At 42.3% G+C, this 72,089-nt stretch overlaps 1 protein-coding gene across 3 annotated transcripts; it reads right to left on the minus strand.

Moving 5' to 3' along the window:
* Positions 1-5,120: 5,120 nt before the first annotated feature.
* Positions 5,121-49,579, minus strand: LOC106583733 (cysteinyl leukotriene receptor 1). 3 transcript variants are annotated; one of them, XM_045724287.1, is made up of 4 exons: positions 48,450-48,578; positions 17,739-17,821; positions 6,390-6,575; positions 5,121-6,150 (listed from the first exon to the last, which is right to left on the minus strand). In XM_045724287.1, exons 1-4 carry the CDS (start codon positions 48,562-48,564, stop codon positions 5,317-5,319), a joined length of 1,218 nt encoding a protein of 405 aa, XP_045580243.1. In that variant the 5' UTR covers positions 48,565-48,578; the 3' UTR covers positions 5,121-5,316. The 3 variants fall into 3 exon arrangements, with proteins under 3 accessions (XP_045580243.1, XP_045580245.1, XP_045580244.1); XM_045724289.1 differs by lacking the exon at positions 48,450-48,578 and adding an exon at positions 49,394-49,579 and having other exon boundaries at positions 5,123-6,150; XM_045724288.1 differs by lacking the exon at positions 48,450-48,578 and adding an exon at positions 25,141-25,220 and having other exon boundaries at positions 5,123-6,150.
* Positions 49,580-72,089: the final 22,510 nt, after the last annotated feature.

Consider the following 72,089-nt stretch of genomic DNA (forward strand, 5'->3'; position numbering starts at 1 on the left):
TGCACATTTCCAGATATCATCAACAGTAATACAATTGGGGCACGGCAGAGGACAGGGAGAGCTCTGCAGTGTTGATTTATGACACCTGAATGTGCATCAGATGGCAACAAGATCATATTATACAGCAATTTCATCTCGTAACATGAATACAAAGCCGGCGAGAGGTGGTTAGAATAGGGTGGGAGGCCAAAAGTCTGTGTAACCAATAGACAGTCAGAGTCCCGAATGTGGGAGCAATCATAGTATGTCCCACAGTTGGGTAAAGAAAGTTTGTTGTCAACAAAGTATGCAGGAGTCATGAGGCAAATAGTAAAATGCACAATCATTTTTAGAAATATATAACGGCTTGGGGCTAGCCATTGTAAGTTCAGAGTCACTCGCCCCAACAGTGCGTGTGTGCTGGAGGCGAGCTGAAGCTCGGGAGAGAGGGGTGAGTGTGGTGGGGGTACCTGTTCCAGACAGGGGGAGACAGGCCAGGGCAGACGGTGAACAGACAGGGGGAGACAGGCCAGGGCAGACGGTGAACAGAGAGGGGTGAGTGTGGTGGTGGTACCTGTACCAGAAAGGGGGAGACAGGCCAGGGCAGACGGTGAACAGACAGGGGGAGACAGACCAGGGCAGACGGTGAACAGAGAGGGGTGAGTGTGGTGGTGGTACCTGTACCAGACAGGGGGAGACAGGCCAGGGCAGACGGTGAACAGACAGGGGGAGACAGGCCAGGGCAGACGGTGAACAGAGAGGGGTGAGTGTGGTGGTGGTACCTGTATCAGACAGGGGGAGACAGGCGAGGGCAGACGGTGAACAGACAGGGGGAGACAGACCAGGGCAGGCGGTGAACAGAGAGGGGTGAGTGTGGTGGTGGTACCTGTATCAGACAGGGGGAGACAGGCCAGGGCAGACGGTGAACAGATCGCCAGGTGGAATCCAAGCAGCAGTGCAGCAGGCAACGGGAGTAGCTTGGGAGAAGCTTTTATTTCTGCAGGCAGATTTCTTGTAGAAAATGCCAGTGGATGGTCTTTGAACAGCAGGGGGAGGGGGGCTTCAGAGGACGCTTCAAATACTACTGACACTAGTTGGGCCCAAAGGCCTTTTACTTCACACCTTAGTGCTAATTGAATTTGTATCTGGCATGTCCTTGAAAGCATGGGAGCCTTAACTCAGCATTCAGTCCCCATAAAGTAAAATATATCATTGTAATGTACTTTCATTTTGCTTTTTCTTCTTGGCTTTCAAAATAGCATCAGACCAAACACTACTCACTCAGTTCCAGGTTGGATGGTGTCCTCAGGTCTCTGCTGTTTGTTTGCTAGAGAACCCTCCGTATAGCTTGGAAAAAGAAAACCTTGGAAGCAGTAATCTCTCCAGTTAATTTTGGTCAAAATTAGGTTTTAGGTTTGGAGTTTTGATCTGGAGCGAAGGCCATGCTGTGGAGGGTAGCATCCTGCATATGTACCTGCCCAAAAAATCCAAATCTATCCTTTTGTAAAAAACATGTTAAACAATGTGAGGGCTCATTAAGCTGTGTGATCCTGCTGTCGTCTTCCTCTATCCATCTATACCTGCTCTCCTCACCGTGACCTCTGACCCATTCTGCTGTCCTCACCATGACCTCTGACCCATTCTGCCGTCCTCACCGTGACCTCTGACCCATTCTGCTCTCCTCACCGTGATCTCTGACCCATTCTGCTCTCCTCACCGTGACCTCTGACCCATTCTGCAGTCCTCACCGTGACCTCTGACCCATTCTGCTGTCCTCACCGTGACCTCTGACCCATTCTGCTGTCCTCACCGTGACCTCTGACCCATTCTGCTGTCCTCACCATGACCTCTGACCCATTCTGCTCTCCTCACCATGACCTCTGACCCATTCTGCTCTCCTCACCGTGACCTCTGACCCATTCTGCTCTCCTCACCATGTTCTCTGACCTTTGACCCGTTCTGCTATCCTCACCATGACCTTTGACCTCTGACCCATTCTGCTGTACTCACCATGTTCTCTGTTCTCTCAACACTGAGGAAATTAAAGACTTCTATCTGCTGACTGACTGGTGTGCACACTGTAGACTACTATGAGTTAGTGGTTGTTACATGCAGTGTCATACGCTGGCCACTAGGTGTCCCCAACCATTCTTATGGTGACAGTTACCAGGCAGTTCAGTTGAACCTTTATTCACATACTGGCATAAGACACTGAACAATAATAAATACATCTCATCAAAACACACACACACACACACACCAATATATACACACATACCTCCATTATATACAGTATACACACTCAGTTTATTAGATACACCACCCCTTTCACGATAATGAAATCGCTGCTACAGACAGCGAGTCACGTGGTCGTGACTTGCTATATAACGCAGGCAGGCATTGAGGCATTCGGTTACTGTTCGATTGAACGTTAGAATGGGAAAAACAAGTGACCTAAGCGATTTTGAGCGTGGTATGATTGCCGGTGCCAGGCGCGCCGGTTCCAGTTTCTCAGAAACGGCCAGCCTCTTGGGATTTTCAGGCACGACAATGTCTAGGGTTTACCGAGAATGGTGCGACAAACAAAAAAAAGCATAAAGTCAGCAGCAGTCCAGTGAGCAGAAACAGCTTGTTGAAGAGAGAGTTCGGAGGATAACAGACGGGCCACAAACAGGCAAATAACGGCACAGTTCAACAGTGGTGTGCAGAGCATCATCTCAGAATGCACAACTCGTCATAAATGGACTATTATAGCAGATGACCACCGGGTTCCACTCATATCAGCTAAAAACAAGAAGAAGACGCTCCAGTGGGCACACGATCACCAACACTGGACAATTGAGGAGTGTAAAAACATCGCCTTGTCCCACAAGTCCCAGTTCCTGTTGCATCATGCTGATGGCAGAGTCAGGATGAGTACATGTCCCCATCCTGCCTGGTGTCCACCGGTACAGGCTGGTGGCGTAATAGTGTGGGGAATGTTTTCCCAGCACACGTTAGGTCCCTTGATACCAATTGAGCAACGTTTGAACACCACACCTTGTAGAATCCATGCACCAAAGAAGTCAGGTTGTTCTGGAGCAAAGGGAGGTCCGACCCAGTACTAGATGAGTATACCTAACACACTGGCCACTGAGTGTACATATATTAAAAACAAAAAACTACATTTTAAGTGAGAATAGGCACTGGTCTGAAGTATAGGAAATTCCCATGAGCTCCAAAAATGCCTATTCCACCTATTCTCTACCAAGGGTTTCCAGCACACAGCTTCGACCTACTAGAGTAGTTATGTTGGTATTGTACTTCAGACCTGTAGGCAGGTTGCTAAGGATTCAAACCTCCTCATACAGCCTGATTCATACAGTACTATTAGAGGTGCAAGCCAAATTGATGGATTCTTCAAACACCACAGTAAGACAGTATCCCATCACGCTACCTTTTTATGCTTCATTTGTATTAAATGAAAGCAACCTTTGCTTTTATACTTACAAGACCATCAGGCTTGATTGATCTGTTTTGTCTTGTAACGCAATGCATACCTGTATTTCCTTAACTTTATTTTAAAAAAAATGTAATTGAGAAAAATGATCATAATTACATATTTCTGGGGTCAGTTAGTAACAACATAACAACAGGTTGTGGTGTGTTGGACACAGTAGCTCAGATAAAGAGCCGGTCTGCATTCCTGATTTCTGGAACTGGTAGCTTACCTGTGTAATATTGACATATGCTCAGGACCACTTGTTTCAAACATGGTCCTGTTTTATCAGTTGCTGTGCTGATCAATGGACAGTTCATTACCTCTGTCAAAATAATACGTAGCTTAAAATTGTTTGTACTTGTATTTATTTTTGAAATAAAGATAGTGACGCAACAATACACATTTACAATAGGCCTAAATCTAAAAATACGTACAGCCAAATCATTAATATATACATGTAATGAACACGGGGGAGACAGAGAGATGGTTTCAAGCGCAGGGCGCAGCAGGTGTTTATTGGAAAGGACCACAGGAGGAGGCAGGTAGCTGGGTCCAGGGGCAGGCAGAAGGTCATACACAGGGGGTCCAAAAGGACAACAGTACAGGCAGGGAAAAGGCTAGTAACATAGTCTGGGAGATCAGGCAATAGGTTGATAACAGGGAATCCAATAGGCTATAGTACAGGCAGGGAATAGGCAAAAACGATCATACACGGGATGAGTAACTCACTGGAAACCCAGATTTCTGAAAGACGTGTGTCACAAAACAAACAATACCTCACAGTGATGGGGTGCAAAGAACTGAACTAAATAGTGTGTGATAATGACATACAGGTGTGTGAACATTAGAATTCACGTGATTGGGATCTGGAGAGTGAGCTGCGTTCAGGGGAACTAGGTGTTTGAGAGTGTGAGCTGGAAAGTGGGCTGGAAAGTGAGCTGCGTTCATGGAATCTAGGTGTTTGAGGAGTTGGAAGCAAACGTTACAATACACCACCGATCAAAATTTTGGGGTCACTTAGAAATGTCCTTGTTTTTTAAATAAAAGCAATTTTTTTTTACCATTAAAATAACATCAAATTGATCAGAAACACAGTGTAGACATTGTTAATGTTGTAAATGACTATTGTACCTGGAAATGGCAGAGTTTTTATGGAAAATCTACATAGGCGTACAGAGGCCCATTATCAGCAACCATCTCTCCTGTGTTCCAATGGCACGTTCTGTTAGCTAATCCACGTTTATCATTTTAAAAGGCTAATTGATCATTAGATAACCCTTTTGCAATTATGTTAGCACAGCTGAAAACTGTTGTGCTGATTAAAGAAGTAATAAAACTGGCCTTCTTTAGACTAGCTGAGTATCTGGAGCATAAGCATTTGTAGGTTCGATTACAGGCTCAAAATGGCCAGAAACAAAGACCTTTCTTCTGAAACTTGTCAGTCTATTCTTGTTCTGAGAAAGTAAGGCTATTCCATGCGAGAAATTGCCAAGAAACTGAAGATCTCGTACAACGCCGTGTACTACTCCCTTCACAGAACAGTGCAAACTGGCTCTAACCAGAATAGAAAGAGGAGTGGGAGGCCCTGGTGCACAACAGAGCAAGAGGACAAGTACACTAGAGTGTCTAATTTGAGAAACAGACGCCTCACAAGTCCTCAACTGGCAGCTTCATTAAATAGTATCCGCAAAACACCAGTCTCAATGTCAACAGTGAAGAGGTGACTCCGGGATGCTGGCCTTCTAGGCAGAGTTGCAAAGAAAAAGCCATATCTCAGACTGGCCAATAAAAATAAAAGATTAAGATGGGCAAAAGAACACAGACACTGGACAGATTAACTCTCTTTCTCTCTCCCCCTATAGCATGTTCCCCTTCCCAGTGGTGGCTGTGCCCTCTGTCTCTGCTGTGCTGGGTAGGACCAGTTTTCTCTCTCTCTTTGTTCCCCTCCCCAGCGGTGGCTGTGCCCCCTGTCTCTGCGATTGTCTCTGTGTCCTGATAGTGGACCTGAAGCTTGACAGGCGTCGTCTGAAGCCTTCTCCAGAGAAGAAGTAGAGCAGGGGGTCGAAGCAGGAGTTGGAGGCAGCCAGACAGAGTGTCACCACCACACTCTTCTGCATGTACACCAGCTCCGAACAGGAAGTGGCAGTCTGGGACAGGAAGCTGAGGTGGACAGAGCGCTGAATGTGGTACGGCATGAAGCACAGCAGGAACGCCAGCATCACAATGATGATCATTCGGATAGCCTTAGACCCCGCCCCCTTCTGGCGCTGTGCAGTATGTTGCCGTGACAGCAGGGCCCGGATGATCCCAGCGTAGCACAGCAGGATGACCAGGAAGGGAAGGACGAAGCCCACAGCCAATGATAAATAGTTGAGCATGATGAGCTTGTTAAGCCCGCCCCCTGTTCTGCGCTCTGGAGGCTCGAAGCACTTGGTCTTATTGGTGGCTGGGTGGAGGTGTTGACCAGTCATGAGGAAGGGGGAGGAGACAGCGCAGATGAACACCCAGATACAGACACACACCAGACGGGCGCGGCGCTCTGAGACCAGGCGCAGGTTCTGCACGGGGAACACAATGGCGAGGAAGCGTGTGACGGACATGGCAGTCATGAAGAACACGCTACAGTAGAGGTTCACGTAGAGGGCATAGGACGAAAGCCTGCACAGGAAGTCTCCCAGGTTCCAATGACCCTGAGGGAGAGGGTCAACAACAACAATCATTTATTTTAATAGCATCCTTAAGACCGGGATTCATTCAAAGGTGCATTGTCGACAATGTGCCTTTTATTAAAGGCAGTTTCCCCCGAAGTAAATTACCTGTAAAAGTCAAGTGAAATGCGCTTGTCGACAACTCACCTTTGATTGAGTTCGGCAAAAACGCTGTTCCAGAGCACAACCCCCCCGAAAACAAGAAGTAGAAATAGTCCTACCTTATTAACGTAGTAGAGGACCCGTAGCGGCAGCGTGGAGACACACAGCAGGTCGGACACGGCCAGATTCAACATGTAGATGTGGAACGCAGAACGCTGACGGAACGTTTTAACCAGAACCAGCAGGGCGAAACCATTACCAGCCAGGCCGAACACAGTGATGATAGAGTACACCGTAGAGTACACCTGGAGAGACAGAAACACCTGGTAACAAATAGATACACCTGGAGAGACAGAAACACCTGGTAACAAATAGACACACCTGGAGAGACAGAAACACCTGGTAACAAATAGATACACCTGGAGAGACAGAAACACCTGGTAACAAATAGATACACCTAGAGAGACAGAAGCACCTGGTAACAAATAGATACACCTGGAGAGACAGAAGCACCTGGTAACAAATAGACGCACCTGGAGAGACCGAAAGACCTGGTAACAAATAGACACACCTGGAGAGACAGAAACACCTGGTAACAAATAGATACACCTGGAGAGACAGAAGCACCTGGTAACAAATAGATGCACCTGGAGAGACAGAAGCACCTGGTAACAAATAGATACACCTGGAAAGACAGAAGCACCTGGTTACAAATAGATACCCATGGTATTACACTGTAGAAGAAAACTGGTAACATAGATACACCTGGTATTACACCATAGTAGAAACCTGGTAACAAATAGACACACCTGGAGAGACAGAAGCACCTGGTTACAAATAGATACCCATGGTATTGCACTGTAGAAGAACCTGGTAACAAATAGATACACCTGGTATTACACCGTAGTAGATCCTGGTAACATAAATACACCTGGTATTACACTGTAGTAGAACACCTTCTCTTTCTGTGAGAGACTGACCAGGTGAAAGCTATATGATCCCTTATGGACGTCACCTGTTAAATCCACTTAAAATCAGTGTAAATGAAGGGGAGGAGACAGGTTAAAGAAGGATATTTAAGCATTGAGAATTGAAACATGGATTGTGTATATGTGACATTCAGAGAGTGAATTGGCAAGACAAAAGATTTAAGACCCTTTTGAACGGGGAATGGTAGTAGGTACCAGGCGCACCGGTTTTTGTCAAGAACTGCAACTATGCTGGGCTTTTCACGCTCAACAGATTCCAGTGTGTTTCAAGAATGGTCCACCACCCAAAGGACATCCAGCCAACTTGACAACTGTTGGAAGCAACATTCATGTGGAACGCTTCGACTCCTTGTAGAGTCCATGCCTCGACGAATTGAGGCAGTTCTGGGGGGGGGGGGGAAGGAGTCTACTCAATATTAGGAAGGTGTTCCTAATGTTTAGTATAATATATATATCTATCTATCTCAATTTGTCATGTCCTGACCAGTGAAAGGGGTTTTGTCATTGTAGTTTGGTCAGGGCATGGCAGGGGGTGTTTGTTTTGTGTGTTTCGGTGTTTTTGGTTTAGGTTCTGTTTTCTATTTCTATGTTTAAATCTAGTTTTCTATTTCTATGTTGGGGTTTTGGCAATGACCTCCAATTAGAGGCAGCTGGTTGTCATTGTCTCTAATTGGAGTCCATATTTAGTTGTGTTTGTTTCACTTGTGTTTTGTGGGTGGTTATTTTCTGTATAGCCTGGGAGCCTTATGGAACTGTTTTGCATCATTTGTTTATTTTGATTATGTCACGTCCTGACCAGTAAAGAGGGGTGTTTGTTTAATGTGTTTCGGGGTTTGTTGGGCAATGTTATATGTTAGTCTATTTCTATGTCTTTGTCTAGTTTATCTATTTCTATGCTTGGTTTATTGGTTTGACCTTCAATTGGAGGCAGCTGTTTCTCGTTGCCTCGGACTGAAGGTCCTATTTAGTAGGGGTGTTTTTTCATGGGTTTTTGTGGGTAGTTGTTCCATGTGTAGCTGTATGTCTCACAGGACTGTTTTTTTGTCGTTCTTTTTATTAAGTGCTTTTGTTTTCTTCTCAATAAACAAGAAGATGAGCATACACATTCCTGCTGCGCCTTGGTCCCATCTTTACGACAAACGTGACAGTTTAAGTGTTTTCTTGAAATAAATTAAGAAGATGAGCACTTTACCCGCTGCGCCTTGGTCCAATCCTTACGACGCCCATGACACAATTAGCTCGTACCCCTGCACATCAACTCGGTACTGGTACCCCGTGTATATAGCCAAGTCATCATTACTCATTCTGTACTTGTTATTACAGGTTTTACTTTTCTATAATTTCTCTATTTTTTCTCTCTGCATTGTTGGTAAAGGACCCATAAGTAAGAATTTCACTGTTAGTCTACACCTGCTGTTTATGAAGCAAGTGACAAAATAAATCTGAGTTTAACCTGTTGGGGATAGGGGGCAGTATTTGCACGGCCGGATAAAAAACGTACCCGATTTAATCTGGTCACTACTCTTGCCCAGTAACTAGAATATGCATATAATTAGTAGATTTGGATAGAAAACACTCTAAAGCTTCTAAAACTGTTTGAATGGTGTCTGTGAGTATAACAGAACTCATATGGCAGTCAAAACCCTGAGAGAAATCCTAACAGGAAGTGGAAATCTGATGTGTGGAATCACTTCAAACCTTTGGCATTGAAACACACAGGGACTTATTAATCATTTAGCACTTCCTAAGGCTTCCACTAGATGTCAACAGTCTTTACAAAGTGGTTTGAGTCTGCTATGGTAGAAACTGACCCAAAGAGAGGCTTGGGAAGTTGCTCACAGGGGGAGGGCCATTACTACTATGACGCGGGCGCCCATGGGAACCCTTTTGTTCCGAAACGTTTAGTAAGACAATGCAATTGTCCGCCTTGAATATTATTGAAACTCTGGTTGAAAAAGGCCCTAAAGATGTATGTTATACAACGTTTGACATGTTTGAACGAACGTAAATATATATTTTTTGCACATTCGTGACGACAAGTCCCGCGCGCTTCAGTACATTATGAGTAGCCTTCGGAACGTGCTAACAAGAAGGAACTATTGGGACATAAATTATTAACTTTTTCGAACAAAACTACATTTGTTGTGGACCTGGGATTCCTGGAAGTGTCTTCTGATGAAGATAATCAAAGGTATGGGAATATTTACAATAGTATTTTTGATTTTAGATGGTTCCAAGATGGCGCTAACATGTATCGCCTAGCCTATTTTTCTGAGCATACCACGTCGTTTATTGCAAAGTGTGATTTCCCAGTAAAGTTATTTTTAACCTGTTAGGGCTAGGGGGCAGCATTGACACGGCTGGATAAAAAACATACCCGATTTAATCTGGTTACCACTCCTACTCAGTAACTAGAATATGCATATACTTATTACATATGGATAGAAAACACCCTAAATTTTCTAAAACTGTTTGAATGGTGTCTGTGAGTATAACAGAACTCAAATGGCAGGTCAAAACCTGAGAGATTCCTTTACAGGAAGTGGCCTGTCTGACCATTTCTGGAACTTCTTTGCCATCTCTATCATTTACTAAGGATCTCTGCTCTAACGTGACACTTCCCACGTCGTCCATAGGCTCTCATAGCCCGGGAAAAAAGAGAATGTCGTCATTCCAGCCCCAGGCTGAAACACATTATCGCCTTTCTCAAGTGGCCCATCAAGAGACACTAGCTTATGCGCGTGACCCCGACCGCCCCCGCCTTTGGGATTTTTTCCTCTGTTTGCCGAAAAGGAGATTCCCTGTCGGAATTTTATCGCTTTCTACGAGAAAAATGACGTAAAAATTGATTTTAAACAGCGGTTGACATGCTTCGACGTACGGCAATTGAATACTTTGAATTTTATTGTCAGGAATTGCGCCAAGCGCGACACTTCTTTACTATTTCGGATAGTGTCTGGAACGCATCGAACAAAACGCCGCTATTCGGATATAACGATGGATTATTTTGGACCAAACCAACATTTGTTATTGAAGTAGACGTCCTGGGTGTGCATTCTGACGAAGACAACAAAAGGTAATGACATTTTTATAATAGTAAATATGATTATGGTGAGTGCTAAACTTGCCGGGTGTCTAAATAGCGAGCCCGTGATGCCTGGGTTATGTACTTAGAATATTGCAAAATGTGCTTTCACCAAAAAGCTATTTTAAAATCGGACATATCGAGTGCATAGAGGAGGTCTGTATCTATAATTCTTAAAATAATTGTTATGCTTTTTGTGAACGTTTATCGTGAGTAATTTAGTAAAATGTTAGCGAATTCCCCGTAAGTTTGCGGGGGGTATGCTAGTTCTGAACGTCACATGCTAATGTAAAAAGCTGTTTTTTGATATAAATATGAACTTGATTGAACAAAACATGCATGTATTGTATAACATAATGTCCTAGGGTTGTCATCTGATGAAGATCATCAAAGGTGAGTGCTGCATTTAGCTGTCTTCTGGGTTTTGGTGACATTGTATGCTGGCTTGAAAAATGGGTGTCTGATTATTTCTGGCTTGGTACTCTGCTGACATAATCTAATGTTTTGCTTTCGTTGTAAAGCCTTTTTGAAATCGGACAGTGTGGTTAGATTAACGAGAGTCTTATCTTTAAATGGCTGTAAAATAGTCATATGTTTGAGAAATTGAAGTAATAGGATTTTGAAGATTTTGAAAATCGCGCCACAGGATGGCAGTGGCTGTTACGTAGGTGGGACGAATTCGTCCCGCCGGTCCCATAGAGGTTAAATCTGGCAATGCGGTTGCATTCACGAGATGTTAATCTATAATTATTTGAATGACAATATTACATTTTAACAATGTTTTCGAATAGTAATTTTGTAAATTGTAGCGCTGATTCACCGGAAGCATTTGAGGTAAAATATTTTCTGAACGTCACGCGCCGATGTAAAATGCTGTTTTTATATATAAATATGAACTTATCGAACAAAAAATGCATGTATTGTGTAACATGATGTCCTAGGAGTGTCATCTGATGAAGATTGTCAAAGGTTTGTGCTGCATTTAGCTGTGTTTTGGGTATTTGTGATGCATCTAGTTGCTTTGAAAATGGCAGAGGTATTTTTTTCGCAGGGTATTCTAACTTAATCTAATGTTTTGCTTTTGCTGTAAAGCCTTTTTGAAATCAGACAACGTGGTTCGATTCAGAAGAGGTGTATCTATAAAATGATGTAAAATAGTCATATGTTTGAGAAATTTAAGTTTTAGCATTTATGAGGTATTTGGACATAAATATGGAGTATTTCCAACAAAAATAAAATTTATTGTGGAAGTGGGAGTCCTGGGAGTGCATTCCGACGAAGATCAGCAAAGGTAAGGGAAGATTTATAATACTAATTCTGAGTTTAGTTGACTCCAGAACTTGGCGGGTAACTGTATAGCTTGCTTTGATGGTTGAGCTCTGTACTCAGAATATTGAAAAATGTGCTTTCGCCGAAAAGCTATTTTAAAATCTGACACAGCGGTTGCTTTAAGGAGTAGTCTCTCTATAATTCTTTCAACAACTGTTGTAAAGTTTATCAACGTTTATGATGAGTATTTTTGTAAATTGATGTGCTCAATCACCGGTAGTTTTGGTGGGAATACAGTTTCTGAACATCACGCGCCAATGTAAAATGGGGTTTATGGATATAAATATGAACTTAATCGAACAAAACATACATGTATTTTGTAACATTGAGTCCTGGGAGTGTCATCTGATGATGATCAAAGGTTAGTGATTCATTTTAGCTGTATTTCTGGTTTTGGTGACGTCTCTCCTTGCTTGGAAAATGGCTGTGTGGTTTTTCTTGTCGAGGTGATGTCCTAACATAATCTAATGTTTTGCTTTCGCCGTAAAGTCTTTTTGAAATTGGACACTGTGGTTTGATTAACCTCTCTAGGGTAGGTGGCACCAAATCGTCCCACCTATGTAACAGCCAGTGTAATCCCGTGGCGCGTTATTCAAAAACCTCAAAAATGCAAAAACTTCCATTTTTCAAACATATGACTATTTTACACCATTTTAAAGACAAGACTCTCGTTAATCTAACCACACTGTCCGATTTCAAAAAGGCTTTACAACGAAAGCAAAACATTAGATTATGTCAGCAGAGTACCCAGCCAGAAATAATCAGACACCCATTTTTCAAGCTAGCATATAATGTCACATAAACCCAATCCACAGCTAAATGCAGCACTAACCTTTGATGATCTTCATCAGATGACAACCCTAGGACATTGTTATACAATACATGCATGTTTTGTTCAATCAAGTTCATATTTATATCAAAAACCAGCTTTTTACATTAGCATGTGACTAGCATGTGACTAGCATTCCCACCGAACACTGCCGGTGAATTTACTAAATTACTCACGATAAATGTTCACAAAAAACACAACAATTATTTTAAGAATTATAGATACAGAACTCCTCTATGCACTCGATATGTCCGATTTTAAAATAGCTTTTCGGTGAAAGCACATTTTGCAATATTCTCAGTAGATAGCCCGGCATCACAGGGCTAGCTATTTAGACACCCAGCAAATGTAGCACTCACCAAAGTCAGATTTACTATAAGAAAAATGTTATTAACTTTGCTGTCTTCGTCAGAATGCACTCCCAGGACTCCTACTTCAATAACAAATGTTGGTTAGGTTCAAAATAATCCATAGTTATATCCAAACAGCGGCGTTTTGTTCGTGCGTTCAAGACACTATCCGAAAGGGTAAATAAAGGTCACGAGCATGGCGCAATTCGTGACAAAAAAATTCTAAATATTCCATTACCGTACTTCGAAGCATGTCAACCGCTGTTTAAAATCCATTTTTATGCCATTTTTCTCGTAAAAAAGCGATAATATTCCGACCGGGAATCTGCGTTTAGGTAAACAGAGGAAAGAAAACAAAGCATTCGGTCGACGCGGGCACGCACCTGAGTCTCACAGTACTGTAACCAGCCACTACCCAAACGCGCTACTTTTTTTCAGCCAGAGCCTGCAAAGCCACAATTCAGCTTTTTGCCGCCTTCTGAGAGCCCATGGGAGCCGTAGGAAGTGTCACGTAACAGCAGAGATCCTTTGTTTTGGATAGAGATGGCAAAGAAGGCCAAGAAATGGTCAGACAGGGTACTTCCTGTACAGAATCTTCTCAGGTTTTGACCTGCCATTTGAGTTCTGTTATACTCACAGACACCATTCAAACAGTTTTAGAAACTTGAGTGTTTTCTATCCAAAGCCAATAATTATATGCATATTCTAGTTACTGGGCAGGAGTAGTAACCAGATTAAATCGGGTACGTTTTTTATCCAGCCGTGTCAATACTGCCCCCTAGCCCTAACAGGTTAAACTCTTAGACTATTGATACCAACAGAATAATAACAAGTCTTTGATATTAATTACTAGTCTGCAGCTAGGAATTCGGTATCATTGAACGCGAAGACCGATGAAGCATCTGTCCTATAACAACATTAATGAATGTCACTTTGAAATATCCATTCTGAGAGAGAGAGAGGGAGAGAGAGCGAGAGAACGTGAGGACAAAACTCTCCAACAGAACAAACTTTTCAACAAAGATCCCGACGACACACTGAGCGTAAATATATATATATTGATTGCAATTGTTCCCGAATGAGTGAGCGTTCATGTGCAAAGGTTTAGCATTTCAACTGTTATAATTATCAACTCTTATCAACCTTTTGTCTAACAAGCCGCCATGCCGGTTTAGCCCACTAGGGAACATTCTCCTATCATTTCCTTGTAACCATAGCTACTGTTTGTTATGCATTTCTGTGAATTACTTAGTTAGTAAATAAATGATTTTAAGACAATTGATGTATAGATGACTCATAGTGAAGACTGGTTTCGTGCAGATAACCAACAATTTACGACGTTTGGAATGAGACTGACGAGGTAAATGAATATATTATTAATCCGAAGACTAATAGATCAGATATTATCTGAAAGTTATATTAGGAAAATTAGAACTTTGAAATATGAATATTTTCCTTGGCGCCCCGACCTCCTAGTTAATTACAGTGACATGATTAATCAGTTTAATCGCGTAATAATAATTACAGAGAGTTATTTGATAAACATCTTCAGTTTAATGATGCCAAAGACACGACACTGGGCTAAAGCAAGGAAATCATGTTCTGATGCTGATTGGCTTGTTTTTAGGCAGCCAAGAAACAAGTGTTCTTCCCTTCTCAGGATGGCCAAGTCTGAATATTTTAAGGCTTACAACTGTTAACCTGAATGACCCTAGAAAGTTTTGGAAGGCTATTAAGTCTATGTCTGTTAACAGTAATGTTAATGAATTACCGTCATGTGTATTGAAGGACTGTTGCTGTATTTGACTAAACTGAAATGCTGAATTGTTTCAATGAGTACTTTGTATCATCTGGTAGGCTGTTTGATTCAGTATCCTCTGTACAACCCTGTGTGGATGAACCAGTGAGAGCTGGTCAAACTTTTAGCTTTTTGCCATTCTCAGTGCAGGAGGTACATAAAGCCCTGAAAACCTTAGATCAGAGAAAGCCTGCAGGTCCTGATCTTCTTGATCCCTGCTTTTTAAAACTGGCAGCCGATTTCATAGCTGAACCACGTAAACATCTGTTCAATCTCACCCTGGAATGTAATGAAATTCCAAAGATCTGGAAATCAGCATTTGTCCTACCACTTTGAAAAGGGGGAGATCTAACTGTTTGAAATAATTATAGGCCAATCGCAAAGCTGTCATCCCTGGCGAAAATACTTGAAACCCTTGTTAGTGAACAGCTAAAATAGTTTTTATATACTAAATGTATTTGATCAATGTACCAATCGGGCTTCAGGAAGAGGCAAAGGCCAATTACAGCAGCCATGAAGGTTTTAAATTATATCACTGAAGCCCTTGGCAAAAAAACAGCACTGTGTCTCACTTTTTATTGATCTCTCTAAGGCTTTTGTTACAGTTGATCATACTATAATGAGGCAGAGAGTGTCGAGCGTAGGTCTTTCGGAGCATACAGTTGCATGGTTTGTTAACTATCTGTCTGATGGTGCACTCAATTTGATGGGCTCATGTCTATTAAATTGTCTATCTGTAATGGTGTGCCCCAGGGCTCTGTACCTGTTCCCCTCTTATTCACTATTAAAATAAATAATTTATACAGAAATTTGCAAAATGCGCAACTTCACTTTTATGCTGATGATACTGTTATTTATTGTGTGTCTTGTCTCTCACATAAGCTTTCCAGAACTTGCAAACTGCTTTTTATACTGTTCAGCATACCTTGTGTCAATTGATAAAACTAAATTAATGGTGTTTTCTAAAGCAAGAAATAGACCTCTGAACCTTTCACCTATTACCATCTGTCATGGCAAGGAGATTGAGACTGTAACCTTGTAAATATCTTGGAATTTGAATTAACAACTGCCTCTTAAATTGCATATTCAAGAATTTACAAAAAAAGTTGGGATTATTTTTAGGAATAATTTTCCTAAATTTCAAATTTTCTTTTGAAGCCAGAAGGAGGCTAGTATCAGCTACATTTATGCCTATACTAAACTATGGGGATATTTTATATATGAATGTTTCCGCTGCAGTGTTGGAGATCAGTTGACACCCTTTACCATGGAGCATTGAGATTTATTATAAACTGCAAAACCCTTACGCACCACTGCACTTTATATACCAGGGTTGGCTAGCCTTCTCTAGTCAATCGCAGGCTCAGTCACTGGTACACGTTTATTTTCAAAGCCATTTTGGGTTTACTACCATTTTATTTGGCCGTTTTTATTGTTCAGAAATAAGGTGGGTACTCTCTTCGTTCGCTGGACTTTATCCTGCTAACTGTTTCAAATGTCCAAACTGAATTTGGTAAAAGGGCTTTTATGTACTCTGTGCCGTCAGCTTGGAATGCCTTACAAAATGCTTTTAAACTTGAAGAACTCATCCCGATTGGTGTTTTTAAATCATTGATGAAGGATTTTGAGACTGATTCCCTGACCAGTCAATGTTTTTAATTTGCTGTTTTATGATTGTTATACTCTTATGAATTCTGTTTTTTTACTAGATTACCTGTAGTTTTTCATGTCTGTCTTTAGTTGAGTAATGAATTGGTGCTGCCTATCTTCGACAGGCCAATCTCAATGAGCCCTTTCTTTTAAAATTAAGGTTAAATAAAAATAAGGTATTTCTGTTAGTTATTTTTGTATAATTTTGGGAAAATTTCTAAAAACCTTTGCCATTATGGGGTATTTTGTGTTGATTGAGGATTTTTTGTTTATTTTAGGGAATGATTTGTACCAAATACAATGTTCTTAGTTTTAGAGATTGTTACATTCCACAGTTTCTGTGTTGTTGTGGGTTTGTGTGTGTGTGTGTATTTCAGCAAAGGGATTCCTGGATTCTTCTAGCAGCTGATTGGTCGGCTTCATCAATGATTGGAGCTCTGAACCCTCCCTCTCGTCAGGGGAAACAGCTGTCCTCAATTACCAACTCCTTCTACAGCTGGATAAAAGCCAGTGTTCTTTTGTCAGGAAGTGAGAGCTTCTTTGATGTCCTGTGTTGGTTGTTAGTCTGTGAAAGTTTGTTGAAAGTATTCTGTAGCAGCTACTCCTGAGGTATGTGTATGCCAATAGGACTTAGTGTTTGTGATTATTGAAATTGTTCACTTTAAATTAGTAATTATTTTATTTATTCCCAGGGGGGAAGGGGAATGCACCTTGGGAGTGTTTAGGAAAGAGGCATGCGGGCATACGTAACCTGCAGTGTTTACTCTGTCTATGCACACTAGGTAAGACCTGGGTGGACCACCCCCTGTATTTTGGTTAGCTTGCCAGGTGGTGCTAAAAGATTAGGTGCGTAGGTAGGAGAGGGGACTCTAACTCTTGCTTTGGTTCCATCCAGCCCCTTTTCACCACAATACTGTGTTAGGAATAATAAATTCCCTGTAAATGGTATCTCTGCCTCTGTCGTCCTTCCCCCGCACCTACGATCACATACCTTTTACACTCCGTGGGGAGGTGAGTTGTAGCAGGCTGTTGCGTTCCCTCTGCTAAGAGGCATACGTAGCAGATGTCCAGGACCAGTTTATTACTGGCCACCCATTCCAAAACAGACCTCAACTCTTTGGTAAGGGTTTCAGTGAGGGTCATCCATTTTCAGATAAGAGGTCTGATTTTTCTACATGTAATGAATATGGTAGCTATGTCATTTTGCAGACACTTATGCAAAGCCATGTACAGTCATCCCTGTTCCAAATACTGTACAGTTCCTTCTATAGACCCATGCCTGTTCACAACATGGACAATGATTACTCTGAACATGCTGCTTCTGTTAGATTGGCTAGTGGTATCTCTCATTGCACAGCTTTCCCATAGAATATAAGCATATCAATGAGTGGGCATCTGGCCTTTGCATGAGGGCGGACAGATAGGGAGACATGGCTACCTGGTTACGGAATTCATCGATAGATGGACAGTTGGTGATGTTGTACCTCAGAGTCACGTTGTCAAACTCCTCTAGATCCATATCTGTAAGACAGACAGCAAGAGAAAGAGAGAGGAAGACACAGTATGAGAACACATTTCTAGAGAGTTCAAGTAGGCCTCCGCACATCATGAAAGTTGAAGGGGTTTTCAACAACGACAGGAATCCCGTACTAGGGCATAACCAGGAAACACTTCCAGTTATATTAAGTAGTTTTGTTTGCTTTGACCAAACGTGTTATTTAAAAGCTCTGCTGCATGGTGATTTTGAAGTAGATACACAAGACCAAAAGTATGTGGACACCTGCTCATCAAATATCTCATTAAAAAATCATAGGCATTAATATGGATTTGGTCTTTGCTGCTATAACAGCCCCCACTGTCCTGTGAAGGCTTTCCACTAGTTGTTGGAACATTGCTGCAGGCTCTTGCTTCCATTCAGTGATGAGCATTAGTGAGGTTGGGCACTGATAAGGCCTGGCTCGCAGTCGGCATTCCAATTCATCCAAAAGGTGTTTGAGGTTGAGGTCAGGGCTCTGTGCTGACCAGTCAAGTTCTTCCACACTGACCTCGACAAACTATTTCTGTATGGACCTCGCTTCGTACACAGGGGCATTGTCATGCTGAAACAGGAAAGGGCCTAATCCAAACTGTTGCCACAAAGTTGGAAGCACAGAATTGTTTACAATGTCATTGTATGCTTTAGTGTTAATATTTCCCTTCACTGGAACTTAGGGGCCCAAACCAAGAAAAACAACCCCAGAACATTATTCCTGCTCCACCAAACTTTACAGTTGGCACTATGCATTGGGGCAGGTAGCGTTCTCCTGGCATCCGCAAAACTCAGATTTGTCCGTCGGACTGCCAGATGGTGAAGCGTTATTCATCATACCAGAGAATGTGTTTCCACAGCTCCAGAGTCCAATGATGCAAGCTTTACACCACACCAGACGATGCTTGGCATTGTGTCCGTTCCGAGGAGAAGAGAACATCTATTGGATCAGGACTGTTCTGTTCTGACAGTAACATCTATTGGATCAGGACTGTTCTGACAGTAACATCTATTGGATCAGGACTGTTCTGACAGTAACATCTATTGGATCAGGACTGTTCTGTTCTGACAGTAACATCTATTGGATCAGGACTGTTCTGTTCTGACAGTAACATCTATTGGATCAGGACTGTTCTGACAGTATCATCTATTGGATCAGGACTGTTCTGTTCTGACAGTATCATCTATTGGATCAGGACTGTTCTGTTCTGACAGTATCATCTATTGGATCAGGACTGTTCTGTTCTGACAGTAACATCTATTGGATCAGGACTGTTCTGTTCTGACAGTAACATCTATTGGATCAGGACTGTTCTGTTCTGAAGGTATCATCTATTGGATCAGGACTGTTCTGACAGTATCATCTATTGGATCAGGACTGTTCTGACAGTATCATCTATTGGATCAGGACTGTTCTGTTCTAACAGTAACATCTATTGGATCAGGACTGTTCTGACAGTATCATCTATTGGATCAGGACTGTTCTGTTCTGACAGTATCATCTATTGGATCAGGACTGTTCTGACAGTATCATCTATTGGATCAGGACTGTTCTGACAGTGTCATCTATTGGATCAGGACTGTTCTGACAGTATCATCTATTGGATCAGGACTGTTCTGACAGTATCATCTATTGGATCAGGACTGTTCTGACAGTATCAGGACTGTTCTGACAGTATCATCTATTGGATCAGGACTGTTCTGACAGTAACATCTATTGGATCAGGACTGTTCTGTTCTGACAGCAACATCTATTGGATCAGGACTGTTCTGTTATGACATTAACCTGTTGGGTCTAGGGGGCAGCATTTGCACGTCTGGATAAAAAAAATGTACCCGATTTAATCTGGTTACTAATCCTACCCAGTAACTAGAATATGCATATACTTATTATATATGGATAGAAAACACTCTAAAGTTTCTAAAACTGTTTGAATGGTGTCTGTGAGTATAACAGAACTCATTTGGCAGGCAAAACCCTGAGACATTTTCTGACAGGAAGTGGATACCTGATGTGTTGTATTGATTTTAAACCTATCCCATTGAAAAACACAGGGGTTTAGGAATATTTTGGCACTTCCTATTGCTTCCACTAGATGTCACCAGCCTTTACAAAGTGTTTTGAGTCTTCTGGAGGGAGATCTGACCGAACAAGAGCCATGGAACGGTGATGTCCCATTAGACACCTGGCGCGCTACTTCATGTTGGGTACCCTCGTTCCAATACGTTATAAAAGGCTATGCATTCGTCCACCTTGAATATTATTCATGTTCTGGTTAAAAAAGGCCCTAATGATTTATGCTATACAACGTTTGACATGTTTGAACGAACGGAAATATATTTTTTCCCCTCGTTCATGACGAGAAGTCCGGCTGGCTTACATCATGTGCTAACGAGACGGAGATTTTTGGACATAAATGATGAGCTTTTTTGAACAAAACTACATTCGTTATGGACCTGTGATACCTGGAAGTGACATCTGATGAAGAGAATCAAAGGTAATGGATTATCCCCAACATGACGTCTAGTCTGTATCGCAACGCGTATTTTTCTGGGCACAGTGCTCAGATTATTGCAAAGTGTGATTTCCCAGTAAGGTTATTTTTAAATCTGGCAAGTTGATTGCGTTCAAAAGATGTAAATCTATAATTCTTTAAATGACAATATAATATTTTACCAATGTTTTCTAATTTTAATTATTTAATTTGTGACGCTGACTTGACTGCCGGTTATTGGAGGGAAACGATTTCCTCAACATCAATGCCATAGTAAAACGCTGTTTTTGTATATAAATATGAACTTGATAGAACTAAAAATGCATGCATTGTCTAACATAATGTCCTAGGAGTGTCATCTGATGGAGATTGTAAAAGGTTAGTGTATCATTTTAGCTGGTTTTATGGTTTTGGTGACCCTGTCTTTGACTTGACAAAACATTACACACAACTCTTGTAAATGTACTGTCCTAACATACTCTAAATTTATGCTTTCGCCGTAAAACCTTTTTGAAATCGTAAAACGTGGTTAGATTAAGGAGATGTTTATCTTTCAAATGGTGTAACATAGTTGTATTTTTGAAAAATTTGAATTTTGACATTTATTTGGATTCAAATTTGCCGCTCTTGAAATGCACCTGCTGTTGATGGAGTGCACCACAGGTGGCACGCTAGCGTCCCACCTAGCCCCAAGAGGTTAACAGTTGTTGGGGCACGGAAACAGCAAAAAAAAAGAAGCTCCTTATGGAAAAATCAAGACACTTCTTAATGACTGCTATAGAAATGGGAACATAAGCAACTTATTCTTCCATACAGACGATCCCCTGTTAAGGGGGGAGGGGGGTTAGCAATGGGTGGTAACTCAGGATACTAGACAATGGGAACTCTGAGTCAGCCAATGTCAACCTGCACAATTCTGGAAGGGTGGCCACAGCAGGAAAGGGAGTGATTGAAAAAGCTTCTTCTACTTTCCTCAATGTACAAGTGGTTATCTCCACCCTGCTACCACGAAAATACCTCCACCCTGCTACCATACAGTGGGTAAAAGCAAGTATTTCCTGTGACTGTTCCTCAAAACAAAATGTCTACCTGGCCCACCACTCCACCCCGGACTTGAACAGCCTTTACGACCAGGTCCACCTCTACAAGGCAGCAGTGCCCACCTTCGCCAGGACCCTGAAGGATATCGCCCTCAACTGCAGCCCCAACACCTCACACAGGAGCAACAGATCAACGGATACCCAGACCAGCGAGACACTCTCCCAGATCTGCAGGACCTCTCCCCGGACTTACACAAAGAGGATCAATGTCGAGAGGACCCAAATCCAGACAGCACCACCAGCCACATCCAACCAATCAACACCCCCACAAGTCAACCATGCCCACACCCCATTTAGACCGATGCCCACCCCATGCCCCCCCACTCCCGCAAAGAGGGCAACAACATGAATGTCACACATACGCCCAGGCCGTGAGCAGAAAAACAGGCCCAACCCCCACTCTTACACAAGCCCAAGCCAATGGCATGTACCAGATGCTCAAAAGCTCTACTCATATGTACTGGTCTGAGGCTAAACCACACGACTAACAACATTGGACAGTTTATTGAACACAAACCCTTCACTATCTCATCCTGGAATATCCAAGGCCTGAGGTCATCTGCCTTTGGCCTAAACAGCAGGAACCTGGACTTCACCAAAGAAATCAGAAATACAGACATTGTCATCCTACAAAAAACATGGTATAGAGGAGATGGACCCACTGATTTTCCTCTAGGTTACAGAGAGCTGGTTGTCCCATCCACCAAACTACCAAGTGTGAAACAGAGAAGGGACTCAGGGGTTATGCTAATTTGGTATAGAGCAGACCTAACTCACTATTAAATTAGTCAAAACAGGAACATTTTACATCAGGCTAGAAAATTAAAAGGAAATTATCTCAAAAGAGAAAAATGTCCTCCTGTGTGCTACCAATAATCCCCATACTTTAATGAAGACAGCGTCTCCATCCTGGAGGGGGAAATCAATCATTTCCAGGCCCAGGGACATGTACTAGTCTGTGGCGATTGAAATGCCAGAACTGGACAAGAACCTGACACCCTCAGCACACAGGGGGATAAACACCTACATGGAGGTGACAGCATTCACTCCCCCATATGCCCCCGAGACTCCTACAACTCCTGCAGCTCTGTCGCACGCTGGGTATGTACATAGTCAATGGTAGGCTTCGAGGGGACTCCTATGGTAGGTACACCTATAGCTCATCTCTTGGCAGTAGTACTGTAGACTACTTTATCACTGACCTCAACCCAGAGTCTCTCAGAGCGTTCACAGTCAGCCCACTGACACCCCTATCAGAACACAGCAAAATCACAGTCTACTTGAACAGAGCAGTACTCAATCATGAGGCATCAAAGCCAAAGGAACTGAATACTATTAAGAAATGATATAGATGGAAGGAAAGTAGGGTGGAAACCTACCAAAAAAAACTATTAGGCAACAACAAATTAAATCCCTTTTAGACAACTTCATGGACAAATGTTTAACTGCAATAGTGAAGGTGTACACTTTGTAGAAAACCTAAACAGTATAATTGACCTTTCAGCTTCCCTACAAAATAAAATGTCAAACAGAAAACCGAAGAAAATGAACAACAACGACAAATGGTTTGGTGAAGAAGGCAAAAACCTAAGAAAGAAATTGAGAAACTTATCCAACCAAAATCATAGAAACCCAGAAAACCTGAGCCTACTCCTTCACTATGGTAAATCACAAAAACAATACAGAAATACACTAAACAAACAACACAAAGAGTTATCTATCCAAAACGGAGATGTATGGGTAAACCACTTCACAAATCAAATTTTTGGCCTTATAACAAAGAACAAACAGCAAAAACATATAGATGACCAAATACAAATCTTAGAATTAACTATAAAGGACTACCAGAACACACTCAATTATCCAATTACATTGAATGAACTACAGGTGTCACACCCTAATCGGTTTCACCTGTCTTGCACTTGTCTCCACCCCCCCACCAGGTGTCTTACATTTGTCCCCATTATCTGCTGTGTATTTATACCTGCGTTTTCTGTTTGACTGTTTCCAGTTTGTCTTGTCCAGTGTGTTCCTGTGCTCTAGTTTTTGTTTTTCACAGTTCTGACCTTTCTGCCTGTCCTGGTCCCACCTGCGGTCCTGTACCTGCCTTGTTCTGATTTGAATTATGACTCTTTGCCTGCCTTGACCCACCGATTGCCTTCCCCTTGTACTATAATAAACTCTGATACTATCCACCTCCTGAGTCCTGATAACAGGACAAAATACAAAGCAACCCAAAAAGAACTGTGGTGTTGATGGTATCCTCTATGAAATATACAAACTACAAATTCCAATTGGCTATAATTTAACAAACTTTAGCTCTGGCATCTTCCCCAATGTTTGTAACCAAGGACTGATCACCCAACTCCACAAAAGTGGAGACAAATTTGACACCAATAACTACCGTGGGATATGCATCAACTGCAACTTTGGGAAAATCCTCTGCTTTATAATTAACAGCAGACATATACATTCCCTCATGAAAATAATGTACTGAGCAAATGTCAAATTGTCTTTTTACCAAATTACCGTACGACAGACCACATATTCACCATGCACACCCCAATTGACAAACAAACAAAACAAAGGCAAAGGATTCTCATGCTTTGTTGTTTTCAAAAAAATATTTTGGCTCAATTTGCCATAAGGGTCTGTAATACAAATTGATGGAAAGTGTTGTTGGGGGAAAAACATACAACATAAAATTAATGTACACAAACAAGTGTGTGGTTATATTAGGCAAAAAAACATTTCTTTCCACAGGTCTGTGGGGTGAGACAGGGATGCAGCTTAAACCCCACACTCTTCAACATATATATCAACGAATTGGCGAGCACACTAGAACAGTCTGCAGCACCCGGCCACACCCTACTAGAATCTGAAGTCAAATGTCTACCGTTTTCAGATGATCTGGTGCTTATTTCCTCACACAAGTAGGACCTACAGCAGCACCTAGATTTGCTGCACAGATTGTCAGACCCTGACCTGACAGTAAATCTCATTAAGACAAAAATAATGGTGTTCCAAAAAAGGTCCAGTTTCCAGGACCACAAACACAAATTCCATCTAGACACCATTGCCCTAGAGCACAAAAAATAATACATACCTCAGCCTAAACATCAGCGCCAGAGGTAACTTCAGCAAAGCATTGAGTGATCGGAGAGACAAGGCAAGAAGGGCCTTCTGTGGCATTTAAAGGAACATAAAATTTGACATACCAATTAGGATCTGGCTGAAAATACTTGAATCAGTTATAGAACCCACTGCCCTTTATGTTTGTGAGGTCTGGGGTCCCTCACAAACCAAGAATTCACAAAATGTGACAAACGCAGAATTCTGCAAAAATATTGTCAGTGCAAAACATAACACATCAAATAATGCATGCAAAGCAGAATTAGGCCGATACCCACTATTTGTCAAAATCCAGAAAAGAGACGTTAAATTCAACAATCATCTAAAAGAAAGTGATTCCCAAACCTTCCATAACAAAGCCATCACCTAAAGAGGCAAGCTGGTCTTGGGGCTCTGTTCACAAACACAGACACCACAGAGTCCCAGGACAGCAACACAATTAGATCCAACCAAATCACGAGAAAATAAAAAGATCATTACTTGACATATTGGATAGAATCAACAAATAAACTGAGCAAACTAGAATGCTATTTGGCCCTAAACAAAGAATACACATTGGCAGAATACCTGACCACTGTGACTTACCCGAACTTAAGGAAAGCTTTGACTATGTATTGAGAAAGGCTGCTGTAGGCAGAATTGTCTCTCAAGGGAAGACAGGCTATGTGCACACTGCCCACAAAAGGAAATGGAAATTGAGCTGCACTTCCTAACCTCCTGCCAAATGTATGACCACATTAGAGACACATATTTCCCTCAGATTACACAGACCCACAAAGAATTAGAAAACAAACCCAATTTTGATTAACTCCCTTGTCTACTGGGTGAAATACCACAGTGTGCCATCACAGCAGCAATATTTGTGACCTGTTGCCACAAGAAAATGGCAACCAGTGAAGAACAAACACCATTGTACATACAACCCACATTTATGTTAATTTATTTTGTCTTTTGTATTTGAACTATTTGCACATAATATGACATGTGTAATGTCTTTATTCCTGTGAGTGTAATGTTTACTGTTCATTTTGTATTGTTTATCATTTTAATTTGCTTTGGCAATGTTAACATATATTTCCCATACCAATAAAGCCCTTTGAATTGAATTGAGTGGAGGGATGTTGAGAGGTGGACAATCAGTCTGCTGCTCTCTCCCTCTGCTGAGACTGACCATCTGCTGCTCTCTCCCCCTGCTGAGACTGACCATCTGCTGCTCTCTCCCCCTGCTGAGACTGACCATCTGCTGCTCTCTCCCCCTGCTGAGACTGACCATCTGCTGCTCTCTCCCCCTGCTGAGACTGACCATCTGCTGCTCTCTCCCCCTGCTGAGACTGACCATCTGCTGCTCTCTCCCCCTACTGAGACTGACCATCTGCTGCTCTCTCCCCCTACTGAGACTGACCATCTGCTGCTCTCTCCCTCTACTGGGACTGACCATCTGCTGCTCTCTCCCTCTACTGAGACTGACCCTCTGCTGCTCTCTCCCTCTGCTGACCATCAGATGCACCATCAGCCCAGTAAAATATGATTCAAAAGCGAATTATTTAAATGTTCTCTAACTCAGCTGTACCTCACAAGTAATACAACAACGCATCTATTACCAGTGTGATCATATAGATTACCTGAAATCTTGAATATATATTTTTTTAATTCCTCGAGCAACAATGCATTGGCAAGGCAATTCTAGCAAAGCCAGTATGTGGTGATAATGTATTGGGCCTATAGCTTACTGCTCAAGCCTCATTGCTACAGATCTGTTTTTAATTGGTTAATGTTGCATAGGCTTACATATTTTAAGTCATGTTGAAAATAAATTTGAGCGATAGATCTCAGCGTGCATTTTGATCTCATTAAAGGTTGGTTACCACTGTTCTACAGTTTTCCCAGTTAACACTATCAACGTGTCCCTTTACTGTGGCAATTTTGATCTAGTCAACGCAATATTAGCCACTTTCAATGCAACATACCGAAACAAATTGGACTATGCAAGAGATTTTGTTGAAGGAAGATCTCATCTGAGAAGGATAATATTTCATTGACACGCACAACTCAGCCCGTTCTCCATGCAGCTACGTTAAACACGTGACAGACATCCTGCTAGTAGCTATGTTAACAATCTGACCTGACAGACATCCTGCTAGTAGCTATGTTAACAACCTGACCTGACAGATATCCTGCTAGTAACTATGTTAAACACCTGATAGACATCCTGTTAGAAGCTATGTTAAATACCTGACCTGACAGACATCCTGTTAGTAGCTATGTTAAACACCTGATAGACATCCTGCTAGTAGCTCTGTTAAACACCTGCTAGACATCCTGCTAGTAGCTATGTCAAACACCTGATAGACATCCTGCCAGTAGCTATGTTAAACACCTGACCTGACAGACATCCTGCTAGTAGCTATGTTAAACACCTGACAGACATCCTGCTAGTAGCTATGTTAAACACCTGACAGACATCCTGCTAGTAGCTATGTTAAACACCTGACCTGACAGACATCCTGCTAGTAGCTATGTTAAACACCTGATAGACATCCTGTTTGTAGCTATGTTAAACACCTGACCTGACAGACATCCTGCCAGTAGCTATGTTAAACACCTGACCTGACTGACATCCTGCTTGTAGCTATGTTAAACACCTGATAGACATCCTGCTAGTAGCTTTGTTAAACACCTGACCTGACAGACATCCTGCTAGTAGCTATGTTAAACACCTGCTAGACATCCTGCTAGTAGCTTTGTTAAACACCTGACAGACATCCTGTTAGTAACTATATTAAACACCTGATAGACATCCTGCTAGTAGCCATGTTAACCACCTGATAGACTTCCTGTTAGTAGCTATGTTAAACACCTGCTAGACATCCTGCTAGTAGATATGTTAAACACCTGCTAGACATCCTGCTAGTAGCTATGTCAAACACCTGACCTGACACACATCCTGTTAGTAGCTAGGTGTTTAACATGATAGACATCCTGCTAGTAGCTCTGTTAAACACCTGACAGACATCCTGCTAGTAGCTATGTCAAACACCTGATAGACATCCTGCTAGTAGCTATGTCAAACACCTGATAGACATCCTGCTAGTAGCTATGTTGAACTCCTGACCTGACAGACATCCTGTTAGTAGCTATGTTAAACACCTGATCGACATCCTGTTAGTAGCAATGTTAACATAGCTACTAGCAGGATGTCTGTCAGGTGTTTGACATAGCTACTAACAGGATGTCTGTCAGGTGTTTAACATAGCTACGAGCAGGATGTATGTCAGGTCAGGTGTTTAACATAGCTACTAGCAGGATGTCTATCAGGTGTTTAACATAGCTACTAGCAGGATGTCTCTCAGGACAGGTGTTTAACATAGCTACTAGCAGGATGTCTGTATGGTCAGGTCTTTAACATAGCTATAGCAGGATGTCTATCAGGTGTTTGACATAGCTACTAACAGGATGTCTGTCAGGTGTTTAACATAGCTACTAAAAGGATGTCTGTCAGGTGTTTAACATAGCTTCTAGCAGGATGTCTGTCAGGTGTTTAACATAGCTTCTAGCAGGATGTCTGTCAGGTGTTTAACATAGCTTCTAGCAGGATGTCTGTTAGGTGTTTAACATAGCTTCTAGCAGGATGTCTGTCAGGTGTTTAACATAGCTACTAGCAGGATGTCTGTGAGGTGTTTAACATAGCTACTAGCAGGATGTCTGTCAGGTGTTTAACAGAGCTACTAGCAGGATGTCTATCATGTTAAACACCTAGCTACTAACAGGATGTGTGTCAGGTCAGGTGTTTGACATAGCTACTAGCAGGATGTCTAGCAGGTGTATAACATAGTTACTAACAGGATGTCTGTCAGGTGTTTAACAAAGCTACTAGCAGGATGTCTAGCAGGTGTTTGACATAGCTACTAGCAGGATGTCTGTCAGGTCAGGTGTTTAACATAGCTACTAGCAGGATGTCTATCAGGTGTTTGACATAGACATCCTGCTAGTAGCTATGTCAAACACCTGATAGACATCCTGCTAGTAGCTATCAGGTGTTTGACATTGCTACTAGCAGGATGTCTATCAGGTGTTTGACATAGCTACTAGCAGGATGTCTCAAGTGTTTAACATAGCTACTAGCAGGATGTCTGTCAGGTCAGGTGTTTAACATAGGTACTAGCAGGATGTCTATCAGGTGTTTGACATAGCTACTAGCATGATGTCCATCAGGTGTTTAACATAGCTACTAGCAGGATGTCTCTCAGGACAGGTGTTTAACATAGCTACTAGCAGGATGTCTGTATGGTCAGGTCTTTAACATAGCTATAGCAGGATGTCCATCAGGTGTTTGACATAGCTACTAACAGGATGTCTGTCAGGTGTTTAACATAGCTACTAACAGGATGTCTGTCAGGTGTTTAACATTGCTTTTAGCAGGATGTCTGTCAGGTGTTTAACATAGCTTCTAGCAGGATGTCTGTCAGGTGTTTAACATAGCTACTAGCAGGATGTCTGTCAGGTGTTTAACATAGCTACTAGCAGGATGTCTGTCAGGTGTTTAACAGAGCTACTAGCAGGATGTCTATCATGTTAAACACCTAGCTACTCACAGGATGTGTGTCAGGTCAGGTGTTTGACATAGCTACTAGTAGGATGTCTAGCAGGTGTATAACATAGTTACTAACAGGATGTCTGTCAGGTGTTTAACAAAGCTACTAGCAGGATGTCTAGCAGGTCTTTGACATAGCTACTAGCAGGATGTCTCAGGTGTTTAACATAGCTACTAACAGGATGTCTATCAGGTTTTTAACATAGCTACTAGCAGGATGTCTGTCAGCTCAGGTGTTTAACATAGACATCCTGCTATTAGCTATGTTAAAAACCTGACCTGACAGACATCCTTTTAGTAGATTTGTTAAACACCTGATAGCTACTAGCAGGATATCTATCATGTGTTTAAACACCTGACCTGACAGACATCCTGCTAGTAGCTATGTTAAACACCTGATAGACATCCTGTTAGTAGCTATTTTAAACACGTGACCTGACAGACATCCTGTTAGTAGCTTTGTTAAACAGCTGGCCTGACAGACATCCTGTTAGTAGCTATGTTAAACAGCTGACCTGACAGACATCCTGTTAGTAGCTATGTTAAACAGCTGACCTGACAGACATCCTGCTAGTAGCCATGTTAAACACCTGACAGACATCCTGTTAGTAGCTATGTTAAATACCTGACCTGACAGACATCCTGCTAGTAGCTATGTTAAACACCTGACCTGACAGACATCCTGCTAGTAGCTATGTTAAACACCTGACAGACATCCTGTTAGTAGCTCTGTTAAACACCAAATAGACATCCTGCTAGTAGCTATGTTAAACAGCTGATAGACATCCTGCTAGTAGCTATGTTAAACACCTGACCTGACAGACATCTTGTTAGTAGCCATGTTAAACACCTGACAGACACCCTGCTAGTAGCCATGTTAAACAGCTGACCTGACAGACATCCTGTTAGTAGCTATGTTAAACAGCTGACCTGACAGACATCCTGTTAGTAGCTATGTTAAACAGCTGACCTGACAGACATCCTGTTAGTAGCTATGTTAAACACCTGATAGACATCCTGTTAGTAGCCATTTTAAACACCTGACCTGACAGACATCCTGTTAGTAGCTTTGTTAAACAGCTGACCTGACAGACATCCTGTTATTAGCTATGTTAAACAGCTGACCTGACAGACATCCTGTTAGTAGCTAATTTAAACAGCTGACCTGACAGACATCCTGTTAGTAGCTATGTTAAACACCTGACAGACATCCTGCTAGTAGCTACGTTAAACACCTGACCTGACAGACATCCTGTTAGTAGCCATGTTAAACACCTGACAGACACCCTGCTAGTAGCTATGTTAAACACCTGACCTGACAGACATCCTGTTAGTAGCTATGTCAAACACCTGACAGACATCCTGCTAGTAGCTATGTCAAACACCTGACAAAGTTGGCAAAGTTGGCGGAAATACGAGACATTGTTCAAACAAACCTGTGGTCGAGGTATGGAAGGAGTAAACATCTTGTGGCAATCCTGGAAGCAGAAAAAGCCAATGATAAAGCGGCTTATGTACCAGTGGAAAGTGCCAATTTAGAGGGCTATGAAGTGCACCTCGCTCTCTTGGACAAGACGATAAAAGAGGCCATCTCAGCAATGTCATCATGGGAGCGATGGATCCCTATAGAATGAAAGGACGAATTAGATGGAAGAGTCAAGGACGTAAGAGCATTCTACTACAGGCTTGAGTTAAGGAGACCTGAATTTGCCACTGCACGGACGACCAATGAGCGAGGCACAGAAGTGAAACTACTACCCCAACCGGCAACATCCACACCAATAGTGAGAATCAAGCCACTCTCGCTACCTATTTTCAATGGAAGCAGGAGAGAATATCACAGATGGGTGAAAGACTGGGAAAGCCTGCAAAAGCAGGGAGAGCCATCCGGATCAACTGAAGTTAAGAAAATTCAACTCCTGGAGAGTGTGGATGACAAAATCTCAAAAGACCTCAGACTTTCAACCTACACCACTGCTGATGATATGTTCAGAGTCCTGGAGAACAGGTATGGCAACAAGTCAACCATCATAGTGGAAATCCTGGAAGAGCTGGAGAAGATGCCACATGTGAAAGGGAACCAACCAAGAAAGGTCATTGATCTCATACAGTCAGTGGAGAAGGCTCTAGCAGATCTCACAGAGTTATCAAACTCTGGAGCCATAAATAACCCACTGGTAATTAGATCCATTGAAAGCAAGTTGCCTGACTTCATTAAAAGAGACTGGGTTATGTTCATGGTTGAACCTAGAAACGATGTCACATCAGACAACCACTTTGTCATGCTCTTGAAGTTCCTGAAAAGTCAAGAAGGCATACTGGAGAGACTCGAACAGCTTAGAACTGAGGAGAAGGTGGAAAAATCAGATCATTTGGACAAGAAGTATGACAGAAAGATTGCCTCAACAAAAACCACAAGGAAAGAAGAGCTTGATGAGGTATGTGGTGTATGTGGTGATAGTGGGCACAACAACAAGATCTTCTTCTGTAGAAAGTTCAAAAGACTTAAGCTACCTGAAAAGAAAACTGTATTAAGAAAGCTGGGAGCATGCAGAAAATTTCTCGGATGCCATGATGAAGATGGATACTGCAGAGACACTTTCCTATGCAGAAACAAAGACTGTAAAAGGGAAGGTGGTGCCCCAGACCACCATTTTTTCCTCTGCCCAAAAGGAGAAGTCAAAAGAGGGGAAGAGAGAGAGTGGAAGAGACTGCAAAGGTGAAAGCAAGCTAACAGAGGAACAAGAGAAGATCTTGTCTGAACTTTCCCAGGAAATGGCAGATCGATGCAGAAAGGCTTTCACCAACACCAACAAAACCGCAGTGACACTCGATGCTTCAGGCCAGTCTGAGCTACTGCAGAGAAATGGGCTCACTGAACTTCCTGTCATCATGATGTTGATGCAAGTCATGGCGAACGCAGAGCAGAAGATTGGGACTTTAATTGACCTTGCTTCAGACACAAACTACATTACCCATAAGGCTGCTGAAAGACTGAGGTTAAGACATGAGAAGATAACTTTAGTTGTTCATGGGGTTGGTGGTATGACCATGAAAGTGAACACACTAAGGTATCTCCTCAAAGTCAAGACACCTAAAGGGACAGAGAGAGCTCATGAAATGGTCTGCTATGGCTTGGATGAAATTGCCAGAGTGCATCAAGAAATTGAACCTGAGAAGTTGAAAAAATTCTTCCCAGAAGTCAAACTTACAGGCCAGAAGAGGTCGAACTTTTCATTAGCCACCGAGAGGGAAGGCTCGCTCCCCAGAGGGTAAAAATCATGGGAGACCTCGTCTTGTGGGAGGGTCCATTGGGGAAAACAGTGGGTGGAGCACATCCCGACTTATTTGAAGAAGTGGAGGTTGCACTATATGAGTCCAAAACACACTTTGCTCGCTCCATGAGGACAGCAGCTGTCAAATATCAAGAAATCACAAGTCCAACAACTGACACAGCCCAGCTACAGCAGGAGGATGTGACTCTGACCAAATTTACAGCTGCCAGTAACCGTGAGTTCCTTGAGTGGTGGCACTGGGACAGCATCGGAGCTGCATGTGAGCCAAGATGTGGAGGATTCCGATGTGGAAACTGTCCACCGGGAGGAAAATAAATGACCCTGGCAGAGGAGCGGGAACTGGACATCATTAAACGAGGCCTCACCTACGAGAAGGGGGATGCTCACACACCGGTTCCACATTGGGATGCAAAGTATCCTTGGTAGATCCAGCCTCTCTCCCGAATAACAAAAGTGCAGTCCAGGCTTGTTTCTTAACCTGTTAGGGCTAGGGGGCAGCATTTGCACGTCTGGATAAAAAAATGTACCCGATTTAATCTGGTTACTAATCCTACCCAGTAACTAGAATATGCATATACTTATTATATATGGATAGAAAACACTCTAAAGTTTCTAAAACTGTTTGAATGGTGTCTGTGAGTATAACAGAACTCATTTGGCAGGCAAAACCCTGAGACATTTTCTGACAGGAAGTGGATACCTGATGTGTTGTATTGACTTTAAACCTATCCCATTGAAAAACACAGGGGCTGAGGAATATTTTGGCACTTCCTATTGCTTCCACTAGATGTCACCAGCCTTTACAAAGTGTTTTGAGTCTTCTGGAGGGAGATCTGACCGAACAAGAGCCATGGAACGATGATGGCCCATTAGACACCTGGCGCGCGAGTTCATGTTGGGTACCCTCGTTCCAATACGTTATAAAAGAGTATGCATTCGTCCACCTTGAATATTATTCATGTTCTGGTTAAAAAAGGCCCTAATGATTTATGCTATACAACGTTTGACATGTTTGAACGAACGTAAATATATTTTTTTCCCCTCGTTCATGACGAGAAGTCCGGCTGGCTTAGATCATGTGCTAACAAGACGGAGATTTTTGGACATAAATGATGAGCTTTTTTGAACAAAACTACATTCGTTATGGACCTGTGATACCTGGAAGTGACATCTGATGAAGAGAATCAAAGGTAATGGATTATTTACATAGTATTTTCGATTTTAGATCTCCCCAACATGACGTCTAGTCTGTATCGCAACGCGTATTTTTCTGGGCGCAGTGCTCAGATTATTGCAAAGTGTGATTTCCCAGTAAGGTTATTTTTAAATCTGGCAAGTTGATCGCGTTCAAGAGATGTAAATCTATAATTCTTTAAATGACAATATAATATTTTACCAATGTTTTCTAATTTTAATTATTTAATTTGTGACGCTGACTTGACTGCCGGTTATTGGAGGGAAACGATTTCCTCAACATCAATGCCATAGTAAAACGCTGTTTTTGGATATAAATATGAACTTGATAGAACTAAAAATGCATGCATTGTCTAACATAATGTCCTAGGAGTGTCATCTGATGGAGATTGTAAAAGATTAGTGCATCATTTTAGCTGGTTTTATGGTTTTGGTGACCCTGTCTTTGACTTGACAAAACATTACACACAACTCTTGTAAATGTACTGTCCTAACATACTCTAAATTTATGCTTTCGCCGTAAAACCTTTTTGAAATCGTAAAACGTGGTTAGATTAAGGAGATGTTTATCTTTCAAATGGTGTAAAATAGTTGTATTTTTGAAAAATTTGAATTTTGACATTTATTTGGATTCAAATTTGCCGCTCTTGAAATGCACCTGCTGTTGATGGAGTGCACCACGGGTGGCACGCTAGCGTCCCACCTAGCCCATAGAGGTTAAGGATGGAAAAACAACTAAGCAGAGATCCAGACTGGAAAGTCGCATATGCTACCCAAATCCATGAAATGGTCGAGCGAGGCGCAGCCATAAAACTCACCAACAAAATCATGGATGAGTGGAATGGACCAGTGTGGTACGTAAGCCACCTGGTGGCACCAAACCCTCATTCGGTAACAACACCGGTTCGTATTGTATAGAATAGTAGCCAGAAATACAAAGGCGTGAGTATGAATGATCTTCTTCTGAAGGGACCAGACGTTCTCAACCCTATAAGAGCTGTCTTGCTGAGGTTCAGAGAGGGGACGTATGCATCTCTAGGAGACATCAAAAAGATGTACAACTCTGTATGGCTGGAGGAGCGTGAGATGCATCTTCACAGGTTCCTCTGGAGGGACAGCCCAGTTGAAGAGAAGTGAATATGCAATAAACAGAGTCAACATTGGGGACAGACCTGCTGGGTGCATTGCTCAGTTGGCTATGAGAGAAACAGCACGCCTGCCCAAATTTCTTCACTTGGAGGATGAGCGCAGTCATTGAAGAGGACAGTTATGTGGATAACCTCTTAACCTCCCAAAATGACCTGGATAAACTTGACAAAATCACAGCAAATGTAGAAGAGATCTTGAAAGCTGGAGGGTTCTTCCTCAAACCATGGGTCCGGTCAGGGCAAAGTGGGAGGTAAGGAATGGAGGTGGAGGGTCTATCAAAGGCACAAAGTAAAACCTTAATTCTTCCAAATCAAATGAGGGACGAAGACAACAAAGCCTTGGGTATCGGCTACGGAATGGATGAAGACAAGCTCTACATGTTAACTTTTCAAAAAGGAAAAAGAAGATGAGAGTTGGGAAAAATCTTCTCAAGGAGGAGGTGAGAACTGAGACACCTAACCCACTGATTAGGAGGGCCCTCTTAAGCCAAGTGGCTGGACTGTACGACCCAATTGGCTTAGTTACACCTGCCAAACAGAAGGGAGCAATTCTTGTTCGAAAAGCATTCCAAGAGGGAAGGGGTGGGAAACTAACCCAAGAAACCTGGGACCAACCTCTCTCAGAAAGCCTCAGGGAAGAAGCCATCCAGCTTTTTGAAGAATATGTGCAGCTTGGAGAGGTGAAATTCCACAGGAGCCTCACACCAGCTGGCTGGGAAGGGAAACCGTGGGGCATCACATTCTCTGATGGAAGTGATAAAACCTATGGAGCTGTGATGTACTTAAGATGGGAGACAAGTCAAGGCACTAAAGTTCGATTTGTTGAATCAAAAGCCAAGCTGACACCCCTGGATCAGAAGGGAGACGCTGTAAAATCTGAGATCTGTGGTGCTGTCTTCGCAGCCAGGATCAGGAAGTATGTGGAAAAGCATGCTCGAATGAAGATCGAGAGATGGTTACATCTACTTGACAGTCAAACGGTCTTGGGAGCCATTCAAAGAGTCAGTTATGGGCACAAAACCTTCTTTGCAAACAGAGTGGGTGAAATCCAGAAGGCTGGACAAGTGCAAGGCTGGTGGTGGATCCGTGGGGATCTAAACATAGCTGACATCATAACAAGAGGGGGTGCTCCTGAAGATTTGAAGGAGAATTCCACATGGCAAGAGGGACCAGAGTTCCTAAAGTGGCCAGTGGAGGAGTGGCCTATAAAATCAGCTGGAGAGGTTGCAGCTCATGCCAGGGAGAGTGTAAACAAGCTCCAGAGGAAGGCATTATCAGGTGCATTGACAAGAGCTGAAGCGAGAAGTAGTCAGCAGAAAGAAGACCTACAAGGCACTCAGGAAAGTCCAAAGAGTGAAACTCAAGAGGGAATACCTGTGGTGAACCCAACTCTTCTTAGAAGGAAGCCCACTGGTTGGGTTAAAGATCTTGTGGAAGTAAGAAGATTCAGTAGCCTGTCCAAACTGGTGAGAGTCGTTGCCTGGGTTTGTCTAGCAGCCAAGCAGTGGCTGAAGAGGAAGGGCCGGGCCCCTAAACAGGCAAAGAGGGAGGTAAGATCACCCAAGCAAGCTGTGCCGACTGTCAAAGAACATGAAGATGCACTCAAAGACCTTTTTCTCGCAGCTCAAGAAGGTACAGATTTTTCAGACACAACTCTAAGCAGACTAACAGTGTACAAAGATGTGAAGTCTGGGCTGCTAGTTTGTGGAGGCAGAATTCAGACATTCAACGAAGATAAGACAGCAGTGCCAGTTTTACCCTTTGAAGCATGGGTGTCTACACTGCTGGCACAAGAATCCCACACAGCAAACCACGAGGGAGTGGCGGGAACCCTTCTCCGGATGAGGAAGAAAGCCTGGGTAATAAAAGGCCGTAGACTTGCCAAGAAAATGGTTGACAGCTGTGTGGTCTGCAGGAAAAACAAGGCAAAACATTGTCAACAAATCATGGCTGACCTGCCTCTAGAGCGAACAGGCCCAGCTGCACCTTTTGAATTCACCGCCATGGACCTGTTCGGCCCTTATGAAGTGAAAGATGAGAACTAGACTCAAAGTATGGGGAATAGTCTTCTGCTGCATGGCTTCCCGAGCCATACACACTGAAGTGGTGAGTGACATGTCATCTGAAGGATTCCTGCTAGCCTATCAAAGGTTCACTTCACTGAGAGGACACCCCAGGAAACTCTGGTCAGACCCTGGCACAAACTTTGTGGGAGCCAAACCCGCACTTCAAAAATTCCTGTTACCAACAAAATAAGTCTGAACTTGAAGACAGCTGCCAAGCATGGTACAGAATGGTCATGGAAGATCCACCCTGCAGACTCTCCCCATAGGAATGGTGCCGCAGAGGCAGCTGTCAAAGTAGTGAAGCGGGCGTTGAGCAACCTTGGTGGAGATGGTGGTTTTACGTGGGGAGAATTCCAAACTTTTCTCTTCATGGCAGCCAACCTTGCTAATGAGAGACCCATCGATGCAAGAACTCAAAGCAGAGAAGACTGTGGAGTACATCACCCCGAATTCTCTGCTTTTAGGACGTACCAATCCAAAGGGAGACACTGGAGATTTCCAGTTTGATGGCTACCCTTACAAAAGACAAACATATTCAAGCAGAGGTAAGCCATTTCTGGAAGAAGTGGAGCCAATTGGCTGGACCTAATCTGTTCATAAGGAACAAATGGCACACCAAAAAGCGAAATGTTGCTGTTGGAGATGTGGTCTGGTTGGCTGACCAAAACGCGCTAAGAGGACAGTACAAGCTGGCTAGAGTGGTCGGTGTCAATACTGACAGCAAAGGCATCATTAGAGATGTGCTTGTGAAGACTTCTCCCAGCTATCCTGTTCACATCAAAGTCAAACAGCAAAAAAGGGCCCACAAGAGCAAACGGTGAAAGAACGAAGAGGCTTCAAACCAAAATCCCAGGCACAATTCTTCATAGAGATGTCAGATGCCTTGTCATTCTACTACCCATTGAAGAACAAACAGAGTTGTGAAGGGCTTGTGACCTCTCTGGATTTGAAAAAACCATGAGCTCAAGTGGGAGGTGTTGAGCTGAATATCAGGAGTGAGTCAAAGAACTACACTTCCCAGAGTGCACCAGCAGCAGCAAACCGGCTGCTTGTCACCTGATCAATCATTTTCACTGATTTGGAGCACCTGTGAAGGCATGGAGGGCGTCAGTCATTCAGAAGAACAAACTTCAGAGGGAAAACTCCAAGTACACTCACAGTTTCAGTCCAAAGACGCCAATGGTAAAAGGCTTAAATGGTTAATTCATCTTAGTTATTTAGAATGTTATTTAAATGTTTAAACTAATTTAAGTTCATTAATGTTTAATTAAGATAGAACAAAAAGTTAAGGTCTAAACGTTTACAACCTAATTTACTGGCTAAATTACTGGACAGACCAATCAACTGAAGGCAAACCTTTGGATGGTGAACAAGAGGAGGACTTGACAATGTTAAACACCTGACCTGACAGACATCCTGTTAGTAGCTATGTTAAACACCTGACCTGACAGACATCCTGCTAGTAGCCATGTTAAACACCTGACAGACATCCTGCATGTAGCTATGTTAAACACCTGACCTGACAGACATCCTGCTTGTAGCTATGTTAAACACCTGACAGACATCCTGTTAGTAGCTATGTTAAACACCTGACCTGACAGACATCCTGCTTGTAGCTATGTTAAACACCTGACCTGACAGACATCCTGTTAGTAGCTATGTTAAACACCTGACCTGACAGACATCCTGTTAGTAGCTCTGTTAAACACCTGACAGACATCCTGCTAGTAGCTATGTTAAACACCAAATAGACATCCTGTTAGTAGCTATGTTAACCACCTGATAGACATCCTGCTAGTAGCTATGTTAAACACCTGACCTGACAGACATCCTGCTAGTAGCTATGTTAAACACCTGACAGACATCCTGCTTGTAGCTATGTTAAACACCTGACAGACATCCTGTTAGTAGCTATGTTAAACACCTGACCTTACAGACATCCTGTTAGTAGCTACAGTGCCTTGCGAAAGTATTCGGCCCTCTTGAACTTTGACCTTTTGCCACATTTCAGGCTTCAAACATATAAAACTAATTGTTTGTGAAGAATCAACAACAAGTGGGACACAATTATGAAGTGGAACGAAATTTATTGGATATTTCAAACTTTTTTAACAAATAAAAAACTGAAAATTTGGCTGTGCACTTTCAGTGCAGCAAACTCTCTCCAGAAGTTCAGTGAGGATCTCTGAATGATCCAATGTTGACCTAAATGACTAATGATGATAAATAGAATCCACCTGTGTGTAATCAAGTCTCCGTATAAATGCACCTGCTCTGTGATAGTCTCAGAGGTCCGTTTAAAGCGCAGAGAGCATCATGAAGAAGAAGGAACACACCAGGCAGGTCCGAGATACTGTTGTGGAGAAGTTTAAAGCCGGATTTGGATACAAAAAGATTTCCCAAGCTTTAAACATCCCAAGGAGCACTGTGCAAGCGATAATATTGAAATGGAAGGAGTATCAGACCACTGCAAATCTACGAAGACCCGGCCGTCCCTCTAAACTTTCAGCTCATACAAGGAGAAGACTGATCAGAGATGCAGCCAAGAGGCCCATGATCACTCTGGATGAACTGCAGAGATCTACAGCTGAGGTGGGAGACTCTGTCCATAGGACAACAATCAGTCGTATACTGCACAAATCTGGCCTTTATGGAAGAGTGGCAAGAAGAAAGCCATTTCTTAAAGATATCCATAAAAAGTGTTGTTTAAAGTTTGCCACTAGCCACCTGGGAGACACACCAAACATGTGGAAGAAGGTGCTCTGGTCAGATGAAACCAAAATCGAACTTTTTGGCAACAATGCAAAACGTTATGTTTGGCGTAAAAGCAACACAGCTCATCACCCTGAACACACCATCCCCACTGTCAAACATGGTGGTGGCAGCATCATGGTTTGGGCCTGCTTTTCTTCAGCAGGGGCAGGGAAGATGGTTAAAATTGATGGGAAGATGGATGGAGCCAAATACAGGACCATTCTGGAAGAAAACCTGATGGAGTCTGTAAAAGACCTGAGACTGGGACGGAGATTTGTCTTCCAACAAGACAATGATCCAAAACATAAAGCAAAATCTACAATGGAATGGTTCACAAATAAACATATCCAGGTGTTAGAATGGCCAAGTCAAAGTCCAGACCTGAATCCAATCGAGAATCTGTGGAAAGAACTGAAAACTGCTGTTCACAAACGCTCTCCATCCAACCTCACTGAGCTCGAGCTGTTTTGCAAGGAGGAATGGGCAAAAATGTCAGTCTCTCGATGTGCAAAACTGATAGACATACCTCAAGCGACTTACAGCTGTAATCGCAGCAAAAGGTGGCGCTACAAAGTATTAACTTAAGGGGGCTGAATAATTTTGCACGGCCATTTTTTCAGTTTTTTATTTGTTAAAAAAGTTTGAAATATCCAATAAATTTCGTTCCACTTCATGATTGTGTCCCACTTGTTGTTGATTATTCACCAAAAATTACAGTTTTATATCTTTGTTTGAAGCCTGAAATGTGGCAGAAGGTCAAAGTTCAAGGGGGCCGAATACTTTCGCAAGGCACTGTATGTTAAACACCTGACCTGACAGACATCCTGTTAGTAGCTATGTTAAACATCCTGCTAGTAGTTATGTTAAACACCTGACCTGACAGTCATCCTGCTAGTAGCTATGTTAAACACCTGATAGCTACTAGCAGGATGTCTGGCAGGTTTTTAACATAGCTACTAGCAGGATGTCTGTCAGGTTTTTAACAGACATCCTGCTAGTAGCTATGTTAAAGACCTGACCTGACAGACATCCTGTTAGTAGCTATGTTAAACACCTGACCTGTGCGACATCCTGCTAGTAGCTATGTGTTAAAATTATTTCTATGTTTAAATATAATTATTAAATCATTCTACCCTGAAACCTAACTATTAGTGATATGGTCTATGTAGCCTGTAGAATGAGTAACTAAAATGTTAAGAATAAATCTAACTAGGTTGGACTGGGGAAGAGAGGAATTTTGGTGTGTGTGTTTAAGAACACACAGAGGATCATTAAACTGTGGTTGACCCAACCTAGCTTGACGTCTGAGGGTTTAAGATATGAAAGGGAGTACCCCTCAAGGTTTCCCTAATCTCAGAGGAATGAAACTGTCGGCCGGGTAATTATCTACAGTGTTAAGAGATCTGGGGCCTTAATGTTCGTGTGTAATGTGTGTGCTTAAATAAAGAGCCTGGTATATAATAGATGTTTTTGTATATGAACTGCAGAGCGCCCTCGTGAATAAACATTCTTGACTATTGTAAGCTGGGAATTCTGTCTGTTTTATTTAAACCAGAACTTTACGAACTCTGAGTTGGAGACGGAGTATTTTAATTGAAGTTAACATTGAGAAAATAATCATCTTAACACTACGTTAAACACCTGACCTGAGAGACATCCTGCTAGTAGCTACATTAAACACCTGACAGACATCCTGCTAGTAGCTATGTTAAACACCTGACCTGACAGACATCCTGTTAGTAGCTATGTTAAACACCTGACCTGACAGACATCCTGCTAGTAGCTATGTTAAACACCTGACACTTCACTTTTCATTTAATTTTTTTGATTTACCTCTGACATTACAGTTTTTCAGTAAACAGCTGGGAAATATAAGACATAGACAAACATCCTGCTCAGGTACAGGGAAGTGTGTGTGTGTGTGTGTGTGTGTGTGTGTGTGTGTGTGTGTGTGTTTGACTGAAGTTTCTGCCAAAAAGTGAAGTTGTGCAAATATCAGCAGGACAGAGAAGTGAATGTGTTTCCAGGCATCTTGTCTGCACCCTATTCTCTTTATAGTGCACTTGTGTTTTCCAGGGCCCATAGAGAATTGGGTGCCATTTGGGACACACATTAAGATAGAAAACATAATGTTAGCTGTAGGCCAGAACACTGGTCCTCCTGGTGGTTTAACTACAATTGATTGTTTGGCCCTATTTCATTTGTGCCCTGGTTCCCCCAAGGGGAATAGCTCGACCTCTTGAAAAAGACTATGTCTGAGGTCCATCGGTACCTTGTGGGCTTTTGTGAAGGCTTTTATAACACACATGACTTCCAGACTTGTCTGCTTGGCCCCTAACATCTTACTAGCAAAGCTAAATCTTTTTCTAAACAAATAACAAAAAGAAAAGCATCCCCATCGCGGACACCGACGTCTTGCTCCCAGACAAATTAAACAACCTCTTTGCACGCTTTGAGGACAATACAGTGCCACCGACATAGCCCGCTACCAAAGACTGTGGGCTCTCCTTCTCCATGGCCGAAGTGAGTAAAACATTTAAACGAGTTAACCCTCGCAAGGCTGCCGGGCCAGACGGTATCCCTAGTCGCGTCCTCAGAGCATGCGCAGACCAGCTGGCTGGTGTGTTTATAGACATTTTCAATCAATCCCTATCCCGGTCTGCTGTCCCCACATGCTTCAAGAGGGCCACCATTGTTCCTGTTCCCAGAAAGCAAAGGTAACTGAACTAAATGACTATCGCCCCATAGCACTCACTACTGTCATCATGAAGTGCTGTGAGAGACTAGTCAAGGATCATATCACCTCCACCCTACCTGATACCCTCGACCCACTCCAATTTGATTACCGCCCCACAGACGATGCAATCGCCATCACACTGCACACTGCCCTATCCCATCTGGACAAGAGGAATACCTATGTAAGAATGCTGTTCATTGACTACAGCTCTGTATTCAACACCATAGTACCCTCCAAACTCATCATTAAGCTTGAGTCCCTGGGTCTCAACCCCGCCCTGTGCAACTGGGTCCTGGACTTTGACAGACCGCTCCCAGGTGGTGAAGGTAGGAAACCACCCTGCTGATCCCTAACACTGGGGCCCCACAAGGGTGCATTCTCAGCCCTCTCCAGTAATACCTGTTCACCCATGACTATGTGGCCATGCACGCCTCCAACTCAATCATCAAGTTTGCAGACAACACTACAGTGGTAGGCTTGATTACCAACAACAACGAGACAGGAGGAGGTGAGGGCCCTCAGAGAGTGGTGTCAGGAAAACAACCTCTCACCCAATGTCAACAAAACAACGGAGATGATCGTGGACGTCAGGAAACAGCAGACACCTATCCTCATCGACGGGACAGTAGTGGAGAAGGTGTAAAGTTAACCTGTTGGGTCTAGGGGGCAGCATTTGCACGTCTGGATAAAAAAAATGTACCCGATTTAATCTGGTTACTAATCCTACCCAGTAACTAGAATATGCATATACTTATTATATATGGATAGAAAACACTCTAAAGTTTCCAAAACTGTTTGAATGGTGTCTGTGAGTATAACAGAACTCATTTGGCAGGCAAAACCCTGAGACATTTTCTGACAGGAAGTGGATACCTGATGTGTTGTATTGACTTTAAACCTATCCCATTGAAAAACACAGGGGTTTAGGAATATTTTGGCACTTCCTATTGCTTCCACTAGATGTCACCAGCCTTTACAAAGTGTTTTGAGTCTTCTGGAGGGAGATCTGACCGAACAAGAGCCATGGAACGGTGATGTCCCATTAGACACCTGGCGCGCTAGTTCATGTTGGGTACCCTCGTTCCAATACGTTATAAAAGAGTATGCATTCGTCCACCTTGAATATTATTCATGTTCTGGTTAAAAAAGGCCCTAATGATTTATGCTATACAACGTTTGACATGTTTGAACGAACGGAAATATCTTTTTTCCCCTCGTTCATGACGAGAAGTCCGGCTGGCTTACATCATGTGCTAACGAGACGGAGATTTTTGGACATAAATGATGAGCTTTTTTGAACAAAACTACATTCGTTATGGACCTGTGATACCTGGAAGTGACATCTGATGAAGAGAATCAAAGGTAATGGATTATTTACATAGTATTTTCGATTTTAGATCTCCCCAACCTCTCTAGTCTGTATCGCAACGCGTATTTTTCTGGGCGCAGTGCTCAGATTATTGCAAAGTGTGATTTCCCAGTAAGGTTATTTTTAAATCTGGCAAGTTGATTGCGTTCAAGAGATGTAAATCTATAATTCTTTAAATGACAATATAATATTTTACCAATGTTTTCTAATTTTAATTATTTAATTTCTGACGCTGACTTGACTGCCGGTTATTGGAGGGAAACGATTTCCTCAACATCAATGCCATAGTAAAACGCTGTTTTTGTATATAAATATGAACTTGATAGAACTAAAAATGCATGCATTGTCTAACATAATGTCCTAGGAGTGTCATCTGATGGAGATTGTAAAAGGTTAGTGCATCATTTTAGCTGGTTTTATGGTTTTGGTGACCCTGTCTTTGACTTGACAAAACATTACACACAACTCTTGTAAATGTACTGTCCTAACATACTCTAAATTTATGCTTTCGCCGTAAAACCTTTTTGAAATCGTAAAACGTGGTTAGATTAAGGAGATGTTTATCTTTCAAATGGTGTAACATAGTTGTATTTTTGAAAAATTTGAATTTTGACATTTATTTGGATTCAAATTTGCCGCTCTTGAAATGCACCTGCTGTTGATGGAGTGCACCACGGGTGGCACGCTAGCGTCCCACCTAGCCCCAAGAGGTTAAGTTCCTTGGCGTACACATCACGGACAAACTGAAATGGTCCACCCACACAGACAGCGTGGTGAAGAAGGCGCAACAGCACCTCTCAACCTCAGGAGGCTGAAGAAATTTGGCCTGTCACCTAAAACCCTCACAAACTTTTACAGATGCACAATCGAGAGCATCCTGTCTGTCAAGTAAATATAAATAAATTATTCGGAAGAAAGGCGCAGGAATGCGTAATAGGAGTTTTTATTTTACCAAATTGCAGCGTGCCGAGTAAAGGCACAGGGACAAAGACCAAATAAACACCTCTACAAAACAAAGGGTTGAGACCCAAACAGAAGAGCGAGGAGTACCTCTACCTCGAATAAATAACATAATCGCACAATGATTATCACACAGGACGAGACCTGTAATCATCTGCGCAATCCACAATGGCATGAAAGCCAAAACACACAGCAAAGGTACTCACACGACCAACGGACATAGTAACAATACTCGACAGGACAATGGTAAACCAAGGACACACTTATACAATTACTCATCACTCGGAATAGGGGCCAGATGTGCATAATGAAAGTTCCAGAGGGATCCATGACACTGTCGGGCTGTATCACCGCCTGGTACGGCAACTGCACCGCCCTCAACCGCAAGGCTTTCCAGAGGGTAGTGTGGTCTGCACAATGCATCACCGGGGGCAAACTACCTGCCCTCCAGGACACCAACAGCACCCGATGTCACAGGAAGGACAAAAAGATAATCAAGGACAAGCCACTGCCTGTTCACCCCGCTATCATCCAGAAGGCGTGTTCAGTACAGGTGCATCAAAGCTGGGACAGAGAGACTGAAAAACAGCTTCTATCTCAAGGCCATCAGACTGTTAAACAGCCATCACTAACATAGAGAGGCTGCTGCCACATACAAACTCAAATCTCTGGCCTCTTAAATAAATGGACTTAATAAAGGTATCACTAGTCACTTTAAATAACGCCACTTTAATAACGTTTACATATCCTACATTACTCATCTCATATGTATATACTGTTCTATACCATCTACTGCATCTTGCCTATTCCTATTCCATCCCCTTACATTGTGTGTCTAAGGTAGTTGTTGTGAAATTGTTAGATTACTTGTTAGATATTACTGCACTGTCAGAACTAGAAGCACAAGGATTTCGCTACACTCACATTAACATCTGCTATCCATGTGTATGTGACCAATCACATGTGATTTGATTTGGTGTATAGACATAATATGATATTTGAAATGTCTTTGTTCTTTTGGAACTTCTGTGAGTGTAATGTATACTGTTAATTTTTATTGTTTATTTCACTTTTGTTAATTATCTATTTCACTTGCTTTGGCAATGTTAACATGTTTCCCATTCCAATAAAGCCCTTGAATTGAATTGAGAGAGAGAGAGCAAGCTCAGTTGGTAGAGCATGGTGTGTGCAACACCAGGGTTGTGGGTTCGATTCCCACGGGGGGCCAGTACCAAAAAAAAATGCATGAAATTAAATGTATGCATTCAGTACTGTAAGACACTCTGGATAAGGGCGTCTGCTAAATGACTAAAATGTAAAAAATGAGAGAGAGAGAGAGGTCCAGCAGGATGAGAGAGAGAGAGAGAGGTCCAGCAGGATAAGAGAGAGAGAGAGAGAGGTCCAGCAGGATAAGAGAGAGAGAGAGGTCCAGCAGGATGAGAGAGAGAGAGAGAGAGAGAGAGAGGTCCAGCAGGATAAGAGAGGCTAAGAGAGAGAGAGAGACAGAGAGGTCCAGCAGGATAAGAGAGAGAGAGAGAGAGGTCCAGCAGGATAAGAGAGGCTGAGAGAGAGGTCCAGCAGGATAAGAGAGACTGAGAGAGAGAGAGGTCCAGCAGGATAAGAGAGGCTAAGAGAGAGAGAGAGAGAGAGAGGTCCAGCAGGATAAGAGAGGCTGAGAGAGTGAGAGAGAGGTCCAGCAGGATAAGAGAGGCTGAGAGAGAGAGAGAGAGGGAGAGCGAGAGAGAGAGAGGTCCAGCAGGATAAGAGAGGCTAAGAGAGAGAGAGTTCCAGCTTGAGAGGTCATGAAGGATAAGAGAGAGAGAGGTCCAGCAGGATCAGAGAGGCTGAGAGAGTGAGAGAGAGGTCCAGCAGGATAAGAGAGGCTGAGAGAGTGAGAGAGAGGTCCAGCTTGAGAGGTCATGAAGGATAAGAGAGAGAGAGGTCCAGCAGGATAAGAGAGAGAGAGAGAGAGAGAGAGAGAGAAGGGGTGGCAGTGATTTTCTAGTCCAGTGAGGTCACATGGTACCTAGGTTTGAAGGGACACTTTTATTATTCTTTATTTAATTTCACCTTTAATTTAACCAGGTAGGCCAGCTGAGAACAAGTTCTCATTTACAACTGCGACCTGGCCAAGATAAAGCAAAGCAGTGCGACAAAAACAACAGAGTTACACATTGGATAAAAAAATTTACAATCAATAACACAATAGAAAAATCTATGTACAGCAAATGCAGGAAAGATTAAGGTTTTTGACACTTTCTCTTGGTTTGACAATGTAAACATGTTCACCATGCCAATAAAGTCCTTTGAATTTTCTGTATTTTTATTTAACTAGGCAAGTCAGTTAAGAATAAATTATTATTTACAATGACAGCCTAGGAACAGTGGGTTAACTGCCTTGTTCAGGGGCAGAAGGACTGATTTTTACCTTGTCAGCTCGGGGTATTCGATCCAGCAACCTTTTGGTTAGCGGCAAAACACTCTAACCGCTAGGCTACCTGCTGGTTAATGGCCAAAGGCTCTAATCACAAGGCTACCTGCCGCCCCAAAAAGATGAAATGAACACCTGTAGTGTTATAGTAAATCATTTTGTGGTGTTGTTCTGCACTCTAGTTATCAATTTGTCTCCCTCTGCCATATGGATGCATTGTATGATAAACCGAGAGCAACTGGCGGCAAAAGAGCTGAGCACAGAACTCTGAGATTTACTGCAGCAGGTAACTTTGATTGTAAACTGCATCAAACCAAATCCAGTGTGCTCACGCTTGTTGGCAAACTTATGTGGAGATATGAGATCAGAGCCGTGGCGATTTTAGCATGTATATCTTGGTGCGCCCTTGGGATGCATGCCAGCAAAGCCTCTACACCACACAACACTAAACAATACATGAATTGCACTATAACGGTGACAAACGGTGCCCACAAACTGTTAAAGTCCCAACAGCAGAGTCCCAACACCTTACCACTGCTACACCTGGCTTTCAGCGGAGCCTTGTCTGGCAGCCAAACACTTCATTCAGCCTCATTTACTGCCTTTTAAAAAAACATACCTGATATGGCTGACTTGCTTAAACAAATGTGGTTTCTGCTGAAAATTGAGATGTAAAAACTATGGCATAAGGCTACGACAAGCGAATAAGAGGCAATCCGAAATTTCGATTAAGACATTAATGAGCGAGCGACAACGGACGTAGTCAATATAACTATTTGTTTAGCACTTTTGAAATGTACAGCGACAGAATTCAGAACATGGGCCATTCTTACAGTGTTCTCTCTATACAACAAGTCAGAACCATAGAATAAATAAAGGGGGCATATAAACACAAAATGAAAGCTCTTACAATATTCAATGATTACATTTCTCTAAAACAGGTTATAGGCTACATGTGCACTACCAAGTTAGAACAGAATGCGAAATTAAGAGGTGAAAATAGACTAAATTATTAAGGTGAGGCACATTAAATGCTGTTTAATTTGACACGTCAAATAACACAATTCTATTATAGAATGTTGTGTGTGCTGAATTTGCACGTGCCAAGTGCCACCACTGCTATCAGTAGCACTGTCAAAAGTGTAAAAATAAAGTTGGCAAACAAGCACACACCGGCCACGAACGATGTGTTTACAATACCGTGTTAGTGAAAATAGACCAAATTATTAGGGTGAGGCACATGGGCTACTAACAGCTTACTACACAACATACACTTAGTATTACTTTCTTAGCTACGGTATACATATCTCCCTGGCATATTACATCATAAAATACATTTTGGACTCACCTTGTGAAGGTGGTGCGGCGGTCCCTTGTGGCCAAATTTTGTCATGAAACTTTGTCATCATGCCGCCGCGAATTGAGAGCTTCGAGAAACTCCATAGTCCATAACAGTTCAGCATTATATACAGACAGTAAAAGGATGTTCAACATTGTTCAACATATAACATTAAAATTATACGTTGCTACACTGCTGTAAAACCACCAATCAGATATAATCAGGGTTCTTCTCTCTGCTGTAAAACCACCAATCAGATAACATCTGAACACATCTCAGTTCTGCAACTCAGCAGTCTGTCTGTCTGTCTGCCTGCCTGCCTATCCCTATATATGTCTGTCTGTCTGCCTGCCTATCCCTATATCTGTCTGTCTGCCTGCCTGTCCTAGGTCAGACTCACACACCTTTCCTTTCTAATCTCACACACGCTGCCCAGCCAAACACCTGGGGTGGCAGGTAGCCTAGTGGTTATAGCGTTGGGCCAGTAACCGAAAGGTTGCTGGATTGAATCCCGAGCTGACAAGGTAAAACAATCTGTTGTTCTGCCCCTGAACAAGGCAGTTCCCCGGTAGGCTGTCAGTGTAAATAAGAATTTGTTCTTAACTGACTTGGCTAGTTAAATTAAAAAAAATACAAACCTATTGGTTTACTAACACTGTGTGGGCCAGTAACCAAAAGCATTGCTCCCTAGGTGTTGACATATTTATAGCCTTAGACATGTGATCTCTGCTCAGACACTTTACCTGCTGCTGCTGAGGAAGAAGTTGTGTTCAAGTTTAAACAGTGACTGAGGGATGGCATTATCAAACAGTAGACTAAGGGTTTCCTATTGAAGTCAGAAGACCTCTTTCAAAAGGGAGCCCTGCAGCTCAATCAATGGGTAACTATAAAGTAACTCATTTAATACCATTCAGTAATCAGAGGTTTGTTCATATATACAGAGAGTTTCTTACCGTAACCTACAGACTGTTGCCTGACAGATGATAGAACCTGCTTCTCTGCTTCAGCCTCAGAGTACTGCTGCTGAGGGACACACTGATACAATCAGACAACTTCTGCTGCACCTCCTACCTAGGTCTCTCTCTCTTCCACTTCCTCTCTCGGACTCTCTCTCTCACATACACCTTCTCTCTCTTACTCTCTCTTTCCCTTTCTCCCTCTCTTATTCTCTCTCGCTCTCTTACTCTCTTAATATTTATCTTACCCTCTCCCTCTTTCTCTTACTCTCTCTATCTTACTCTCCCTTACTCGCTCTCTGACTCTCCCTCTCTTACACATACCTTTTCTCTCTCTCTCCCTCCCTCTCTATGAGTTTGTAGCTTCAACCCCTGCATCACACACACACACACACTAACTGATTAATGGACTGCTGAATGTATATGTCTTTCTCTTGCTTTGTTTGCTCTTTTCCATATTATGTCTATCTCTGATAAGATACCCAGGAAAGGGTTGAAAATAGCCCATATTAATATATGTAGCCTTAGAAATAATGTTCATGAAATCAATAACTTGCTAACATCAGATAACATTCATATATTAGTCATTTCTGAGACTCACTTAGATAATTAATTTGATGATACAGCAGTAGTAATGCAAGGAAATAAAATGGAAGCAGCAGCCAACAGTATCATGACACATGGTGAGACCCAGATGCAGACATGGGAGGCAGATGTTTGGAGTATTACAATATGTATTAATCCAATGGGGGTAAGGCAAGAGAATGGTCGTGGACAGGCGAAAGGTCAAAACCAGTTCAGAATCAAAAAGGTACCGAAGGGCAGGCAGAATCAAGGTCAGGGCAGGCAGGATGACCAGGCAGACGGGAAAGTAGTCCAGAGTCAGGCAGGGGTCAAAACCAGGAAGACTATCAAAAGAGAATAGCAAAAGGAGTACGGGAAAAACACGCTGGTTGACTTGACTAACATACAAGACGAACTGGCACAGAGAGACAGGAAACATAGGGATAAATACACTGGAACAGAGATGGAAACTGCTCGGCATCCAACCGTAAGGTACTACAGAGGCTAGTGCGTATGTCCCAGTGGATCACTGCTTCCTGATGTTGGGTTCTAGTTTGAAATACTTGTATGAGGAATATATATGTTGGGGCCAATGGAGGTTGGAAAAGAACCAGGAGCCTAAAAGTTACTAAGTAAGGGAAAAGGAAATCACATGGTTGAGGTCACAGATAAGGATAGCTGTGGATTAGTGAGGAATGGGGGCTGAGGTCAGGTCAGGTCACTGATAAGGGTGGATAGCTGTGGATTAGTGAGGAATGGGGGCCGAGGTCAGGTCACTGATAAGGGTGGATAGCTGTGGATTAGTGAGGAATGGGGGCCGAGGTCAGGTCAGGTCACTGATAAGGGTGGATAGCTGTGGATTAGTGAGGAATGGGGGCCGAGGTCAGGTAACTGATAAGGGTGGATAGCTGTGGATTAGTGAGGAATGGGGACCGAGGTCAGGTCACTGATAAGGGTGGATAGCTGTGGATTAGTGAGGAATGGCGGCCAAGGTCAGGTCAGGTCACTGATAAGGGTGGATAGCTGTGGATTAGTGAGGAATGGGGGCCGAGGTCAGGTCACTGATAAGGGTGGATAGCTGTGGATTAGTGAGGAATGGGGGCCGAGGTCAGGTCAGGTCACAGATAAGGGTGGATAGCTGTGGATTAGTGAGGAATGGGGGCCGAGGTCAGATCACATGAAGGGAGAAAGAACACACACACACATCACATTTTGTCACACACACACATCACTTAAGTTTCTGCCTAGCAACGGAGATGTATTGGCTGTCTAGATTTGCAAGGAGTTGACTCCGCCCAGTGGAGGGTATAAATATAATTGATGTGGTTAGAGCGTTGGGCCAGTAACAGCTGTTTGACCCAGTGGGTGAATAAACTTGGTTTGAGATTTGACCAGTAGTCCGTTGAGTTCTAAATAAGCAGAGTAAGAACTGACACTGCCATCCAGGACCTCTATACCAGGCGGTGTCAGCAGGAAGGCCCAACAAATAATCAAATACTCCAGCCACCTAAGTCATAGACTATTCTCTCTGCTACTACACGGCAAGCGGTACCAGAGCTCCAAGTCTAGGTCCAAAAAGGCTCCTTAACAGCTTCTACCGCAAAGCCATAAGAACTGCTGAACAATTAAAATCGCCACCCGGACTATTTACATTGACCCCATCCCCCTTTCTTTTTACACTGCCGCTACTCACTTTACCGCTACCTACATGTACAAATTAACTCGACTAACCTGTAATCCGCACATTGACTAACCTGCACCCCCTGTATACAGTAGAGCTTAGTTATTGTTATTTTATTGTCTTACTTTTTAAGTACATTTTTTACTTTAGCTTATTTAGTAAATATTTTCTTAACTCTATTTCTTGAACTGCATTGTTGGTTAAGGGGTTGTAATTAATCATTTCTAGGTAAGAACACCTGTTGTGTTTGACAAATACAATTTGATTTGATTTGCAGTTAATGCACTTTGCCTTTGTCGGACAGTGTTGTTGTTGACATGGTGTTGTGCTCCTACTTACCTTCTGGCCGTGTCCGGGTACAACACAACCTTCTGGCCTGGCCTGGTACAACACAACCTTCTGGCCTGGTCCGGGTACAACACAACCTTCTGGCTTGGCCTGATACAACACAACCTTCTGGCCTTGTACAACACAACATTCTGGCCTTGAACAACACAACATTCTGGCCTTGAACAACACAACATTCTGGCCTGGTCCGGGTAAAACACAACATTCTGGCCTGGTCCGGGTACAACACAACCTTCTGGCCTGGTCCTGGAGAAACACAACCTTCTGGCCTGGTTTAGGTACAACACAAACTTCTGGCCTGGGACAACACAACTTTCTGGCCTGGTCTGGGTACAACACAACCTTTTGGCCTGGTCCGGGTACAACACAACCTTCTGGCCTGGCCTGGTACAACACCACTTTCTGGCCTGGTCTGTGTACAACACAACCTTCTGACTTGGTACAATATAACCTTCTGCCCTGGTCTGGGTACAACACAACCTTCTGGCCTGGTCTGGGTACAACAACCTTCTGGCCTGGTCTGGGTACACAAACCTCTGGCCTTGAACAACACAACATTCTGGCCTGGTCTGTATAGAACACAACCTTCTGGCCTGGTCTGGGATAAACACAACATTCTGGCCTGGTCTGGGTACAACACATCCTTCTGGCCTGGTCTGGGTACAACACATCCTTCTGGCCTGGTCTGGGTACAACACATCCTTCTGGCCTGGTCTGGGTACAACACATCCTTCTGGCCTGGTCTGGGTACAACACATCCTTCTGGCCTGGTCTGGGTACAACACATCCTTCTGGCCTGGTCTGGGTACAACACAACATTCTGACCTGGTACAACACAACCTTCTGACCTTGTAAAACACAACCTTCTGGCCTTGTAAAACACAACATTCTGGCCTTGTAAAACACAACATTCTGGCCTTGTAAAACACAACATTCTGGCCTTGTAAAACACAACATTCTGGCCTTGTAAAACACAACATTCTGGCCTTGTCTGTGTTCAACACAACCTTCTGGCCTGGGTACAACACAACCTTCTGGCCTGGCCTGGTACAACACAACCTTCTGGCCTGCTTCAATACAACCTTCTGGCCTTCTACAACACAAACTTCTGGTACAACACAACCTTCTGGCCTGGTCCGGGTATAACATAATCTTCTGACCTGGTACAACACAACCTTCTGACCTGGTACAGGGGAACCTTCTGACCTGGTCTGGTACAGCACAACCTTCTGGCCTGGTCTGGTACAGCGCAACCTTCTGGCCTGGTCCTGTACAGCTCAACCTTCTGGCCTGGTCCGGGTACAGGGCAACCTTCTGTCCTGGCCTGGGTACAGCACAACCTTCTGGCCTGGTCCAGGTAGAGCACAACCTTTTGGCCTGGGCTTGGTACAACACAACCTGGCCTGGTTCTGGCCTGGTCCGGGTATAACATAATCTTCTGACCTGGTACAACACAACCTTCTGACCTGGTACAACACAACCTTCTGGCCTGGTCTGGTACTGCACAATCTTCTGGCCTGGTCTGGTACAGCGCAACCTTCTGGCCGTGTCCGGGTACAGCGCAACCTTCTGGCCGTGTCCGGGTACAGCGCAACCTTCTGGCCAGGTCCGGGTACAGCATAACCTTCTGGCCTGGTCTGTTACAACACAACCTTCTGTCCTGGTCTTTTACAACACAACCTTCTGGCCTGGTATGTTACAACACAACCATCTGGCCTGGTCCGGGTACAACACAACCTTCTGGCCTGGTCCGGGTACAACACAACTTTCTGGCCTGGGCTGGAATTCAAGTGGTTAGAAGGACATTTCATCTTTGTCTCTTTCTCTTAATGAGTTGCTGTGTGTTGGCTACAGTAGTTAGAGGATTTTAGCTAATGGAGTAGCAGATACAGAGGAAATGAGAAACCAGATTAAAGTTTCCTGTAGAGGAAAAGTGTAATTCAGTTACAACTCAGTTTTACAGAGAGACTATTATACCGTTATACCCCCCAGGGAGGGGGAGGTGGGGAGAGAGAGCCTTAACACTCAGGCTGACTGGCACCCAGGACAAACATCAACATTACAGTAATGAGCATTATTATACTAACATCATTAGTGTATAAGTGGTTTACTCCATCGGAAGTCTGTGTGTAGTTATAGGTATGGGAGATTCTCAATTGTACAAAAGTCTGTCCTCTTCTCGACTCCTCCATCCTCTCTCCTCCCTTACCTGGAAACGTGGTCGAGTGGTCGAGGAGAGTTTTATTTAGTTAGTAGGCGAACAGAGTATTCTTGCCTCCTCCTGGCAAGGAAGCACAAGAATATGAGTCCTTCGCCGTGGAGTTTTTGAAAACCCATTATGAATCAGCTGCTGTTTACTCGGAAGAGAAAAGCATATACCTATTGAAATCATCCACTACTTGTCCTTTATCTGAACATATTAAACCATCCACTACTTATCCTTTATCTAAACATATTAAAACATACACTACTTATCCTTTATTTGAACATATTTAACCATGCACTACTTATCCTTTATCTGAATATATTAAACCATACACTACGTATCCTTTATCTGAACATATTTAACTAGCTACATTTCTTTTGACTACTTAACACATTTATTTTGGGATTCCATCCCTGTAGATGTAATTTACATGATGATGAGCGAGTGAGGAAGGAAAGTCTAATTAACTGCCATCCCTGAATGACCTCTCCTAGGCTGGGATTCAGTACCGTCATTTATTTATCATCTCTGAATATGACCTCTCCTAGGCTGGGATTCAGTACCGTCATTTATTTATCATCTCTGAATATGACCTCTCCTAGGTTGGGATTCAGTACCGTCATTTATTTATCATCTCTGAATATGACCTCTCCTAGGCTGGGATTCAGTACCATTTGCGTTAGTTAAATTTGTTGCAGCGTGCTTGACATTAAAAGGCTATTTCGAATTGAGCCGACATCCACAATGGTTATCGTGAAAGCCATCTCCACGAAAGTCAGGGAAAATGCCTTTAAAATGCGTATTGTCATTGTCCAGTGCGCTGTGCTATGAATTGAATCCTAGCCCAGCCTCTCCATGTTCAGACTAGCTGGTCACTACAGAGCGTTGTTTATTGGAAGTCATTATGATTCTACTGAAAATCTTTGTTGTCATTCCAGTAGCTCTCTGTAAGGATAGAGCTGAGAGCTCTCTGGTCTCTAGTCTCTCCTATACATCACTCCCTGTTAGGATAGAGATGTACCTCTCTGGTCTCTCCTACCCATCACTCCCTGTTAGGATAGAGATGTACCTCTCTGGTCTCTCTTACCCATCACTCCCTGTTAGGATAGAGATTTACCTCTCTGATCTCTCCTCCCCATCACTCATTGTTAGGATAGAGCTGAGAGCTCTCTGGTCTCTCCTCCCCATCACTCCCTGTTAGGATAGAGATGTACCTCTCTGGTCTCTCCTTCCCATCACTAACTGTTAGGATAGAGCTGAGAGCTCTCTGGTCTCTCCTACCCATCACTCCCTGTGTGGAAAGAGATGTATATTGTAATCTTAATACACTCCTTACATTTTGTATGAAATTGCACTTATTCAGCTTTCTTGCTTGTAAATAGACTTTGCTATTGTGATGTTGTTTTTTAATATTTGATTTCGTCTGTAAGTATTGTGATGTTGTTTAATATTTGATTTCGTCTGTAAGTATTGTGATGTTTTTTAATATTTGATTTCTTCTGTAAGCATTGTGATGTTGTTTTTTAATATTTGATTTCAATTGTAAGTATTGTGATTGCTGGAAAATGAATTTCCACATTGCGGACATGAATCTTAATCATGTTAATGCAAGACACATAGTCACATCATATACAGTGGGGGAAAAAAGCATTTGATCCCCTGCTTATTTTGTACGTTTGCCCACTGACAAAGAAAGGATCAGTCTATAATTGTAATGGTAGGTTTATTTGAACAATGAGAGACAGAATAACAACTAAATTATCCAGAAAACGCATGTCAAACATGTTATAAATTGATTTGCATTTTAATGAGGGAAATAAGTATTTGACCCCCTCTCAATCATAAAGATTTCTGGCTCCCAGGTGTCTTTTATACAGGTAACGAGCTGAGATTAGGAGCACACTCTTAAAGGGAGTGCTCCTAACCGCAGCTTGTTACCTGTATTAAAAGACACATGTCCACAGTAGCAATCAATCAATCAGATTCCAAACTCTCCACCATGGCCAAGACCAAGAGCTCTCCAAGGATGTCAGGGACAAGATTGTAGACCTACACAAGGCTGGAATGGGCTACAAGTCCATCGCCAAGCAGCTTGGTGACAAGGTGACAACATTTGGTGCGATTATTCGCAAATAGAAGAAACACAAAAGAACTGTCAATATCCCTCGGCCTGGGGCTCCATGCAAGATCTCACCTCGTGGAGTTGCAATGATCATAAGAACGGTGAGGAATCAGCCCAGAACTACACGGGAGGATCTTGTCAATGATCTCAAGGCAGCTGGGACCATAATCACCAAGAAAACAATTGGTAACACACTACGCCGTGAAGGACTGAAATCCTGCAGCGCCGGCAAGGTCCCCCTGCTCAAAAATACATATACAGGCCCATCTGAAGTCTACCAATGAACATCTGAATGACTCAGAGGACAACTGGTGAAAGCGTTGTGGTCAGATGAGACCAAAATGGAGCTCTTTGACATCAACTCAACGTGTTTGGAGGAGGAATGCTGCCTATGACCCCAATAACACCATCTCCACCGTCAAACATGGAGGTGGAAACATTATGCTTTGGCGGTGTTTTTCTGCTAAGGGGACAGGACAACTTCACTGCATCAAAGGGACGATGGACGGGGCCATGTACCGTCAAATCTTGGGTGAAAACCTCCTCTCAGACAGGGCATTGAAAATGGCTCGTGGATGGGTATTCCAGCATGACAATGACCCAAAACACACGGCCAAGGCAACAAAGGAGTGGCTCAAGAAGAAGCACATTAAGGTCCTGGAGTGGCCTAGCCAGTCTCCAGACCTTAATCCCATAGAAAATCTGTGGAGGGTGCTGAAGGTTCGAGTTGCCAAACGTCAGCCTCGAAACCTTAATGACTTGGAGAAGATCTGCAAAGAGGAGTGGGACAAAATCCCTCCTGAGATGTGTGCAAACCTGGTGGCCAACTACAACAAACGTCTGACTTCTGTGATTGCCAACAAGGGTTTTGCCACCAAGTACTAAGTCATGTTTTGCAGAGGGGTCAAATACTTATTTCCCTCATTAAAATGCAAATCATTTTATAACATTTTTGACATACGTTTATCTGGATATTTTTGTTGTTATTCTGTCTCTCACTGTTCAAATAAACCTACTATTAAAATTATAGACTGATCATTTCTTTGTAAGTGGGCAAACACACAAAATCAGCAGGGGATCAAATACTTTTTCCCCCCACTGTACACTTTTAAGCACAACATATTCGTTCTGTTGTACTCAAATTCAGAGAGTCTAAAGTCTTTCTCCCCTGACCTGCAGGAATGAAACATTCTAATTCATAAACAAAACATCAGAGTTGACGGTACTGTACAAATTAGAGTGAACCAACAGGACTGACAGGTATCATCTTCATTAACTTTAGTAAGTTAACATGTTTCATGTTTAAACAGTGTAATGAAAGGAGTTCCATGGTATTGACATGGTATTGACTGAGGAGCTATCTATCCATAAAGGAAGCAGCAGCCTTGAGCAGGATTCATATTACATTGAGAAACAGAAAGACATACGTGCAGACAAAAAGAAATGCAGAACGAGCCACAAACAGACCAGAACTATATAAACATCAACTTTGGCTGTTAAGATAAGAGATATGTGATCGAGTCTGTATGTCTGTCTGCTAACTAACTTCCTGTGGCTTGACACACAAACCAACAAAGCACTTTCTTAGACAGACGCGACAAACGGACAGACAGTGTGTTGTGTAGGTGGCAGAGGAGTGTCAGGCTCTAAAGAAAACAGCAGAATGTTACTGTCTAAAAACAACAGCAGAATATTACTGGAGTCTAAAGACAACAGCAGAATATTACTGGAGTCTAAAGACTACAGCAGAATATTACTGGAGTCTAAAGACTACAGCAGAATATTACTGGAGTCTAAAGACTACAGCAGAATATTACTGGAGTCTAAAGACTACAGCAGAATAATACTGGAGTCTAAAGACTACAGCAGAATAATACTGGAGTCTAAAGACTACAGCAGAATAATACTGGAGTCTAAAGACAACAGCAGAATAATACTGGAGTCTAAAGACAACAGCAGAATACTACTGTCTAAAGACAACAGCCGAATGTTTCTGCAGTCTAAAGACAACAGCAGAATATTACTGTAGACTAAAGACAACAGCAGAATATTACTGTAGACTAAAGACAACAGCAGAATATTACTGTAGACTAAAGACAACAGCAGAATATTACTGTAGACTAAAGACAACAGCAGAATATTACTGTAGACTAAAGACAACAGCAGAATATTACTGTAGACTAAAGACAACAGCAGAATATTACTGTAGACTAAAGACAACAGCAGAATATTACTGTAGACTAAAGACAACAGCAGAATATTACTGTAGACTAAAGACAACAGCATAATATTACTGTAGACTAAAGACAACAGCATAATATTACTGTAGACTAAAGACAACAGCATAATATTACTGTAGACTAAAGACAACAGCAGAATATTACTGGAGTCAAAAGACAACTGCAGAATGTTACTGTCTAAAGACAACTGCAGAATGTTACTGTCTAAAGACAGCAGCAGAATGTTACTGTCTAAAGACAGCAGCAGAATGTTACTGACTAAAGACAACAGCAGAATATTACTGGAGTCTTCAGACAACAGCAGAATATTACTGGAGTCTTTAGACAACAGCAGAATATTACTGGAGTCTAAAGACAACAGCAGAATATTACTGGAGTCTAAAGACAACAGCAGAATATTACTGGAGTCTAAAGACAACAGCAGAATGTTACTGTCTGAAGACAACAGCAGAATATTACTGTCTAAAGACAACAGGGAATATTACTGGAGTATAAAGACAATAGCAGAATATTACTGGAGTCTAAAGACAATAGCAGAATATTACTGGAGTCTAAAGACAAAGCAGAATATTACTGGAGTCTAAAGACAACAGCAGAATGTTACTGGAGTCTAAAGACAACAGCAGAATATTACTGGAGTCAAAAGACAAGAGCAGAATATTACTGACTAAAGACAAGAGCAGATTGTTACTGTGTCTAAAGACAACAGCAGAATATTACTGTCTAAAGACAACAGCAAAATGTTACTGTCTAAAGACAACAGCAGAATGTTACTGTCTAAAGACAACAGCAGAATGTTACTGTCTAAAGACAACAGCAGAATGTTACTGTCTAAAGACAACAGCAGAATGTTACTGTCTAAAGACAACAGCAGAATGTTACTGTCTAAAGACAACAGCAGAATGTTACTGTCTAAAGACAACAGCAGAATGTTACTGTCTAAAGACAACAGCAGAATGTTACTGTCTAAAGACAACAGCAGAATATTACTGTCTAAAGACAACAGCAGAATATTACTGTCTAAAGACAACAGCAGAATGTTACTGTCTAAAGACAACAGCAGAATGTTACTGTCTGAAGAAAACAGCAGAATAATACTGGAGAATAAAGACAACAGCAGAATATTAGTGTCTAAAGACAACAGCAAAATATTACTGGAGTCTAAAGACAACAGCAAAATATTACTGGAGTCTAAAGACAACAGCAAAATATTACTGGAGTCCAAGACAACAGCAAAATATTACTGTCTAAAGACAGAATAATATTACTGGAGTCTAAAGACAACAGCAGAATATTACTGGAGTCTAACGACAACAGCAGAATATTACTGGAGTCTAAATACAACAGCAGAATATTACTGGAGTCAAAAGACAACAGCAGAATGTTACTGGAGTCAAAAGACAACAGCAGAATGTTACTGTCTAAAGACAACAGCAGAATGTTACTGTCTAAAGACAACAGCAGAATGTTACTGTCTAAAGACAACAGCAGAATGTTACTGTCTAAAGACAACAGCAGAATATTACTGTAAAGACAGCAGCAGAATATTACTGGAGTCTAAAGACAGCAGCAGAATATTACTGGAGTCTAAAGACAGCAGCAGAATATTACTGGAGTCTAAAGACAGCAGCAGAATATTACTGGAGTCTAAAGACAGCAGCAGAATATTACTGTCTGAAGACATCAGCAGAATATTACTGTATAAAGAAAACAGCAGCATATTACTGGAGAATAAAGACAACAGCAGAATATTACTATAGTCTAAAGACAACAGCAGAATGTTACTGGAGTCTAAAGACAACAGCAGAATGTTACTGTCTAACGACAACAGCAGAATATTACTGGAGTCTAAAGACAACAGCAGAATGTTACTGTCTAAAGACAACAGCAGAATATTACTGTCTAAAGACAACAGCAGAATATTACTGTCTAAAGACAACAGCAGAATGTTACTGTCTAAAGACAACAGAATAATATCACTGGAGTCGTTAGACAACAGCAGAATATTACTGTCTGAAGAAAACAGCAGAATATTACTGGAGAATAAAGACAACAGCAAAATATTACTGGAGTCCAAGACAACAGCAAAATATTACTGTCTAAAGACAGAATAATATTACTGGAGTCTAAAGACAACAGCAGAATATTACTGGAGTCTAACGACAACAGCAGAATATTACTGGAGTCTAAATACAACAGCAGACTGTTACTGGGGTCTAAAGACAACAGCAGACTGTTACTGGAGTCTAAAGACAACAGCAGACTGTTACTGGAGTCTAAAGACAACAGCAGACTGTTACTGGAGTCTAAAGACATCACCAGAATATTACTGTCTAAAGACAACAGCAGAATATTACTGTCTAAAGAAAACAGCAGAATATTACTGGAGAATAAAGACAACAGGGAATATTACTGGAGTCTTTAGACAACAGCAGCATATTACTGGAGTCTAAAGACAACAGCAGAATATTACTGGAGTCTAAAGACAACAGCAGAATATTACTGGAGTCTAAAGACAGCAGCAGAATATTACTGGAGTCTAAAGACAGCAGCAGAATATTACTGGAGTCTAAAGACAGCAGCAGAATATTACTGGACTCTAAAGACAGCAGCAGAATGTTACTGTCTCAAGACAGCAGCAGAATGTTACTGTCTAAAGACAACAGCAGCATATTACTGGAGTCTAAAGACAACAGCAGCATATTACTGGAGTCTAAAGACAACAGCAGCATATTACTGTCTGAAGACAACAGCAGAATATTACTGGAGTCTAAAGACAACAGCAGAATATTACTGGAGTCGTTAGACAACAGCAGAATATTACTGGAGTCTATAGACTACAGCAGACTGTTACTGGAGTCTAAAGACAACAGCAGACTGTTACTGGAGTCTAAAGACATCACCAGAATATTACTGTCTAAAGACAACCGCAGAATATTACTGTCTAAAGACAACAGCAGCATATCACTGTCGTCTAAAGACAACAGCAGCATATCACTGTCGTCTAAAGACAACAGCAGAATATCACTGTCGTCTAACGACAACAGCAGAATATTACTGTCGTCTAACGACAACAGCAGAATATTACTGTCGTCTAACGACAACAGCAGAATATTACTGTCGTCTAACGACAACAGCAGAATATTACTGTCGTCTAACGACAACAGCAGAATATTACTGCTAAAGACAACAGCAGAATATTACTGCTAAAGACAACAGCAGAATATTACTGCTAAAGACAACAGCAGAATATTACTGTCTAAAGACAGAGTAATATTACTGGAGTCTAAAGACAACAGCACAATATTACTGGATTCTAAAGACAACAGCAGAATAATCTTGGAGTCTAAAGACAACAGCAGAATATTACTGTCTGAAGACAACAGCACAATATAACTGTCTGAAGACATCAGCAGAATATTACTGGAGTCTAAAGACAACAGCAGAATATTACTGTCTAAAGACAACAGCAGAATATTACTGTCTAAAGAAAACAGCAGAATATTACTGGAGAATAAAGACAACAGGGAATATTACTGGAGTCTTTAGACAACAGCAGCATATTACTGGAGTCTAAAGACAAAAGCAGAATATTACTGGAGTCTAAAGACAACAGCAGAATATTACTGGAGTCTAAAGACAACAGCAGAATATTACTGGAGTCTAAAGACAACAGCAGAATATTACTGGAGTCTAAAGACAACTGCAGAATATTACTGGAGTCTAAAAGACAACCGCAGAATGTTACTGTCTAAAGACAACAGCAGAATGTTACTGTCTAAAGACAACCGCAGAATGTTACTGTCTAAAGACAACCGCAGAATGTTACTGTCTAAAGACAACCGCAGAATGTTACTGTCTAAAGACAACCGCAGAATGTTACTGTCTAAAGACAACCGCAGAATGTTACTGTCTAAAGACAACCGCAGAATGTTACTGTCTAAAGACAACAGCAGAATGTTACTGTCTAAAGACAACAGCAGAATGTTACTGTCTAAAGACAACAGCAGAATGTTACTGTCTAAAGACAACAGCAGAATGTTACTGTCTAAAGACAACAGCAGAATATTACTGTAAAGACAGCAGCAGAATATTACTGGAGTCTAAAGACAGCAGCAGAATATTACTGGAGTCTAAAGACAGCAGCAGAATATTACTGGAGTCTATAGACAACAGCAGAATATTACTGTCTGAAGACATCAGCAGAATATTACTGTCTAATGAAAACAGCAGCATATTACTGGAGAATAACGACAACAGCAGAATATTACTGAAGTCTAAAGACAACAGCAGAATGTTACTGGAGTCTAAAGACAACAGCAGAATGTTACTGTCTAACGACAACAGCAGAATGTTACTGGAATCTAAAGACAACAGCAGAATATTACTGTCTAAAGACAACAGAATAATATTACTGGAGTCTTTAAACAACAGCAGACTGTTACTGGAGTCTAAAGACAACAGCAGAATGTTACTGTCTAACGACAACAGCAGACTGTTACTGGAGTCTAAAGACAACAGCAGAATATTACTGGAGTCTAAAGACAAAGGCAGAATATTACTGTCTAAAGAAAACAGCAGAATATTACTGGAGAATAAAGACAACAGGGAATATTACTGGAGTCTTTAGACAACAGCAGCATATTACTGGAGTCTTTAGACAACAGCAGCATATTACTGGAGTCTAAAGACAACAGCAGAATATTACTGGAGTCTAAAGACAACAGCAGAATATTACTGGAGTCTAAAGACAGCAGCAGAATATTACTGGAGTCTAAAGACAGCAGCAGAATATTACTGGAGTCTAAAGACAGCAGCAGAATATTACTGGAGTCTAAAGACAGCAGCAGAATGTTACTGTCTAAAGACAGCAGCAGAATGTTACTGTCTAAAGACAACAGCAGAATATTACTGGAGAATAAAGACAACAGGGAATATTACTGGAGTCTTTAGACAACAGCAGCATATTACTGGAGTCTTTAGACAACAGCAGCATATTACTGGAGTCTAAAGACAACAGCAGAATTTTACTGGAGTCTAAAGACAGCAGCAGAATATTACTGGAGTCTAAAGACAGCAGCAGAATATTACTGGAGTCTAAAGACAGCAGCAGAATGTTACTGTCTAAAGACAGCAGCAGAATGTTACTGTCTAAAGACAACAGCAGAATATTACTGTCTGAGGACAACAGCAGAATATTACTGTCTGAAGACAACAGCAGAATATTACTGGAGTCTATAGACAACAGCAGAATATTACTGGAGTCTATAGACAACAGCAGCATATTACTGGAGTCGTTAGACAACAGCAGAATATTACTGGAGTCGTTAGACAATAGCAGAATATTACTGGAGTCGTTAGACAATAGCAGAATATTACTGGAGTCTATAGACAATAGCAGCATATCACTGGAGTCTAAAGACAATAGCAGAATATTACTGTCGTCTAACGACAACAGCAGAATATTACTGTCGTCTAACGACAACAGCAGAATATTACTGTCGTCTAACGACAACAGCAGAATATTACTGTCTGAAGACAACAGCAGAATATTACTGGAGTCTAAAGACAACAGCAGAATATTACTGGAGTCTAAAGACAACAGCAGAATATTACTGGAGTCTAAAGACAACAGCAGAATATTACTGGAGTCTAAAGACAACAGCAGAATATTACTGCTAAAGACAACAGCAGAATATTACTGCTAAAGACAACAGCAGAATATTACTGCTAAAGACAACAGCAGGATATTACTGACTAAAGACAACAGCAGAATATTACTGTCTAAAGACAGAGTAATATTACTGGAGTCTAAAGACAACAGCACAATATTACTGGATTCTAAAGACAACAGCAGAATATTACTGTTAAGACAACAGCAGAATAATCTTGGAGTCTAAAGACAACAGCAGAATATTACTGTCTGAAGACAACAGCACAATATAACTATCTGAAGACATCAGCAGAATATTACTGGAGTCTAAAGACAACAGCAGAATATGACTGGAGTCTAAAGACAACAGCAGAATATGACTGCAGTCTAAAGACAACAGCAGAATATGACTGGAGTCTTTAGACAACAGCAGAATATTACTGGAGTCTAAAGACAACAGCAGAATATTACTGGAGTCTAAAGACAGCAGCAGAATATTACTGGAGTCTAAAGACAGCAGCAGAAAATTACTGGAGTCTAAAGACAGCAGCAGAATGTTACTGTCTAAAGACAGCAGCAGAATGTTACTGTCTAAAGACAACAGCAGAATATTACTGTCTGAGGACAACAGCAGAATATTACTGTCTGAAGACAACAGCAGAATATTACTGGAGTCTATAGACAACAGCAGAATATTACTGGAGTCTATAGACAACAGCAGAATATTACTGGAGTCGTTAGACAATAGCAGAATATTACTGTCGTCTAAAGACAACAGCAGAATATTACTGTCGTCTAAAGACAACAGCAGAATATTACTGTCGTCTAACGACAACAGCAGAATATTACTGTCGTCTAACGACAACAGCAGAATATTACTGTCGTCTAACGACAACAGCAGAATATTACTGTCTGAAGACAACAGCAGAATATTACTGGAGTCTAAAGACAACAGCAGAATATTACTGGAGTCTAAAGACAACAGCAGAATATTACTGGAGTCTAAAGACAACAGCAGAATATTACTGGAGTCTAAAGACAGCAGCAGAATATTACTGGAGTCTAAAGACAGCAGCAGAAAATTACTGGAGTCTAAAGACAGCAGCAGAATGTTACTGTCTAAAGACAGCAGCAGAATGTTACTGTCTAAAGACAGCAGCAGAATGTTACTGTCTAAAGACAACAGCAGAATATTACTGTCTGAGGACAACAGCAGAATATTACTGTCTGAAGACAACAGCAGAATATTACTGGAGTCTATAGACAACAGCAGAATATTACTGGAGTCTATAGACAACAGCAGAATATTACTGTCGTCTAAAGACAACAGCAGAATATTACTGTCGTCTAAAGACAACAGCAGAATATTACTGTCGTCTAAAGACAACAGCAGAATATTACTGTCGTCTAACGACAACAGCAGAATATTACTGTCGTCTAACGACAACAGCAGAATATTACTGTCTGAAGACAACAGCAGAATATTACTGGAGTCGTTAGACAATAGCAGAATATTACTGTCGTCTAAAGACAACAGCAGAATATTACTGTCGTCTAAAGACAACAGCAGAATATTACTGTCGTCTAACGACAACAGCAGAATATTACCGTCGTCTAACGACAACAGCAGAATATTACCGTCGTCTAACGACAACAGCAGAATATTACTGTCGTCTAACGACAACAGCAGAATATTACTGTCTGAAGACAACAGCAGAATATTACTGGAGTCTAAAGACAACAGCAGAATATTACTGGAGTCTAAAGACAACAGCAGAATATTACTGGAGTCTAAAGACAACAGCAGAATATTACTGGAGTCTAAAGACAGCAGCAGAATATTACTGGAGTCTAAAGACAGCAGCAGAAAATTACTGGAGTCTAAAGACAGCAGCAGAATGTTACTGTCTAAAGACAGCAGCAGAATGTTACTGTCTAAAGACAACAGCAGAATATTACTGTCTGAGGACAACAGCAGAATATTACTGTCTGAAGACAACAGCAGAATATTACTGGAGTCTATAGACAACAGCAGAATATTACTGGAGTCTATAGACAACAGCAGAATATTACTGGAGTCGTTAGACAATAGCAGAATATTACTGTCGTCTAAAGACAACAGCAGAATATTACTGTCGTCTAAAGACAACAGCAGAATATTACTGTCGTCTAACGACAACAGCAGAATATTACTGTCGTCTAACGACAACAGCAGAATATTACTGTCGTCTAACGACAACAGCAGAATATTACTGTCTGAAGACAACAGCAGAATATTACTGGAGTCTAAAGACAACAGCAGAATATTACTGGAGTCTAAAGACAACAGCAGAATATTACTGGAGTCTAAAGACAACAGCAGAATATTACTGGAGTCTAAAGACAACAGCAGAATATTACTGGAGTCTAAAGACAACAGCAGAATATTACTGGAGTCTAAAGACAACAGCAGAATATTACTGGAGTCTAAAGACAACAGCAGAATATTACTGGAGTCTAAAGACAACAGCAGAATATTACTGCTAAAGACAACAGCAGAATATTACTGCTAAAGACAACAGCAGAATATTACTGCTAAAGACAACAGCAGAATATTACTGCTAAAGACAACAGCAGGATATTACTGACTAAAGACAACAGCAGAATATTACTGTCTAAAGACAGAGTAATATTACTGGAGTCTAAAGACAACAGCACAATATTACTGGATTCTAAAGACAACAGCAGAATATTACTGTTAAGACAACAGCAGAATAATCTTGGAGTCTAAAGACAACAGCAGAATATTACTGTCTGAAGACAACAGCACAATATAACTGTCTGAAGACATCAGCAGAATATTACTGGAGTCTAAAGACAACAGCAGAATATGACTGGAGTCTAAAGACAGCAGCAGAATATGACTGCAGTCTAAAGACAACAGCAGAATATGACTGGAGTCTAAAGACAACAGCAGAATATGACTGGAGTCTAAAGACAACAGCAGAATATGACTGGAGTCTAAAGACAACAGCAGAATATGACTGGAGTCTAAAGACAACAGCAGAATATGACTGGAGTCTAAAGACAACAGCAGAATGTTACTGGAGTCTAAAGACAACAGCAGAATGTTACTGGAGTCTAAAGACAACAGCAGAATGTTACTGGAGTCTAAAGACAACAGCAGAATGTTACTGGAGTCAAGACAACAGCAGAATGTTACTGGAGTCAAGACAACAGCAGAATGTTACTGGAGTCAAGACAACAGCAGAATGTTACTGGAGTCAAGACAACAGCAGAATGTTACTGGAGTCAAGACAACAGCAGAATATTACTGTCTAAAGACAACAGCAGAATATTACTGTCTAAAGACAGCAGATTGTTACTGTCTAAAGACAACAGCAGAATGTTACTGTCTAAAGACAGCAGCTGTCAGGGATTTCTTCGTCTTCTGACGATATAACGAAATCATCGTCGGAAAAGGTAGACCAATACGCAGCAGGTATGTGATTGTTCATTTTGAACATTTATTCACTTCAAAACGAATACAAAAACAACAAACAAGAAAACGACCGATTCACTGACAGTCTGCAAGGCATAAGGCTAACACAGAACAATCACCCACAAAAGCAAACAAACACACCCTACTATATGGGACTCTCAATCAAAGGCAGATAGACAACACCTGCCTTCAACTGAGAGTCCCAACCCCAATTAATCAAATATAGACATACACTCACTAGACTCCACATAGAAATACCTAAACATAAACCAAAACACGGAATTACTAAATCAAACACCCTTTTTACAAAACACACCACCCTGAACCACATAAAACAAATACCCTCTGCCACGTCCTGACCAAACTACAATACTAATTAACCTTTATACTGGCCAGGACGTGACAGTACCCCCCCCTTAAAGGTGCTAACCCCGGAAGCACCTTAAAACGAAAAAACAAAAAAAAACAACCCCAAACAAAACCAAAATTCCCCTCTACTAAAGGGAGGGAAGGGAGGGTGGCTGCCGTCAACGACGGCACTGTGCTACACCCCCCCTCCCCAACCCACCTATATCTGGAGGTGGCTCTGGTTCCGGCCGTTCCAGGCTGTCGGGCCACTCTGGCATCGCCGGGGGGCAGTCGGGCCAGTCTGGCATCGCCGGGGGGCAGTCGGGCCAGTCTGGCAGTTCGGGACAGTCTGGCAACTCGGGACAGTCTGGGCAGTCTGGCAACTCGGGACAGTCTGGGCAGTCTGGGCAGTCTGACCACTCCGGCAGTTCAGCGCAGTCTGACCTCTCTGGCGACTGTTGACTGGCGGGCAGCTCTGACGACGACTGTTGACTGGCGGGCAGCTCTGACGGCGACTGTTGACTGGCGGGCAGCTCTGGCGGCGACTGTTGACTGGCGGGCAGCTCTGGCGGCGACTGTTGACTGGCGGGCAGCTCTGGCGGCGACTGTTGACTGGCGGGCAGCTCTGGCGGCGACTGTTGACTGGCGGGCAGCTCTGGCGGCGACTGTTGACTGGCGGGCAGCTCTGGCGGCGACTGTTGACTGGCGGGCAGCTCTGGCGACTGTTGACTGGCGGGCAGCTCTGGCGACTGTTGACTGGCGGGCAGCTCTGGCGACTGTTGACTGGCAGGCAGCTCTGGCGACTGTTGACTGGCGGGCAGCTCTGGCCACTGTTGACTGGCGGGCAGCTCTGGCCACTGTTGACTGGCGGGCAGCTCTGGCCACTGTTGACTGGCGGGCAGCTCTGGCCACTGTTGACTGGCGGGCAGCTCTGGTGACTTGACTGGCGGGCAGCTCTGGTGACTGTTGACTGGCGTGGCTGGGTTGACGCACTTGTAGCCTGGTGCGTGGTGCTGGTACTGGGCTTACCAGATTATGAACACGCACCTGCAGGCTAGTGCGGGGAGCGGGAACAGGACGAGTCGGACTGGGTTGACGCACTTCCGGGTCCGCACGAGAGACAGGAGCTGGAAACCCAGGGCTATGGAGGCGCACAGTCAGTCTAGATCTTACCTCCTGCACAACCCGCCTTGGCTGGATGGAACTAGTAGCCCTGTACGAGCGGGGTGCTCGTACAGGGCAGACTGGGCTGTGCAGGGGCCTGATGGTAGCCGTGCGTAGAGCAGGAGTTGGGTAGCCTTGTCGTCGGAGGCGTACCGGCGACCAGATGCGCTGCGCAGGCATCCTCCTACCAGGCTGGATGCCCGCTCTAGCACGGCACCTGCGAGGGGCTGGAATAACGCGCACCGGACTGTGCGTGCGTATGGGTGAGAGAGTGCGCTCCTCAGCGAAACATAGCGCTCTCCACCCCATATGCTCCTCCATATAACCACGGGTAGCTGGCTTCCGGCTCTTCTTACGCCTAGCCAAACTACCCGTGTGCCCCCCCCAAAAAAATGTATTGGGGGTGCCTCTCGTGCTTCTCCCTCAGCGCGTCCATGGCCTCGTACCTACGCCTCTCTGCCTTGGCTGCCTCAATTTCCCACTGCGGGCAGCGATACTCCCCAGCCTGGTGCCAAGGTCCGGCCCCGTCCAGAACTTCCTCCCAGGTCCACTTCTCCCACCAGTCCAACTCGAATTCCCTCTGCTCCTTCCTCTGCTGCTTGGTCCTTGAGTGGTGGGTGATTCTGTCAGGGATTTCTTCGTCTTCTGACGATATAACGAAATCATCGTCGGAAAAGGTAGACCAATACGCAGCAGGTATGTGATTGTTCATTTTGAACATTTATTCACTTCAAAACGAATACAAAAACAACAAACAAGAAAACGACCGATTCACTGACAGTCTGCAAGGCATAAGGCTAACACAGAACAATCACCCACAAAAGCAAAAACAAACACACCCTACTATATGGGACTCTCAATCAAAGGCAGATAGACAACACCTGCCTTCAACTGAGAGTCCCAACCCCAATTAATCAAACATAGACATACACTCACTAGACTCCACATAGAAATACCTAAACATAAACCAAAACCCGAAATTACTAAATAATAGACACCCTTTTTACAAAACACACCACACTGAACCACATAAAACAAATACCCTCTGCCACGTCCTGACCAAACTACAATACTAATTAACCTTTATACTGGCCAGGACGTGACAGCAGCAGAAAAGTACTGTCTAAAGACAACAGCAGAATATTAATGTCTAAAGACAACAGCAGAATATTACTGTCTAAAGACAACAGCAGAATATTACTGTCTTAAGACAACAGCAGAATACACCTGTCTAAACGCAAAAGCAGAATATTACTGGAGTCTAAAGACAACAGCATGATATTACTGTCTAAAGACAACAGCAGGATATTACTGTCTAAAGACAACAGCAGAATATTACTGTCTAAAGACAACAGCAGAATATTACTGTCTTAAGACAACAGCAGAATACACCTGTCTAAACGCAACAGCAGAATATTACTGGAGTCTAAAGACAACAGCAGGATATTACTGTCTAAAGACAACAGCAGAATATTACTGGAGTCTATAGACAACAACAGAATATTACTGGAGTCTAAAGACAACAGCAGAATGTTACTGTCTAAGGGCAACAGCAGAATATTACTGTCTGAAGACAACAGAATAATATTACTAGAGTCTAAAGACAACAGCAGAATATTACTTGAGTCTTTAGACAACAGCAGAATATTACTGGAGTCTAAAGACAACAGCAGAATATTACTGTCTGAAGACATCAGCAGAATATTACTGGAGTCTAAAGACAACTGCAGAATATTACTGTCTGAAGACAACAGCAGAATATTACTGTCTAAAGAAAACAGCAGAATATTACTGGAGTCTAAAGACAACAGCGGAATATTACTGGAGTCTAAAGAAAACAGCAGAATATTACTGTCTAAAGGCAACAGTGGAATATTACTGGAGTCTAAAGACAACAGCAGAATATTACTGTCTGAAGACAACAGCACAATATAACTGTCTAAAGACATTAGCAGAATATTACTGGAGTCTAAAGACAATAGCAGAATATAACTGTCTGAAGATATCAGCAGAATATTACTGGAGTCTAAAGACAACAGCAGAATATTACTGTCTAAAGACAATAGAGTAATATTACTGGAGTCTAAAGACAACAGCAGAATATTACTGGAGACTAAAAACAACAGCAGAATATTACTATCTGAAGACAACAGCACAATATAACTGTCTAAAGACAACAGCAGAATAATACTTGAGTCTAAAGACAACAGCAGAATATTACTGTCTGAAGACAACAGCAGAATATGACTGGAGTCTAAAGACAATAGCAGAATAATACTGTCTGAAGACAACAGCAGAATATGACTGTCTGAAGACAACAGCAGAATATTACTGTCTGAAGACAACAGCAGAATACACCTGTCTAAACGCAACAGCAGAATATTACTGGAGTCTATAGACAACAGCGGAATATTACTTGAGTCTAAAGACAACAGCAGAATGTGACTTTCTAAAGACAAAAGCCGAATATTCCTGTCGATAGACAACAGCAGAATAGTACTGACTAAAGACAACAGCAGAATATTACTGTCTAAAGACAACAGCAGAATATTACTGGAGTCTAAAGACAACAGCAGAATGTTACTGTCTAATGTCAACAGCAGAATATTACTGTCTGAAGACAACAGCAGAATATTACAGTCTAAAGACAACAGCAGAACATTACTGTCTAAAGACAACAGCAGAATATTACTGGACTCTAAAGACAACAGCAGAATATAACTGCAGTCTAAAGAAAACAGCAGAATATTAATGTCTAAAGACAACAGCAGGATATTACTGACTAAAGACAACAGCAGAATATTACTGTCTAAAGACAACAGCAGAATATTACTTGAGTCTTTAGAAAACAGCAGAATATTACTGGAGTCGAAAGACAACAGCAGA

Source organism: Salmo salar, chromosome ssa09 (assembly GCF_905237065.1).
Source record: "Salmo salar chromosome ssa09, Ssal_v3.1, whole genome shotgun sequence".
Classification (NCBI taxonomy): Eukaryota; Metazoa; Chordata; class Actinopteri; order Salmoniformes; family Salmonidae; genus Salmo; species Salmo salar.

What these genes read in the sequence shown, in the direction of transcription:
- LOC106583733 (XM_045724287.1), bottom strand. Translation starts at nt 48,564, where the DNA reads ATGCTGAACTGTTATGGACTATGGAGTTTCTCGAAGCTCTCAATTCGC. An exon ending in CGCCGCACCACCTTCACAAG is followed by an intron (nt 17,822 to 48,449) that starts GTGAGTCCAAAA and finishes TCTGTCTTACAG; the next exon opens with ATATGGATCTAGAGGAGTTT. An exon ending in TCCTCTACTACGTTAATAAG is followed by an intron (nt 6,151 to 6,389) that starts GTAGGACTATTT and finishes CCTCTCCCTCAG; the next exon opens with GGTCATTGGAACCTGGGAGA.